Raw genomic sequence first — 72,089 nt, forward strand, 5'->3', positions numbered from 1 at the left:
TGAACAAATTGTTATGGAGTGTAAACAAATTTTTATGGAGTGTAAGAGCGAAAAAACTGTCTGGCAGCTTTCTTTCCAAATATCCATCAATCAATCAAGACAGGAACATTCTCTCATGGCCCCTCTGCCCCAGGCGACCACCTAAGTACTCCAGATCAATTTATACATCTTTATCAATGCATTTTAAGCTATGATACAATCGAATACACATGAAAGCCTCAGAAAACAAAATACAATCAAAAACCCGTCCACATTCAGGCTGGTCGACCCATCGGACCCTCCTGTGGATTCTCTCTGTCCCTGCCTAGACCCAATATCCCTAAGCGTCAAAGAAAAAACAAAAACATCTGAGGTCCCCACATGTACCCAACAACAGAAAACATAATTCTTCAAAAAATTAATACAGAAAGAATATGACACAAATTATGTATTACACATGCAAATATGTATATATAATCATTGCAGACACTGGAATGTAGTCCACTACACTGCAGCTCCTCAGCAGCGTCGACTTTCAATGCAACGTCGATGATGGAATCTGAACATTTCCACACCGTCCTTGTTCAACTTCCTCCAGTCCATTCATATTGTCCATGTTTGAGTATTTGAATCCCACTCTACACATTCCCCATATGCTTCTGGAAGAAAAGAAAACACCAACCAGTATCTTTTGCAAAGCAACACATGAAAATGAAAACATCAATATCAAAAATAATATATAAAAATGATGTATAAATGATATATAAAAATGAATCACATTCCATTTCCCCCCTTTGATTCATAAGAAAACACTAAATATCACAACAAAGAAATGTGAAAATTATCGCACAATCACATATTCAAAATGGATATCTATCCATCAATACTCCATCCAGTACCACTTGTTCATCTCCATCTAGATCAGTCACGGTTAACAACGGCACTTCAACCCTAGTTTTCGTAACGTTTTGGTCTGACTTTTTTCCGAACTGGTCTGGGGCCACTTTGTCTAACCGAATCACCGGCTTCTCCTGTAACAGAGTTGCCCTTGGTGATCTCTGCGGTTTCCAATTCCACTGAAATATGCCCTGTTGTTTCTGGGACGTATTGAAAATCAATGTCCCCAAATCTCCTTTCCTGTCCATCCATTGCAGAATCATGTCTGGCATCATCAGAAGTGTACACATGATCATCAACGTTGTCCACAGCATGGACAATCTCTCCTTCCGGGTTTTGACTCTTGATATTGTCATGCATCTCTCCTTCTGTCTGTTCTTCCCTATCTTCATCCTGCTCTCTTGAGCCTTCAACATCTTCGCTCTCTGCGCGTGGCACCTCTTCTCTAGGCGCTTTAACACAATGTGACAAATGATACCATGTTGGAGACCCTTTAACCTGGACAGCTGTTCCAGTACTACGAACAACTTCAAATGGTCCCTCACGGCGTTCGTTATACCACTTCCTTCTAAATACCTTCACGAACACCTTGTCCCCAGGTTGCACTGTACTCCTTTTTTGCTCATCGAGCTTCTCCTGCACCTCTTATTTTCTTTGCCTGTCAGAAACATATGTGGATAACTTTTTATGAAAATTGGCCATATATGCAACATACGCTCTCATTTCATCTTCCAAAAGAGCCAAACTTGGACCCTTTCCGTTTGTTTGCAAACAAGGCGTAGGCATCCTTCTTCCTGTGACCAGTTCATGTGGTGTCATATGTAGATCACGCAACTCACTTGAGCGACACACCATTAATGCTAAAGGGAGCGCCACTATCCAGTTTAGACCCGTATGCTGGCAAATTTTGACAATGCGATTTTTCAAAACACCATTCATTTTTTCACAAATCCCTTGACTTTGTGGGTGATAAACTGCTCCTAGACGTTGCTTAATTCCCAATTTTTGCTAAATCAATTTCACTGATTTCACAAATCCACAAATTCTTTCCCATTATCTGAGGATATTCGATCGGGAAGTCCCCACCTGCTTATGACTTCTTTACACAAGAACTTGCCAACCGACTGAGCGTCTTTTCGCTTGGTTGGACATGCCTCCGGCCATCGTGAAAATCTATCCACAACCACCAGCATGTATATTTTCCCTTCAACTGGTTTTATCATATCAACAAAGTCGATAACCAACTCACGCATAGCACCTCTCGGTGTTGGAATGTGACCAGGAAGAACAGTCACACCCCTGCAAACATTATTTTTCAGACACATAGTCAACCTGTTCAAGCAAATATGGTGCCCAAAAACCATACTCCTTTGTGATCTTTCTCCTAACCTCCCCCCTTGCAACATGAGCTAACCCATGTGGTTCCTGAATCATCAGACCTAATAGGTCTAGAGGCGCTACTATCAACCCCTCATGGTTTCTCCAAAGACCCGTAACATCTTTGACGGCACCTCGGTCTAGCCATAACTGTTTGTCAATTGTAGAAGCAGCTTCCTGCATCAAAATCACATCCTTAAGCGTAATTTTGTCTTCCAAGTCCACTCCATGAGTGACCAGAAAAACCTTACCCAATTTGTCCGCTCCTGTGACGGCTTTTGCAGCTTCATCAGCAGCTTTGTTCCCTTGTGTGACTTTTGACACATCTGTTTTATGAGCTGCACACTTAGCTATCGCTATCTCTTTAGGCTTCATCATAGCATGCAACAGTTTCATTATTTGCGTGTGATGTTGTATTGGAGAACCATCCGTTTTCTTAAACCCTCGACCTTTCCACACTGCTCCAAACAAATGACATACATTATGTGCATGTGCAGAATCAGCATATATCGTCACTGGCTTTCCTTCTGCTAACAAACACGCTTCTGTTAGCCCCACAAGTTCAGCAAGTTGTGTGGACGCAGGCTGTGGTATTACTTCAGCCTTTTCAACAACAAATCCAGTTCCTTGGGCTTTAACTACTGCATAGCCAGCACACAATTTATCTCCCACACGATAACAAGACCCATCCGTCCAATACTCCAGGTCTGCCTCATGTAATGGAAGGGCTTGCAAATCTGATCTAAGCCTCGAGTATTTCTCTGCTTCTTGCACAGGCAACAAAGGCGTGTTACTCTGAGGATTTTTTATTGTCTTCAAAACACCTGCTTTCGAAAGTCCTTCAATTTGTGGTTCGATCCCTTGGATTGCTTCATCTTTCAATGGATACTGATTCTTCCAAGGAGGTCTGGCTCCTGGTCGAAGTTCAACTTTCACCGGTTGGGCTGATTTCACAAGTCCAATATCGGTACTGTGTTGAGACCACAAACATTCTGGAACTTGTTGCAACATCTTTCTTTATCCAGATAATCATCTGTGTTTATCTTCATAGCTGCTCCTTGTGGTCCTAAAATTATGCAACATGAGCTGAGTTGAACTTTCTTTGGTTGATGACTCAACCATTCCTCTGAGTTCGATCGGGCAGCATTCTTGAAATACTTGAGCGAACAATTAAATGGATATTCCGGAAGCCTCGCATCTGGCATGTTTGCCACAATGAATTTCTGCCATATCTTAGCCGGCTTCAAAAAATCTGCACTGAGATTTCCAATCCAAAATACTGAAGAAGAGTCAATCTCTGTCGTCATCAACAATTGGTAAACCGTTTTTTTGGCACTTTTACCAGACAACCGTCTGGCGTACATTTTATTGTACAATTCAATCTACACAATGCATCTCTTCCCAACAATGCAATAGGTGAATGTTCCGATACCAGTATGGGTATTGTAGTTTTCTGATTTTCATAGCTGAGCACAATTGGTTCCGTAAGAGGAATCAGCTGTTTCACTCCCTCAAATCCGATTGTCCGAATCAGTTGATTGGACATAGGAAGATGTGTAGCATCTTCAGGCCGAACACAGGGGAAAGCAGCTCCGCTATCCGCCATCACTTCCAATGGTCGGTTGCCTACTTTCACCTCAATTGTTGGATCTTTTTCCGGTCCTGATGCTACCAGCTGACACCCCCCTTTCGGACCTTCTGGGCACCTCTAGAATCCTGGCTCCGGGCCCCTATAATGGTTCACCGGTCCTCCAAATGATCTTGACTGGCCCCTGTATCTTCCTCTGAAATTTCCTCTGGTGTTTCCTCCTGGCCCATTACACTCACGGGCAAAGTGACCAACCTGTCCACAATTATAACACACTTCTGAAGATTGCTGGAAGTATGGATTAAATCTTCCTCCTCTTCCTCTTCCTAAACCTTCTCGTCCTCTTCCTCTCCAATTCTGTGTCTGTCCAGAAACTGGCTGTGGATATGAAACGACTGGTACCACTAGTGGTGGCTGGGACAATTGCGGTTGGAACTGGTTCGTTTGAAGCTGTGGCAGTGATTGTTGATTTGGTGAACACTGATTCTGCATAACCAAAGCCTGTTTCTTCTCCGTCTTCTTATTCTCCACCAGTTGTATTTGATTGAGTTTTCTGAGAGTTTCTTGGTCCTGTTCTTTCTGGTTGTGTTTCTTTTTTCCTGTATAGATCCACTTGATGGGCTATATGATCTGTATAGATACCTTTTGCCATGCTTCCAAGTCCAACCACCTCTGCCAGTTTGCTCCTTACTGGTTAGGGCAGCCCCATCTGCAGTTTAGCTCGCAAAATTGACTGCTCCATTTGACTCACATCTGGATCATTTCCGGTAATATTTCTCCACACTTGATGAGCTCTTGACACATAGGCTCTCGGATTTTCTTGTTGTCCTAGTGGGTCAATCAGAATGTTGTCAGGATGCACATTTGTTGGAAACATATCTTTCAGTGCTCTCCACAGCCGATTTCTACTTGCAGCTAACAACTCAGGATCATTCACCGCAGTCCCCATATATCGATTAAATCCAGCTCTCTGAAAAATGTCTTCCATACCTGGAATCCCAAGGAGATTAGCCAAAAGTATCTTAATGTCTCCTATGGCAGACTGTGTTCCCACCGTAATTTCTTCCAACTTTGAAATCCAAGGATATGCTCCATCTTGAAGAGTAGGCAGCTTCTCAAGTATATCTGACATATCGGTATTCTGCAAAGGCTTATACTCCAGGTTCTGTCCCCAGATTATCACTGGCATCATCTTCTTACTTGTGCTCCCTTTTCTTGGTCGCAATGTATATTTCCTCTGACATTTTTGGGATTCTTTTTTCAGCAGTTTTTCCTTCTGTATCTTCAGCTTCTCGAGTTGTTCTTCCAATTCTCTTACTTCTTCTAAATTATTCGACTTATCCAAGCATGATATGCATCGATCCATATCTCTTTCTATTTCTTCTGTGCTAGTCATTGTAGGATAAAATCCTCTTGAACATGAAGCACCTTTAATCTCCAAATCTTCATCGCTGTCTCCATCTTCACTTTCATCAGAGGTCTGATCTCTTGTATCCTTCTTCTTCCAACTTCCATCACCCCTTCTTTCCGCTCTGACCAACCTCCGTCTGATCACAGGGTCATATCCACCCATGATCTCTTCTGAATCACTCTGATCATCATCATCATCATCTTCAAATTCCATCCTCCTGAACCTCACTCTACCCTTAGTTTCCAGACGTGTCGTTTTCTACTTACTTTTGGAGTTTGGATTCATCTTTATGGTCGTTTCTGCTTGTCCTCTCTCTATTATTCGTTCATCTTCATCTCTGATGCAATAATCACCCTCCTGAATGATCACTGGAAGCTGAGGATAGACGTCCTTAAACTCTACTTCTTCCTCGTAAGGTGGGGGTCTTTTTGCTGAATCCGTATGTGAGAAAGGTGTATTGACTTCTGCCATTCGTTTTTCTGTTACCTTCGCCTCTTTTGCCATTTTCTCTATACCTCTGTCTCTTTTATCTTTTGTATCTTTTATCAGTTTTTGTCCCTCATTTTCAAACAACTTAAGAACACCCAGCTCTCTTTGTCTCTTTTCTTTACGTTGTTCCCCTTTTTTCCCCTTCTTTTGATCTGCCTTATACGTGGACACAAGCACATTATTTTAATTACGTCTGGGTTAAGAGTCCCTTCCACTGTCCATGGTTGTTCAATGTCAGGCCAACTTTTATGCCATTTTCCAGATAACCTTGCAATACCATTAACTAGAGGGTTACTATTTTGTACTACATGAACAGGAGTAATTACTTTCGTAGTTTTAATGTCCTTTTTCCGCATTGTAACAGCTCTTTTATATTCCTTTATTGTGAATTTTTTATTTGTATATTATTATTTTAAACCAATTAATTTGTAAACCAAAAAATACTTTAAGCTATGTAGCTTATCTTTCCCTCCTATTTTATTTTATTATTATTTATTTTTATTTTTTTAACATTTTTATTTTATTTTTTATTCTACCAAATTATTGATTAGTGGCAATCTTACCACATCCGATAAAAAAAGTAAAGGAAACTAGTCAACTTCAGAGCAATCAAAAAATAAAGCATTGTAATCCAGCAACACTACAGCACCCACAAACCAATTGCTTAATAAGCACCAAATCACCTTATTTTTACAGAATAATCTCAGTGCTGGATTTCCAACACAACTCTAATCAAAACAACTCATGCACAAAAAAAAAAACTCCAATGTGTAATTCTCAATCACATCAATTGATCAGTCTGTTGCCAAGTCCCTGCTAAATGGTCACAACATGAAATATTTTAGGCATACACAAACAGATAAATGCCCTTCATCTATAATGTCCTGTAAGGGAAAGTAAGTTTGTGGATAGAACAGTACTGGCCTTAATTGGACTGGATCCGGAACAGCACACGCTGTCGCGTGACGCACTGGTCAGCACCTCCTCTCTCTCTGTCTCCTCCTTCTCGTCTCTCACACCACAGGAGAACAAAAGAAACAGACAACAATTTAGTATTTTATGTACTCATTGGGTTATTTCAACCATACAATACAGATATTAAACTATTGGAATAATCATCATATATGTTTCCTTAGTCAAGCAACAGCCACTTAACAAACCGAATACTTTATTTGTGTGTACTCAAGTCTCCCCCTTTCTTTTTTCAGCTATACGTCTGCGTGTCACAGCAGCTCAGTGCAGGCAGGGGAGTGGCATATTCGTTCTGTGCAACTGTAAAATCCTAGAACTCCACACATGCGCAGTTCATTTATTAGTGTGACTTCAGAGTGAGATGAGCACTCCTGCAAGCTATTTTTCTCTAAGTCAAACAGCAGACAGACTAGCTGTCTCTCCGTTCTTTCCAACAAACCACATTTACCACACAGACAACAGTAACACTGAACAAAACGCACAAACCAACACAAAACATAGAACACAAATCCTACTTCGAAGTTACTTAACTTTACTATCTTCACTTATTCTACTCTAATCTGTAGATTTATAGATATTTTCTTATCCATTACAAATCCTCTCTATACAATCATAACGTCCTCCCGGGGGCTCATAGATTTTAACAAATTTGAAAACGTTCTCTCAAATGGAGACTCATAAGGTTTTAACCGTAATTAACAGATTTCCTTACAAAAAACTAAAACCCCTGTTCTCAACCAAAACATATATATGTATATATATGTAACATAAAATCTTATCATAGCATGAGTCGAGCATATAAACCTCTGCACAATCCACACAGCTGAAACACAGCAGAGACATCTACCTTTGCGCACGCACACACACACACTCTGTCTCTCATACACACATGAAAACTATCCCTAAAGCATGCTTCCTCCGCTCCTATTCCTTTATTTTCCTTCCTAAATTTGTGCTACCTTGAGTTGCAGATATTCAATGAGAGGCTACTTCGGACATATACCTCGTCAACTATATACCGAGAGGTAACATACAATTGAATGTGTATTCTACAATCTCCAGTTCCTTGGAACTGACCCGAAAATTCACCTAGTGACTTCCCAGGATTTGCGGCCCATCTAATGATCGCCTCATTTGAGGGCTTCCGTAGATCAGCGACGTCCTAATCAGTATACCTTTTTCCTTAGTTCCTTGTCCCTTATTCCTTTATTCTATTCCTTTTTCCCTTTAATTTTATTCAAGCCAAATTTCCCTGGGCCCAGTGTTATCAATTCCTTTTTTTCCCCTTTGATCCTGTATTATATACACACTCCCCCCTGTTTGCGTTGTTTCCAACGTAAACAAAATTTAGAAATTTAGAGCGGAATCTCATCACACAGCAAACACAGCATGGCACACACAGGTTCTTCACGGTGCATCCCCTCAACGCACACACAGCCACACGAACTGACCAGCGCCCAAAGTTGTGAGAAAGCTCACCTTATCTGCTGGCCTCTGGAGCGGGAGTCAGTTCGGAGCCCATGATGGAACGTGAAACAGACGCAACTCGTCCCAAAATCCTCGTCGCCAATTTCTGTGGTGGCCGAACAACGATGCTGCGATGATGTGTTGATAAGAAATCCGCTGACACTGTACTCTGATTATAAAGGTTTATTATATCAAAGATTTCAGCGTCAATTTACAGACTTCTGCAGAATCTGGATAGCAACAAACCCAATCTCAAATATGATCACTCTTCTTCCTTTGTTCAAACATGGTATATATATATATATCCTATGCCCTATGTAACATAAGATGGCGTGTTTTGAATAGACCAATCCCTGGCCTCCACATAGCCAAATGTCCTCTGTCTTAGGGGGCCCCTATAGTAACACTTTCCAGATGTTTCAGCAAAGTAAAGTAGAGTTCATTTAACCAACAATATGAAAACCTCAGCCAAAGTTATAAATGTTCAGATACTACATAGTTGTGTCCAAACTTTTGAGTGGCTAATATCGCGTTGATACGATCACAATTCCCACAGTAAAGGGAAACGTTGATAGTGATAACTAACGATGAAATCTCTAGAAAGTTCAGTGAAGTTCAATCTCGTGCTTCTCTGCGCATGCTGATATTTCTTCTGTGTGGCAGTCCCAGGGGAGCTGTGAGCCTGTGAACGGGTGCAGCTTAGGGGGAACATTGGTCACAATTCCAACCAAGTAACCCTATTGGTGCCAATGGAGCGATGCGTAGGGTTATTGTTTGAGAGAGTGCCAAGAGTGTGCAAAGCTGTTATCAAGGCAAAGGGTGGCTACTTTGAAGAATCTCAAATATAAAATATATTTTGATTTGCTTAACATTTTTTGGTTACTACATAATTCCATATGTCTTATTTCATAGTTTTGATGTCTTCACTATTATTCTACAAAGTAGAAAATCGTAAAAATAAAGAAAAACCCTTGAATGAGTAGGTGTGTCCAAACTTTTGAGTGGCTAATATTGCGTTGATACGATCACAATTCCCACAGTAAAGGGAAACGTTGATAGTGATAACTAACGATGAAATCTCTAGAAAGTTCAGTGAAGTTGAATCTCGTGCTTCTCTGCGCATGCTGATATTTCTTCTGTGTGGCAGTCCTGGGGGAGCTGTGAGCCTGCGAACGGGCGCAGCTTAGAGGGAACATTGGTCACAATTCCAACCAAGTAACCCTATTGGTGCCAATGGAGCGATGCGTAGGGTTATTGCCTTTCACACGAGCAACCCGGGTTTGCTTCCCTGCCCTGCTGTTCGCTACATTGGTGTCAGAAGTGGAATGGCGGCTGTGAGGCCAGAACGAACGCACGGCCCGGACGTGTGAGTTGTCGACTTCCCGTTCGGAGGGGGCAGTGTGAGCCACATTCCAATTCCCACCATGTGGGTTAACCCTATTGGTGCGATGCGTAGGGTGTTTGCCTTTCTCACCAGCGACTGTTGTGGAAATTCATCACTATACTTTATTAACAATCAAAGTTCTTACAGAGTTTTTGTTGGATCAAGATTTACTTTATTGAATTTCAATAAAAGGAAGCTGGTCTGCAGAGTAGCCTCTCCTGCCCTCTCTCCATCTTATATAGTGTCCTCCACACACCCTGACTTTTAAATCCCTCCCTCTTTAGTTTCCTGCTCTTTTATTGCTCCACCCACTCCCTTTGTCTAATAGTGGCGGCTAAATTCGACTTTCATTCAGTTCAGAATCAATCATAAAACACTCAATCAATCCCTTATCTTGCAAAAACACTCATGTTTAGTTTAAACTCTGTTCAACCCTGGCTCTCCCGAGCTTGACCTGAAGACCGATTCTTGGACATGACAGGTCCCTAAATCCTTGAAACATACACAAACCCCCACACACACAGCGAAATGATCCAATTAAGTTCCTGGCCCAATAACAAAGAACTCTAACTCTATGTTCGTGATTAACCCAGTTTTATCTCATAGTCCACTAAAAAATCTCCATCACGACCTGGTTTCTCTTCCCTGCCCTGTTTGATACACTACTGATGTCATAGACTACCTGTTGAACACAGAGACACTATAATATGAGTGGAAGGATTTGAGGATAATATCAGTAAGTATTGATTTAGAGTTGTCTTCTGGGTTCAGCCTTCTAGCTGCCTTTATCAATTGGGTGAAATGTAATACATGACATGGCCTCAGAGTTGGGAGATAACCAGTCCCAGTTTAAATCACCATGACAACCATTTCATTATTTCCCCAGCGCAGGAAGGGAATCAAGAGACTCAACTTTTTCAAATCAATAAATCACCTTTATTCACCAAGTACATTTAAACATACATAGGTAGGATCTTAATTTGAGCCATTTTGCTAAAGCAGGAAAATATTCCTGCAGCAACAGGAAATGTGAATTATTATGTGGATCATAATTAATGAACATTTTTGTAAGGTTGATATATACTTCATAAGAAAAAATCAAGTCTTATATTTCAAAGTGGAAATTAGAAACTTTAGAAGCCATTTTAAACCTCAAATACATTTCCTGCATTGCATGAAAGTTATTCTGCAGTGGGGGGTGATCAAATGAAGATCCTTTACTCAGAATTGTACTTGGTGATATGGTGCTGCTAGTGATAGACAACATTTAGAGACAGAATAGAGACAGAGGAGTTGACACAAAGTTTACGTACAACATTATACACAAATAGCTAGAGTGAGCATTGAGCTATAAGAGAATGAGCAGTGGATATACAAATGTATACAACAGGTGGGTCTAATCCTGAATGCTGATTGGTTAAAACCGCATTCCCAGCCGGTGTCTATTCCACAAATTACCACCGGCTAAATCTATGATATTAAATGCCTATATACTCTGTTCCATCTGACTGCGCAATCCACTGTCTCATCAGCACAGCCAGGCAATTTATATTAACAGAACAAAAATACTTAACTACTGGTTCGCGTCTCTGGCAACCGAACCGATAGAACGAACGACCAGCCGGCTTGGGTAGCAACCCTAGATTTGTGTCGGGACTATATTTTGTGGAAGGATGAAATAGTAAGAAATTAATTCATCAAAATAACGTTTTTAATGAAAATATTCATTATTTGAATATGTTGTTAACTCGTTGAATACAAGTGATAATGCCTTCGAAGCCAGTGTTTGGAGGATATATTGGCACAGTTTGCCTAACAAAAGCTGTGCAAATATATCGTCCAAACACCGGCTTCGAAGGCATTATCACTTAAATACAGTATAAATATATCTAAGAGAGATAAAAAGAGTGCAAATGCAGTATAGTGCAGTTATTTAGTATACAGTTCAGAGATGGCTTGATGTTGTGTGTAGCATAGAGTGCATAGTCCTTTAGTCTCTATGGGACAGATGGTAGTGTACAGTTCAGAGATGTCTTGATGTGGTGTGCAGCATAGAGTGTATAGTCCTTTAGTCTCTATGGGCCTGATGGCTGGTTGGTTAGGGCAACAGCATGGGGAAAGAAACTGTTCAGATGGGGGTCTATAACATCCAATCACATAGGTTTACAGCAACTGACAGTTGCAACGTCATTGCTAATAATACAAACTTCCTTTGTGTAGATAAAGACAAGCTCTGTACAGATGTAGGATCTTCATTGAATCACCCTGTTGCAGTAGAACTAAAACTTGTTGTGTATTGGAGGGTTAAAAAGGCTTCTGAAGTTTGTAATTTCCACTTTTCCACCTTTCCATTTTGAATATTGTCCATTAATTATAATCTACATAATAATTAAAATGTCCTGTTGGATTATTTTCCTGCTGTAGCAAACTGGCTCAAATTAAGATCTTACATCTGTAGCAATATACCTGTCTTTAATGTACATGGCTATATTAGGAGGACATGATTCTCTTTAGACCATTGTTTTTTTTTAAATTAGTTGTCACTGTGTTAACCACAACCAACATGCTGCATCTCTGTTTAGGGCTCAGTGCTCTAAAATGAGTCTCTCTGGGGAGAGAGAGGAGGGGGTCCCTGCCTCTAAAATGAGTCTCTCTGGGGAACATGACACCAAAGCTAAGAGGTGAGATGACAATTTTGTTTAAGAATTCTTAAGTTTATTTCCAAAATGCTATATCCACAAAAAAAATTCATCAGAAATTATTGCTTATGGGTACCTTCAATATTACTGTTCTCAGATGTCTTATTAATGGATTTTAGATGTGTATACAAATGTAAGTTTTTTTTTTCTAAATGCTATATATCCATTGTTTAGCTGGAATGGAATGTTCGCATCCTGTATATTTGACTGTGATATGTGGTTGTTTAGCCTTAACCCTATCCCCTAACCCTAGGTATATCCTATTTTAGCCTTAACATTAACCCAAATTCTAGGGTATGGTAGCCTAGAACACTTTTAGAAACTATTTTAGTAATATTATCTTAGTAAATACAATTATAGTACTAAATAGCATTTTGATTATTTTGTTAATCAAAACCTGTCTAAGCGTTTTGCTGTGTCTTTGTTGTTATTAGTTTTTTTATGATATTTATTATTGCAAGGCAGAACGCTTGATAAATAAGACCCATTTGTTTTATTTTTCAAATGTGATTTGAACTGGGTGACCTAGAAACCTCTATGTGAAAGTCCAGCAATTGGCGTGGGATAGGTGGGGCAGGTTTGAGACTGATCTAAGGAATTAACAAGAAAAATACACTTTATTTCTCAGCTGCCTCACCAATGTCTGTATGTGAATTAATGACTTTTAATTGCTAAATATTTCCAATAGATGGCAGCATAAGACCACGAAGCATCAGTTATAGGCTACAAGCAACAATATGATTAACATAAAATAGCATGCAACCAAGACTAAATGTCCCATGATTTTCTAAAATGGTCACTCATTACTTTAGTTAGCTATATATGTCATATTAGGCCTGTATTGCTTTTGGAAGAGCAATTAAATAGTGACTATAGCAGGTGTTGAAACCCGGGTAAATAAACATTAGTCAGATGCGCTAACCTCAACCCTAGTAAACATACATTATTTAAAAAATAATTTTAATATCTGATATTGGGAGTAAACAACCTCGGAATAGAAAATACGAGTGCCAATAAATTACATAATGCAACCCTCCCAGTTAGCAAATTTACCTCAACATTTACCTCAGCAGCGGCTCGCTGCTGGTTTATGAATCTGACAATGAATGTACTAGGAAAATACGTTTTTCTCGACCAGAGTTTACTAAATTAATGTTCAGGCTTATTGATAATTGTTATAGTAATCAAGTATAATTTCAAAACATGAGCATAAAAACAGGTAATGATAAACATGAATCATCATTATATTACTTCACAGTAATGTGTTAAATGCTTTTTCAGTCGTTCCTCTTGCGTTAGCAGTGTGGAAAGGGACAGTAAAAAGCGTGTGCAGGAGTTTCTGTGAGGAGGAGTGGTGGTGTATCCAGGGAGAAAACTAAACTGAGCTTCTGAAATGTCAATCGTGGTCTTATGCTGCCATCTATTGGAATTATTTAGCAACTGCAGTAGTACTGAATAAAGTGTATATCCTTACTAAAGTAGTAATTACTCAGAATTGCAAAATATGACATTTTCTAGTTCATTTTACCACTTACAACCATAAAATAACCATGTATAGCACAACAAACAATGAAACTGACATAAACCAAAAACACCGTACATTTAGTTATATATATATATATATATATACTATTTATTTAGATGGGTGACATTATCTGCCAAAGTAACACCACTGTAGATAAAGAAGAGCTCTCCAGTAGGTGTTCCAAAACATTCAAAGGCCATTTTCTCAAAAGTGAGGTTACAAGTTTATCATCTTTCAAAGCAGAATTACTTTCCCATTGTTCCTCAACTGTAGTGTATGATATACCCTTTTCTAGCTGAGTCTCTACTTTTATCCAATGTAAAAAATACAATTTCAAAATTTACTATATAAGACCGAATCAAGCCGGTCGGCCACATTTGACTGTGTAAAACCTAGCAGTACTACTGATTTCTCTGAGAGTGAGGCAGATATATTATTACTGTGTAAAACCTAGCAGTACTACTTATTTCTCTGAGAGTGAGGCAGATATATAGCATTATGCAAAAAATAACATGATAGATTTTAAACAAATACATGTCTGTCATTGAACAATCGCATACCATGATTAGCTAGTGTAAAAACACACCAATCGCTTTCATAATTTCTTTAAACAATAAAAGCTAATTTACGAACTTTCTGAAAATGGATATATAGCGTTTTGGAATGAAACTCTTCCTCTGTTTCCCCATCTGAGTTCAGAGTAGATTAGAGATGGAATGTTTGTCTCTGTTGTGTTGAAGCCGAATCAAGCAGGAGAGACCAGCCTCCCCTGTACACAGCTGTGTGTCCATGAAGAGTGACGAGTCTATGCATTATCCTATAATGTTTAGAGAGGGAGACTTTTCTACTGAACAAAGGTAAGAAGAACTCATTGGTCATGGTCAGTGAGTTAAACAACACTGTCTCTAGTCATTTCTCCTCTCCCATTTTCCCATTTCTTTTTGTTGTTTTCATAATCGATAGGCCAATCCTTTATTGCATTTTCATAGTCCTAAAACAATATTAAACAAACACAACATTCCCTCCCTGTGTGTGTGTGTGTGTGTGTGTGTGTGTGTGTGTGTGTGTGTGTGTGTGTGTGTGTGTGTGTGTGTGTGTGTGTGTGTGTGTGTGTGTGTGTGTGTGTGCACTCCCTGGATGAGGAGATGTAATCTAGAACTAAAACTTGTTGTGTATTGGAGGGTTAAAAAGGCTTCTGAAGTTTGTAATTTCCACTTTTCCACCTTTCCATTTTGAATATTGTCCATTAATTATAATCTATATAATAATTAAAATGTCCTGTTGGATTATTTTCCTGCTGTAGCAAACTGGCTCAAATTAAGATCTTACATCTGTAGCAATATACCTGTCTTTAATGTACATGGCTATATTAGGAGGACATGATTCTCTTTAGACCATTGTTTTTTTTTTAAATTAGTTGTCACTGTGTTAATCACAACCAACATGCTGCATCTCTGTTTAGGGCTCAGTGCTCTAAAATGAGTCTCTCTGGGGAGAGAGAGGAGGGGGTCCCTGCCTCTAAAATGAGTCTCTCTGGGGAACATGACACCAAAGCTAAGAGGTGAGATGACAATTTTGTTTAAGAATTCTTAAGTTTATTTCCAAAACGCTATATCCACAATTTTTTTTCATCAGAAATTATTGCTTATGGGTACCTTCAATATTACTGTTCTCAGATGTCTTATTAATGGATTTTAGATGTGTATACAAATTTAAGTTTTTTTTTGCTAAATGCTATATATCCATTGTTTAGCTGGAATGGAATGTTCGCATCCTGTATATTTGACTGTGATATGTGGTTGTTTAGCCTTAACCCTATCCCCTAACCCTAGGTATATCCTATTTTAGCCTTAACATTAACCCAAATTCTAGGGTAGGGTAGCCTAGAACACTTTTAGAAACTATTTTAGTAATATTATCTTAGTAAATACAATTATAGTACTAAATAGCATTTTGATTATTTTGTTAATCAAAACCTGTCTAAGCGTTTTGCTGTCTTTGTTGTTATTAGTTTTTTTTATGATATTTATTATTGCAAGGCAGAATGCTTGATAAATAAGACCCATTTGTTTTATTTTTCAAATGTGATTTGAACTGGATGACCTAGTAACCTCTATGTGAAAGTCCAGCAATTGGCGTGGGATAGGTGGGGCAGCTTTGAGACTGATCTAAGGAATTAACAAGAAAAATACACTTTATTTCTCAGCTGCCTCACCAATGTCTGTACGTGAATTAATGACTTTTAATTGCTAAATATTTCCAATAGATGGCAGCATAAGACCACGAAGCATCAGTTATAGGCTACAAGCAACAATATGATTGACATAAAATAGCATGCAACCAAGACTAAATGTCCCATGATTTTCTAAAATGGTCACTCATTACTTTAGTTAGCTATATATGTTGTATTAGGCCTGTATTGCTTTTGGAAGAGCAATTAAATAGTGACTATAGCAGGTGTTGAAACCCGGGTAAATAAACATTAGTCAGATGCGCTAACCTCAACCCTAGTAAACATACATTATTTAAAAAATTATTTTAATATCTGATATTGGGAGTAAACAACCTCGGAATAGAAAATACGAGTGCCAATAAATTACATAATGCAACCCTCCCAGTTAGCAAATTTACCTCAACATTTACCTCAGCAGCGGCTCGCTGCTGGTTTATGAATCTGACAATGAATGTACTAGGAAAATACGTTTTTCTCGACCAGAGTTTACTAAATTAATGTTCAGGCTTATTGATAATTGTTATAGTAATCAAGTATAATTTCAAAACATGAGCATAAAAACAGGTAATGATAAACATGAATCATCATTATATTACTTCACAGTAATGTGTTAAATGCTTTTTCAGTCGTTCCTCTTGCGTTAGCAGTGTGGAAAGGGACAGTAAAAAGCGTGTGCAGGAGTTTCTGTGAGGGGGAGTGGTGGTGTATCCAGGGAGAAAACTAAACTGAGCTTCTGAAATGTCAATCGTGGTCTTATGCTGCCATCTATTGGAATTATTTAGCAACTGCAGTAGTACTGAATAAAGTGTATATCCTTACTAAAGTAGTAATTACTCAGAATTGCAAAATATGACATTTTCTAGTTCATTTTACCACTTACAACCATAAAATAACCATGTATAGCACAACAAACAATGAAACTGACATAAACCAAAAACACAGTACATTTAGTTATATATATATATATATATATACTATTTATTTAGATGGGTGACATTATCTGCCAAAGTAACACCACTGTAGATAAAGAAGAGCTCTCTAGTAGGTGTTCCAAAACATTCAAAGGCCATTTTCTCAAAAGTGAGGTTACAAGTTTATCATCTTTCAAAGCAGAATTACTTTCCCATTGTTCCTCAACTGTAGTGTATGATATACCCTTTTCTAGCTGAGTCTCTACTTTTATCCAATGTAAAAAACACAATTTCAAAATTTACTATATAAGACCGAATCAAGCCGGTCGGCCACATTTGACTGTGTAAAACCTAGCAGTACTACTGATTTCTCTGAGAGTGAGGCAGATATATATTATTACTGTGTAAAACCTAGCAGTACTACTTATTTCTCTGAGCGTGAGGCAGATATATAGCATTATGCAAAAAATAACATGATAGATTTTAAACAAATACATGTCTGTCATTGAACAATCGCATACCATGATTAGCTAGTGTAAAAACACACCAATCTCTTTCATAATTTCTTTAAACAATAAAAGCTAATTTACGAACTTTCTGAAAATGGATATATAGCGTTTTGGAATGAAACTCTTCCTCTGTTTCCCCATCTGAGTTCAGAGTAGATTAGAGATGGAATGTTTGTCTCTGTTGTGTTGAAGCCGAATCAAGCAGGAGAGACCAGCCTCCCCTGTACACAGCTGTGTGTCCATGAAGAGTGACGAGTCTATGCATTATCCTATAATGTTTAGAGAGGGAGACTTTTCTACTGAACAAAGGTAAGAAGAACTCATGGGTCATGGTCAGTGAGTTAAACAACACTGTCTCTAGTCATTTCTCCTCTCCCATTTTCCCATTTATTTTTGTTGTTTTCATAATCCATAGGCCAATCCTTTATTGCATTTTCATAGTCCTAAAACAATATTAAACAAACACAACATTCCCTCCCTGTGTGTGTGTGTGTGTGTGTGTGTGTGTGTGTGTGTGTGTGTGTGTGTGTGTGTGTGTGTGTGTGTGTGTGTGTGTGTGTGTGTGTGTGTGTGTGTGTGTGTGTGTGTGTGTGTGTGCACTCCCTGGATGAGGAGATGTAATCTAGAACTAAAACTTGTTGTGTATTGGAGGGTTAAAAAGGCTTCTGAAGTTTGTAATTTCCACTTTTCCACCTTTCCATTTTGAATATTGTCCATTAATTATAATCTACATAATAATTAAAATGTCCTGTTGGATTATTTTCCTGCTGTAGCAAACTGGCTCAAATTAAGATCTTACATCTGTAGCAATATACCTGTCTTTAATGTACATGGCTATATTAGGAGGACATGATTCTCTTTAGACCATTTAAAAAAAAAAATTAGTTGTCACTCTGTTAACCACAACCAACATGCTGCATCTCTGTTTAGGGCTCAGTGCTCTAAAATGAGTCTCTCTGGGGAGAGAGAGGAGGGGGTCCCTGCCTCTAAAATGAGTCTCTCTGGGGAACATGACACCAAAGCTAAGAGGTGAGATGACAATTTTGTTTAAGAATTCTTAAGTTTATTTCCAAAACGCTATATCCACAAAAAAATTTCATCAGAAATTATTGCTTATGGGTACTTTCAATATTACTGTTCTCAGATGTCTTATTAATGGATTTTAGATGTGTATACAAATTTATTTATTTTTTGCTAAATGCTATATATCCATTGTTTAGCTGGAATGGAATGTTCGCATCCTGTATATTTGACTGTGATATGTGGTTGTTTAGCCTTAACCCTATCCCCTAACCCTAGGTATATCCTATTTTAGCCTTAACATTAACCCAAATTCTAGGGTAGGGTAGCCTAGAACACTTTTAGAAACTATTTTAGTAATATTATCTTAGTAAATACAATTATAGTACTAAATAGCATTTTGATTATTTTGTTAATCAAAAGCTGTCTAAGCGTTTTGCTGTGTCTTTGTTGTTATTAGTTTTTTTATGATATTTATTATTGCAAGGCAGAATGCTTGATAAATAAGACCCATTTGTTTTATTTTTCAAATGTGATTTGAACTGGGTGACCTAGTAACCTCTATGTGAAAGTCCAGCAATTGGCGTGGGATAGGTGGGGCAGGTTTGAGACTGATCTAAGGAATTAACAAGAAAAATACACTTTATTTCTCAGCTGCCTCACCAATGTCTGTACGTGAATTAATGACTTTTAATTGCTAAATATTTCCAATAGATGGCAGCATAAGACCACGAAGCATCAGTTATAGGCTACAAGCAACAATATGATTAACATAAAATAGCATGCAACCAAGACTAAATGTCCCATGATTTTCTAAAATGGTCACTCATTACTTTAGTTAGCTATATATGTCGTATTAGGCCTGTATTGCTTTTGGAAGAGCAATTAAATAGTGACTATAGCAGGTGTTGAAACCCGGGTAAATAAACATTAGTCAGATGCGCTAACCTCAACCCTAGTAAACATACATTATTTAAAAAATTATTTTAATATCTGATATTGGGAGTAAACAACCTCGGAATAGAAAATACGAGTGCCAATAAATTACATAATGCAACCCTCCCAGTTAGCAAATTTACCTCAACATTTACCTCAGCAGCGGCTCGCTGCTGGTTTATGAATCTGACAATGAATGTACTAGGAAAATATGTTTTTCTCGACCAGAGTTTACTAAATTAATGTTCAGGCTTATTGATAATTGTTATAGTAATCAAGTATAATTTTAAAACATGAGCATAAAAACAGGTAATAATAAACATGAATCATCATTATATTACTTCACAGTAATGTGTTAAATGCTTTTTCAGTCGTTCCTCTTGCGTTAGCAGTGTGGAAAGGGACAGTAAAAAGCGTGTGCAGGAGTTTCTGTGAGGGGGAGTGGTGGTGTATCCAGGGAGAAAACTAAACTGAGCTTCTGAAATGTCAATCGTGGTCTTATGCTGCCATCTATTGGAATTATTTAGCAACTGCAGTAGTACTGAATAAAGTGTATATCCTTACTAATGTAGTAATTACTCAGAATTGCAAAATATGACATTTTCTAGTTCATTTTACCACTTACAACCATAAAATAACCATGTATAGCACAACAAACAATGAAACTGACATAAACCAAAAACACTGTACATTTAGTTATATATATGTATATATATATATATATATATATATATATATATATATACTATTTATTTAGATGGGTGACATTATCTGCCAAAGTAACACCACTGTAGATAAAGAAGAGCTCTCTAGTAGGTGTTCCAAAACATTCAAAGGCCATTTTCTCAAAAGTGAGGTTACAAGTTTATCATCTTTCAAAGCAGAATTACTTTCCCATTGTTCCTCAACTGTAGTGTATGATATACCCTTTTCTAGCTGAGTCTCTACTTTTATCCAATGTAAAAAACACAATTTCAAAATTTACTATATAAGACCGAATCAAGCCGGTCGGCCACATTTGACTGTGTAAAACCTAGCAGTACTACTGATTTCTCTGAGAGTGAGGCAGATATATATTATTACTGTGTAAAACCTAGCAGTACTACTTATTTCTCTGAGAGTGAGGCAGATATATAGCATTATGCAAAAAATTACATGATAGATTTTAAACAAATACATGTCTGTCATTGAACAATCGCATACCATGATTAGCTAGTGTAAAAACACACCAATCTCTTTCATAATTTCTTTAAACAATAAAAGCTCATTTACGAACTTTCTGAAAATGGATATATAGCGTTTTGGAATGAAACTCTTCCTCTGTTTCCCCATCTGAGTTCAGAGTAGATTAGAGATGGAATGTTTGTCTCTGTTGTGTTGAAGCCGAATCAAGCAGGAGAGACCAGCCTCCCCTGTACACAGCTGTGTGTCCATGAAGAGTGACGAGTCTATGCATTATCCTATAATGTTTAGAGAGGGAGACTTTTCTACTGAACAAAGGTAAGAAGAACTCATGGGTCATGGTCAGTGAGTTAAACAACACTGTCTCTAGTCATTTCTCCTCTTCCATTTTCCCATTTCTTTTTGTTGTTTTCATAATCCATAGGCCAATCCTTTATTGCATTTTCATAGTCCTAAAACAATATTAAACAAACACAACATTCCCTCCCTGTGTGTGTGTGTGTGTGTGTGTGTGTGTGTGTGTGTGTGTGTGTGTGTGTGTGTGTGTGTGTGTGTGTGTGTGCACTCCCTGGATGAGGAGATGTAATCTCTATCCTGATTGCCTAGTCACTTTTACCCCTACCTACATGTACATATTACCTCAATTACCTCAACTTCCTGGTACCCCTGCTCATTGACTCAGCACTGGTACTCCTTATAGCCTCATTACTGTCATTTTATTATGTTACTATTTCCTTTTCTTATTTGGCTAATTTTTGTGACTTTTTAACTCTGCATTGTTGGGAAAGGACTCATAAGTAAGCATTTCACGGTAAAGTGTACCACTGTTTTATTCGCCACATGTGAGAAATACAATTTGATTTGATTTGAAGCCCATGTGCAGAAATACGTAATTGGGTCTAATGGTCGTCTTGTGCTGAACTGCACATGTGCAGGCCGTCAAATCAAAGGCACTCCTTCCATATAAAGTTGTTTTTGACTAACATGAAAATCTGTCAGTTTGTTAAACTACTTAAGACAGAACATTTTCAAAATGAACAACTAAGGAAGTAATTTTTACCTCTCATTGACTTGTCAAACCCCAAACCCTGGCCTGGTCTGCTTCATATGCGTTCCCAGAAGACCTTTATTACATTAGCAGTTGTCACAAAGTGCTTATATTGAAACCCAGTCTAAAACCCCAAAGAGCAAGCAATGCAGATGTAGAAGCACGGTGGCTAGGAAAAACGCAGTTGAAAGGCAGGAACCTAGGAAGAAACCTAGAGAGGAACCAGGCTCTGAGGGGTGGCCAGTCCTCTTCTGGCTGTGCTAGGGGGAGATTATAAAGCCAGATCGTTCTTCAGAATTTTCAAATGTTCATAGATGACCAGCAGGGTCAAATAATAATCACTGTGGTTATAGAGGGTGCAACAGGTCAGCACCTCAGGAGTAAATGTCATTTTGCTTTTCATAGCTGAGCATTCAGAGGTCGAGACAGCAGGTGTGGTAGAGAGAGAGAGAGAGAGGGTTGAAACAGCAGGTTCGGGACAAGGTAGCACGTCCGGTGAACAGGTCAGAGTTCCAGATCCGTAGGCAGACCAGCAGAAACTGCATCAGCAGCATGACAAGGTTACACGTCCAGTGGAGCATGTATCGATACTGATAGGATCAAAAGAAAGGGAGCGCTGTCCTCGGATCAGTTTTCTCCATTCAAGTCTTTCCTTAACATTATAATTATTTCGCAATACTGACGACGGATCAGCTCATAGAGAGATATTAGCACCTACAGCTGCAAATATTGAGGCAGCTTATTCTAATGCTTACCCAATAAAAATGCACTAAATCACAGATTTGGCACATCATGTTAGGCTACACATCATGAAATATATTGAGACAATTTACAGACAGTAGCCTACAAGTAGCAAAAAACTCAATATATTGAACATGAAATGTATTTCAATTTCATTGAAATAGGACTATAGCCTACTGTTTATATTTTAATGCAGTCATCTCGGTTTTCATTTGAAGCAAATTTGTATACGTCCCTTGTGTCAAAGGTGTCAGTGAAATGCGGTGGGCGAAGTCAAACGCAGGACACAGAGCTTATCCGAAACATACTTTACTAGAAAGTAAACTGAGCATATACAAATCTCCACACAGGGTGGAAATAACCCGCACACTAACGACAGCCGATATCGAATACAATCAAACACAACACACAGTGTACAACAGAGGGTTAAATAGGGAAGACAATACAACATAATGGGAAACAGGTGTACATAATCAAGACATAAGTCTAACACAGAAACATGGATCGGTAGCAGCTAGTACTCCGGTGACGACGAACGCCGAAGCCTGCCCGAGCAAGGAGGAGGAGCAGCCTCGGCTGAATCCGTGACAGTACCCCACCCCCTTGACGCGCGGCCCCAGCCGTGCGCCAACCCCGGCCTCGGGGACAGCCAGGAGGACGCGGAGCAGGGCGAGTCGGATGACTCTGATGGAAATCTCTCAACATGGAGAGATCCGGATGAGCCAGCACCGGAGCAGAAGTAAACAGGTCCTTCAGATGCCTAAAAGCCCTATCCGCCTCAGCCTACCACTGCAGACGCACCGGCCCTCCCTTTAGCAAGGAGGTAATGGGAGCCACTACCTGCCCAAGGCCCCGGATAAACCTCCGGTAGTAATTGGCAAAACCCAAGAACCGTTGCACCTCCTTCACCGTGGTTGGAGTCTGCCAATTACGCACGGCCTAAATGCGGGCAATCTCCATCTCCACACCTGACACGGACAAGCGGTGTCCCAGGAAGGAGATGGATTATTGGAAGAACAGACATTTCTCCGCCTTCACATACAGGTCATGCTCCAACAGTCTACCAAGCACCCGACGAACCAGGGACACATGCTCGGCTCGTGTAGCGGAGTATCTTAGAATGTCATCGATATACACCACTACACCCTGTCCATGCAGGTCCCGGAAAATCTCATCCACAAATGATTGGAAGACTGAAGGAGCATTCATCAGACCGTATGGCATGACGAGGTACTCATAGTGCCCCGAGGTGGTACTAAATGCTATCTTCCACTCATCTCCCTCACGAATATGCACCAGGTTGTACGCGCTCCTGAGATCCAATTTTGTGAAGAAGCGCACCCCGTGCAGTGACTCCGTCATACTAGCAATCATAGGTAGTGGATAGCTGTATTTTATTGTGATCTGATTTAGACCACGGTAGTCAATGCACGGGCGTAAACCACCATCCTTCTTCTTCACAAAAAAGAAACTCGAGGACGCAGGGGAAGTGGACGGCCGTATGTATCCCTGTCTCAGAGATTCGGTGACATGTCTCCATAGCCGCCGTCTCCTCCTGAGACAGAGGATACACGTGACTCCGGGGAAGCGCAGCGCCTACCTGGAGGTTTATCGCACAATCCCCCTGTCGATGGGGTGGTAATTGAGTCGCCTTCTTTTTACAGAAGGCGAGAGCCAAATCGGCATATTCAGGCAGAATGTGCATGGTGGGAACTTGGTTCGGACTTTCCACCGTCGTTGCTCCTACGGAAACACCTACACACCTCCCCAAGCACTGATCAGACCATCCCTTGAGAGCCCTCTGTTGCCATTAAATAGTGGGGTCATGAGAAGCTAACCAGGGAAGCCCCAACACCATGGGAAACGCAGGAGAATCAATCAGATACAAACTAATCATCTCCTCATGCCCCTCCTGCGTTTTCATCCTGAGAGGCGCTGTGATCTCCCTAATCAACCCTGACCCTAAAGGGCGGCTATCTAGGGCATGAATAGGGAAGGGCACATCGACTGGCACAATAGGAATCCCTAACTTATGGGTAAACTGACGATCGATAAAGTTCCCAGCTGCGCCTGAATCTACTAGCGCCTTATGCTGGGACTGAGTAGAAAACTTGGGAAACACAACATTCATACACATATGCGCAACAGGGAGATCTGGGTGAGTTGGGTGCTTACTCACCTGGAATGGCTCATCAGTGCGCTGCCTACTGCCTCGACTCCTAGGAGGCCCTCCCCAGCACCGACCAGCAGTGTGTCCTCTGCGGCCACAGTTGGTGCAGGGGACGGCCCCTCTTCTGGTCTCCCTCATAGCAGCACCTCCGAGCACCATAGGGTTAGGCTCGGAATTGCTGGGGGATGGAATGGACGGCCCCGTATCCGGATGTCCACGGGTAGCCAACAGGGTATCCAGTCGAATCGACATGTCCACCAGTTGGTCCAGGCTTAGGTTGATGTCCCTGCAGGCCAATTCCCGACGCACGTCCTCCCTCAAGCTACATCGGTAGTGGTCGATGAGGGCCCTCTCATTCCATCCCGCGTTGGCAGCCAGAGTCCGAAAGTCCAGTGCGAATTCCTGCGCGCTCCTCTTCCCCTGTCTATGGTGGAATAGACGCTCACCCGCCGCTTTTCCCTCTGGTGGATGATCGAATACCGCCCTAAAGCGGCGGGTGAACTCTGCATAGCTGACAGTAGCGGCGTCTATTCCCCCACACTCGGCATTGGCCCACTCCAGCGCTTTACCGGACAGACAGGAGATGAGGGCGGACACGCTCTCGTATCCCGAGGGGGCCGGGTGGATGGTTGCCAGGTAGAGTTCTACCTGGAGCAGAATACCCTGACACCCGGCAGCTGTGCCGTCATAAGCCCTCGGGAGCGAGAGCCGAATCCCACTGGACCCCGGAGGTGAAGCGATGGGTATCGATGATGGTGGTGGTGTAATCGGAGGAGGTGTAGGCAGACCTCCTCTCTCCCATCGCTCCATTGTGTTCACCACAAGTTCCATGGCGGTGCCGAGAGCTTGGATCATGGCCGCTTGTTGTTGTACGCGTTCTTCCATTGATCCGGCTGGCACCGCTGCTCCTGCTGACTCCATGGGTTGGTGTGTGATTCTGTCAAAGGCGTCAGTGAAATGCGGTGGGCGAAGTTAAACGCAGGACACAGAGCTTATCCGAAACGTACTTTACTAGAAAGTAAACTGAGCATATACAAATCTCCACACAGGGAGGAAATAACCTGCACACTAACGACAGCCGATAATGAATACAATCACACACAGCACACAGTGTACGACAGAGGGTTAAATAGGGAAGACAATACAACATAATGGGAAACAGGTGTACATAATCAAGACATAACAAGTCTAACACAGAAACATGGATCGGTAGCAGCTAGTACTTCGGTGACGATGAACGCCGAAGCCTGCCCGAGCAAGGAGGAGGAGCAGCCTCGGCTGAATCCGTGACACCTTGTTTGAATTACTTGCAAAGACATTGGCACCTTTGTATTTGTAGTCAACTTTGTTCTGAATTTATCGGTATAACAAAGAGATGGCTAAACCATGTGATTCTATGTTTAGCAGAGATCCTCTGTGTATAAAGTCATGCGGAAGGGCAAAAAAAGCATATATGATGCTCCTAGGAAGATTCTAATGATGAACTTAGTAATCTTAAGATACTTTGGGAAAACAGCCCTGGATAAGAACATCTGCTAAATGACTAAAATGTCAAATGTAAATGTTTTACATACAGATCTCATATTACTGTATTGAATTTTGTACATGTGTACAGTTCTTTATTAAAAATGTAGTTATTTGTTACATTTGACTGTGTCAAATCTAGCAGTACTACTTATTTCTCTGAGAGTGAGGCAGATATATATTATTACTGTGTAAATCTAGCAGTACTACTTATCTCTCTGAGAGTGAGGCAGATATTTAGCATTGTGCAACAAAAAAAAACAATATTTGTATCTGAAATGAAACCATCAAGTGATAGATTTTAAACAAAGACATGTCTGTCATTGAACAATCCCATGCCATGATTAGATAGTGAAAAAACACACCAATATCTTTCATAATGTCTTTAAACAATAAAAGCTAATTTACCAAAATTTCGGAAAATGGCGTTTTGGAATGAAACTCTTCTTATGTTTCCCCATCTGAGCTCAGAGTAGATGAGAGATGTAATGTTTGTCTCTGTTATGTTGAAGCCCAATCAAGCAGGAGAGACCAGCCTCCCCTGTACCCAGCTGTGTGTCCATGAAGAGTGAAAAGTCTATGGGACCTCCTATAGAGTTCAGAGAGGGAGACTTTTCTGCTGAACAAAGGTAAGAAGAACTCATGGGTCATGGTCAGTGAGTTAAACAACACTGTCTCTAGTCATTTCTCCTCTCCCATTTTGCCATTTCTTTTTGTTGTTTTCATAATCCATAGGCTAATCCTTTTTTCCATTTTCATAGTCCTAAAACAATATTAAACAAACACTACATTCCCTCCCTGTGTGTGTGTGTGCACTCCCTGGATGAGTAGACGTAATCTAATGTTTTGTCCACAGAAACCAACAGGAGAGAGCAGAGTCAGAGATTCTCAGTGGTCAGTCTTCTCAGAGTCATCAAACAGACCTGGCCTCCATGTTCAGTGTATGTGGTCCTGTTATGTACATTTGTTTTTGTTTACCTCAAGTAAAGTTGATCTGTCAATCATTCATTAATGTGTTAATGAGAAAGCATTTCTTCTCTTGCTTAACTTATTTACTTTATTTATTTCAGTTGCTTGAAGAGAATATTATGACATTTGTGAAGAACGAGCTGAAGACGTTCAAGAGGATTCTTAGTCCAGAACTCCCAGAAGGCTTTGAGAGTCAGAAGCAGGTTAAGGAAGTGGTTGATGCTGAAGATGAAAAGCAGGTGAGCAGTGCCAGAGAGGGGGCTCTGAAGATCACACTGCACGTCCTGAGGAAAATGAACCAGAAGGACCTTGCTGACACACTGGAGAAAAGTAAGAGCTGTCTGCCTCATGTTGAATGCTGTTTTAAAACAAACATTTAAAAGCTGTAGCTAAAGTACAGCTAAAGTAGCTGTGTAACTCAATGATATTGTAGCAGCCTTAACACAACACCTAGTGACCTCATCAAGTAGCAGCAGGGTGTCACAGATTCTACCGAGGCTGCCCCTCCTCCTTGCTCGGGCAGGCTTTGGCGTTCGTCGTCACCGGAATACTAGCTGCTGCCGATCTATGTTCTATGTTTCTATGTTGCACCTGTTGTCTATTGTCACACACCTGTTGCCCATTATTGTAATCACGCCTTCCCTATTTAACCCAGTGGCTCCCAATGTGTTTTGTGCGTGGTTGTTTTTGTTTCGTGTGTCGTTTGTGAGCGGGTTAGTTCCTCCCTGTGTGGAGCGATTTCTGTATTGTATTCTTTACTCATTTCTTAGTAAAGTACGTTTCTTCGAGTTCTGTGTTCTGCGCCTGACTTCGACCCACCGCATTACACTGACACTCGTGACACAGGGAAGTGTTGTGTTGATTAATTTAGACAGAGAGAAGAGGAGAGACAACATTAATAATACCATCAATAATACCAATAATTATATAAATCAGTCACACCAGTGTGTAATGCATTATGAACAAATGTACCGATTCATAGAGACAGTTAAGAGAATAAATGATCATAATTTAAACTTTATAACACATTCTTACAATACTGTAGGCAATACTGTAGGCATTACATCAGATGTAATATTAATATCCTCTGTGTTATTTCTTCATTCAGATGAGCTTGCTGTGATTTGCCAACGTGAACTCAAATCTAATCTAAAGAAGAAGTTTCAATGTGTATTTGAGGGGATCGCTAAACAAGGAAACCAAACACTTCTCAATAAGATCTACACAAAGCTCTACATCACAGAGGGTGGAAAAGGAGAGGTCAATAATGAACATGAGCTGAGACAGATTGAGGCAACAACCAGGAAACAAGCAAGACCAGAGACTGCAATAAAATGTAATGACATCTTCAGACCCTTAACTGAACAAGACAAACTTATCAGAACTGTGCTGACAAAAGGAGTCGCTGGCATTGGAAAAACAATCTCTGTGCAGAAGTTCATTCTGGACTGGGCTGAAGGAAAAGCAAATCAGGATGTCCAATTTGTATTTTCATTCCCTTTTCGGGAGCTGAATTTGATGAAAGAGGAAAAACACACTTTGATTGAACTTCTCAATCACTTCTCAATGGAAACCAAAGAATCAAGAATCTCCAACTACGACAAGTACAATGTTCTGTTCATCTTTGATGGTCTGGATGAGTGCCGACTGCCCCTAGACTTCCAGAAGAATAAGATCTGTTGTGACGTCACAGAATCAACCTCACTGGATGTTCTGCTGACAAATCTCATCAAGGGAAATCTGCTTCCCTCTGCTCTCCTCTGGATAACTACCCGACCTGCAGCAGCCAATAAGATCCCTTCAGGGTGTGTTGACCAGGTGACAGATGTACGAGGGTTCAATGACCCACAGAAGGAGGAGTACTTCAGGAAGAGATTCAATGATAAGGACCTGGCCAGCAGAATCATCTCTCACATAAAGACATCAAGGAGCCTCCACATCATGTGCCACATTCCAGTCTTCTGTTGGATTTCTGCAACAGTCCTTGAGCACATGTTGAGTACAGACAAAACAGAAGAGATGCCAAATACTTTGACTGAGATGTACACACACCTTGTGGCGTTTCATACAAAACAGAAGAATGAAAAGTATCTTGGGAAAGAAGAGACAGTTCCACACTGGAATAAAGAGAGCATTCTGTCACTGGGAAAACTGGCTTTTCAACAGCTTGTAAATGGCAATCTGATTTTCTATGAAGAAGACCTGAAAGAGGCTGGCATTGATGTCAACGAAGCCTCAGTGTACTCAGGATTGTGCACACAGCTCTTTAAAGAGGAATGTGTGCTGTACCAGGACAAGGTGTACTGCTTCGTGCATCTGAGCATTCAGGAGTTTCTGGCTGCTGTATATGTGTTCCTCTCATTCATCAACAACAATGAGAATCTAATGGCCGAACCGCAAGTTACTGAAGTTACTGTCTACAAGAGTGCTGTGGATAAAGCCTTACAAAGTGAGACGGGAAACCTGGACCTTTTCCTCCGCTTCCTTCTGGGCCTCTCACTGGAGTCCAATCAGAAACACTTACGAGGTGTACTGACAAAGACAAGAAGCAGCTCACAGAGCCATGAAGAAACAGTCAAGTACATCAAGGAGAAGATCAGGGAGAATCCCTCTTCAGAGAGGTGCATCAATCTGTTCCACTGTCTGAATGAACTGAATGACCATTCTCTAGTGGAGGAGATCCAAAGCTACCTGAGCTCAGGAAGTCTCTCAGAAGCCAAACTGTCACCTGCACAGTGGTCAGCTCTGGTCTTTGTGTTGCTGACTTCAGAAAAGGAGCTGGATGTGTTTGACCTGAAGAAATACTCCAGATCAGAGGAAGGTCTTCTGAGGCTGCTGCCAGTGGTCAAAGCCTCCAGAGCTGCTCTGTGAGTACATAAAATGATCAGGAATAAATATTCAGTTTAAAGGAAAATATGTATTATAATATGTATATAATATATAATGAAAAACATATTGAATCAATGCATTGATGTTCACATTAGTATAACAATATGACCATACAATTCTAGGAGACAGAAGATTAATTTATATGTTGTTTGAGAGAATAAACCAAATGCATCTGCCATTGTACTTCTACACGATTGGTGTTAAATTAACAGTGTGTTTGTGAAATCATGATGATCTCTCTGTCAGGCTGTCAGGCTGTGGCGTCACAGAGAAAGGCTGTGCGTCTCTGGTCTCAGCTCTGAAGTCAAACCCCTCACACCTGAGAGAGCTGGATCTGAGTAACAATGACCTGAAGGATTCAGGAGTGAAGCTGCTCTCTGCTGGACTGGGGAATCCCAACTGTAAACTGGAGACTCTGAGGTCAGTATTCCTGGAGTTGGTCAACAAGTGATAACAGTTCACCAGATCCACATGTGTTTACCAGGCACACATAGTCCACACAATATGTGTTTGGACAGTGAAGCTTACAGTTTTACATTTGGCGCTATGCTCCAGCATTTTGGATTTGAGATATAATGTTTCATATTAGGTGACATTACATAATGTTACCTTTTATTTGAGGTTAATATTGAGAGGTTAGCATGATCTTTCTCAATCATGGCAGTCACTGGCTTGATGTAATCATTGCATTCAAAGAATATAGGACCAAATACTAAACTTTTGACTACTTTAATACACTATAAGTGAATTGGTCAGAATACTTATGACTTCTTCAAATGGGGTGATTAGATACATAAAGTGATTTTTCTAAATGGTGAAACAGACATGTATGAAAATACCCTCAAATAAAAGGTGACATTATATACTGTCACCTCATATGAAACCTTAGATGTCAAATCCAAAATGCTGGAGTATAGAGACACATTTAAAATGTCAACTTCACTGTTAAAATAGATATGGTTTGGACTGTATACTCAATACATTCTAAATCTGATACCTCACTGTCTGTCTTTTGACTGATACTGCTTTTTAAACTGCTCTGGTCAGTCTAATCAAATATTCATACTTTTTTATTTTTCTCTCTACACGCAATACTATGATAATTTCTAATAACGATACATTCATTTATAAATATATATGTCAGGTTTCAGGACACTGATATACAGTGGGGGAAAAAAGTATTTAGTCAGCCACCAATTGTGCAAGTTCTCCCACTTAAGAAGATGAGGGAGGCCTGTAATTTTCATCATAGGTACACGTCAACTATGACAGACAAAATGAGATTTTTTTTTCCAGAAAATCACATTGTAGGATTTTTTATGAATTTATTTGCAAGTTTTTGTGGAAAATAAGTATTTGGTCAATAACAAAAGTTTCTCAATACTTTGTTATATACCCTTTGTTGGCAATGACACAGGTCAAACGTTTTCTGTAAGTCTTCACAAGGTTTTCACACACCGTTGCTGGTATTTTGGCCCATTCCTCCATGCAGATCTCCTCTAGAGCAGTGATGTTTTCGCTGGGCAACACGGACTTTCAACTCCCTCCAAAGATTTTCTATGGGGTTGAGATCTGGAGACTGGCTAGGCCACTCCAGGACCTTGAAATGCTTCTTACGAAGCCACTCCTTCGTTGCCCGGGTGGTGTGTTTGGGATCATTGTCATGCTGAAAGACCCAGCGACGTTTCATCTTCAATGCCCTTGCTGATGGAAGGAGGTTTTCACTCAAAATCTCACGATACATGGCCCCATTCATTCTTTCCTTTACACGGATCAGTCGTCCTGGTCCATTTGCAGAAAAACAGCCCCAATGCATGATGTTTCCACCCCCATGCTTCACAGTAGGTATGGTGTTCTTTGGATGCAACTCAGCATTCTTTGTCCTCCAAACACGACGAGTTGAGTTTTTACCAAAAAGTTCTACTTTGGTTTCATCTGATCATATGACATTCTCCCAATCCTCTTCTGGATCATCCAAATGCACTCTAGCAAACTTCAGACGGGCCTGGACATGTACTGGCTTAAGCAGGGGGACACGTCTGGCACTGCAGGATTTGAGTCCCTGGCGGCGTAGTGTGTTACTGATGGTAGGCTTTGTTACTTTGGTCCCAGATCTCTGCAGGTCATTCACTAGGTCCCCCCGTGTGGTTCTGGGATTTTTGTTCACCGTTCTTGTGATCATTTTGACCCCACGGGGTGAGATCTTGCGTGGAGCCCCAGATCGAGGGAGATTATCAGTGGTCTTGTATGTCTTCCATTTCCTAATAATTGCTCCCACAGTTGATTTCTTGCTTACCTATTGCAGATTCAGTCTTCCCAGCCTGGTGCAGGTCTACAATTTTGTTTCTGGTGTCCTTTGACAGCTCTTTTGTCTTGGCCATAGTGGAGTTTGGAGTGTGACTGTTTGAGGTTGTGGACAGGTGTCTTTTATACTGATAACAAGTTCAAACAGGTGCCTTTAATACAGGTAACGAGTGGAGGACAGAGGAGCCTCTTAAAGAAGAAGTTACAGGTCTGTGAGAGCCAGAAATCTTGCTTGTTTGTAGGTGACCAAATACTTATTTTCCACCATAATTTGCAAATAAATTCATTAAAAATCCTACAATGTGATTTTCTGGAGAAAAAAAAATCTCAATTCGTCTGTCATAGTTGACGTGTACCTATGATGAAAATTACAGGCCTCTCTCATCTTTTTAAGTGGGAGAACTTGCACAATTGCACAACTGTATCTGAACATGTTGAAACAATATACTGCCACTATTTTCACCACCAAAAGAATAGCAGTGTGGTTTTAATACGATTTTACTCTTTGCAGGCTGTCAGGCTGTCTAGTCACAGAGGAAGGCTGTGCTTCTCTGGTCTCAGCACTGAAGTCAAACCCCTCACACCTGAGAGAGCTGGACCTGAGCTACAATCACCCAGGAGACTCAGGAGTTAGACTGCTCTCTGCTGGACTGGAGGATCCACACTGCAGACTGGAGAAACTCAAGTATGTAGAGGGTTTATGTCAATGTTCATATCAGACATGTTGGAGTTATCAGGCTAGTTAAGACAAACATTCTTACCACCACTTGGACTAAGTTATATGCTGACTGTGTGTGTCCAGTGTGTGTGTGTGTGTGTGTGTGTGTGTGTGTGTGTGTGTGTGTGTGTGTGTGTGTGTGTGTGTGTGTATCCTGTGTGTGTGTGTGTGTGTGCTGTGTGTGTGTGTGTGTGTGTGTGTGCGTGTGTGTGTGTGTGTGTGAGTTCACGTGTATTCCAGTGTGTGTGTGTGTGTGTGTGTGTGTGTTCGTGTGTGCTCAGTGTGTGTGTGTGTGTGTCTAGTATGTGTGTGTGTGTGTGTCTGTGGGTCCAGTGTGTGTGTTCAATATCAGTACACACACTGGACACACACACACACACAGACACCGGACCCACAGACACACACACACTGGACACACACACACACACACACACACACACACACACACACACTGGCCCCACACACACACAAAAAGGAAACACACACAGAGTGGACACACACACACACAGGACACAAACACTGGACACACACACTTGGACAAAGTTATATGCTGACTGTGTGTGTGTGTGTGTGTGTGTGTGTGTGTGTGTGTGTGTGTGTGTGTGTGTGTGTGTGTGTGTGTGTGTGTGTGTGTGTGTGTGTGTGTGTGTGTGTGTGTGTGTGTGTGTGTGTGTGTGTGTGTGTGTGTGTGTGTGTGTGTGTGTGTGTTGTGTGTGTGTGTGTGTTCACATGTATCCCTCAATGACGGTCTGTTCTTCTGCTTACCGCTACAGTGTGGAACATGGTGGAGAGAACACAATGAAACCTGGACTTAGAAAATGTGAGTGTTGACTGCTGTGAAGAATATGACTAAGAATAAGTCTTAATTCAAGTGAAGTCAAAGTCAAAGACCACCATCATTACTTACTTGGTCATATTAAATAGAAGCTGTAGTTCTACAGAAGCACAAATAAGGGACACCAAAGTTTACAAAGAGTTGCTTTGACAATGTGTGTGGCGTGTTCCTGTTACATTAGAAATGTTTGTGTGTGTGTGTGTTCAGTGTGTGTGTGTGTGTGTGTGTGTGTGTGTAATTAATGGGAATAAGTGTGTTTTATATTACCATACAGTATAACATATGACTCAACAAGTCTCAAGTTACCTTAACTTCTCCTTTTGATACCTAGAAACATCTACATTAAATTAATTAGTGAAAAGTGAGTTAACATTCTAATGTGAATGATGATGATTTCTAATATTGTGTCTGATTTCATCCATAAGATGTCTGTGATCTCACACTGGACCCAAACACAGTAAACAGACGCCTCTCTCTGTCTGAGGAGAACAGAAAGGTGACATGGAGGAGAGAGGAGCAGCCGTATCCTGATCACCCAGAGAGATTTGAGGTCTGGAGACAGGTGCTGTGTAGAGAGGGTCTGACTGGGCGCTGTTACTGGGAGGTAGAGTGGAGTGGGAGATGGACTGATATAGGAGTGACATATAAAGGGATCAGCAGGAGAGGATGGGGTTATGACTGTCTGATTGGAGGCAATGACAAGTCCTGGAGTCTGAGCTGCTCTGACAACAGTTACTCTGCCTGGCACAATAATAAGTCCACTATCATAGACGTCCCCTCCTCCAGCTCCCACAGAGTAGGAGTGTATCTGGACTGGCCAGCCGGCACTCTGTCCTTCTACAGAGTCTCCTCTGACACACTGACCCACCTGAACACATTCTACACCACATTCACTGAGCCCCTCTATCCAGGGTTTTGGGTTTGGGATGATGATGCCTCAGTGTCCCTGTAAATAATAAACATGGTAACACTGACACACACACACACACACACACACACTGGACACACACACACACTGGACACACTGGGGACACACACACACTGAACACACACTGGCCACACACACACACACACACACACACTGGACAAATACACACACACACACTGGACACACACGCACACACACACACTGGACACACACACACACACTTGACACACACACACACTGGACACACACACACACACTGGACACATATACACACACACAGGAAACACACACACACACACAAACACACTGGACACATACACACACACTGGACACACACACACACACTGGACACACACTGAACACACACACACTGGACACACACACTGGAAACACACACACACACACACACTGGACACACACTGAACACACACACACTGGACACACACACACTGGACACACACACACACACACTGGACACACACATACATCTTCCTATAATAGTGAGGACCTTGACACAGGACTTTCAAATGAGGACCATCATTTCTGATTGAATTGGGAACAAACAGACTCCTCATTCCAGCACTAAGTGTCCCACAAACACAGATATCACTTCAAAACCTGATAAACTCCAATGAAAAAATAGACATGCAGGGCACCAATCTAGTGAGAACCAGTGGTTGCTTGGCAGTTTCTGGATCACAGGTTCAAGAACAGCTTCTATCCCAGTTCTATCTGCCTGTTAAATCAATCAACCTAAACTGTTTTCATCATACTTTTAGAACATGACTGAACCTTTTTTATTTTATGATCTTACCACTTTGCATTTTTTATTGATGTTCTTATAATATATTTGACTGTTTATGTGTATGTACCACAGGAGGTTGGTGGGACCTTAATTGGGGAGGACAGGCTCGTTGTAATGGCTGGAGTGGATTGAGTGGAATGGTATCAAATACATCAAATACATGGCTTCCATGCGTTTGATGCCATGTAATTTGCACCGTTCCAGCCATTATTATGAGCCGTCCTCCCCTCAGCAGCCTCCACTGGTATGTACTGTCCTATATGAGCTCCAACAAGGAATCACAATGTATGTATTATGTATGTATGCAAATGGCAAATAAACTACTTGAACTCCTTATGAGTGTCTGCAGCTGACTAGACTGTTGTCGTCTGACAAGAGGTGAAAATATTACAGGAATATTCTGCAAATGTTAATGAAGACGTCACTCAATACACCCAAAACAACATGCAGTCTTTCCACAAGACTCCCATGAAGTTATAGTGTGATGTTATGAGTTGACGTTAAGGTAACATACTCAGAACATACTGCACTTGTTTTATACTGTTTTAGATGTATCCTCTGTTTAAACATTTAAACTCTTACAATAACACCGTTAAAATACCAATGTGATAATGTTTTGTATGTCTTTTATGTTGAAAAGAAATTGTACAAATATATGGACATATGCTCCATAATTGTACAATTGTACATGGATATATTGTACTTTTCATAATAAAACACTTGAAACAAGAAAAAGCATGTTAATTGTGAAAACAATTTCGTTATCAATATTACATTCCCTCTCCCAGTCGCAGATTGACGTTTGTCATGAATCTTGCCCTGGAGGCAGAACTGTACGATTTCCTCTAGATATGCCAGCTGCAAAGTCAAAATGGACTATATCGTAAACATTTGTGGAAGATAATTTTGTTTTATGGTCTTAATTTAAGGTAAGGATTAGCAGTGAGGTTAAGGTTAGCATTCAAATCAGATATTATTACTTTATGCCTGTGCCAGCCAGTGGCCACTTTGCAGAACTGCCTCCAGGGCAAGATTCATGACAATAAATGCCAACCTGCCTCCCAGTCATCCCCTCCCTATCTCTACAAGGCTGCAAAACATGCAAGCTAGTGATACAGGGGTTGTCTCATAACCCACAGTCCCCAGGCGGGTGGGTGGCAGGTAGGTTCAATACAGAGAAAACAATAGGGTACATAAGAAAATCCATCAATGTATCATTATTGTGGACAAAACATTAAGGACACCTGCTCTTTCCATGAGAGACTGACCAGGTGAATCCAGGTGAAAGCTATGATCCCTTATTGATGTCACTTGTAGATGGAGGGGAGGAAACAGGTTACAGAAGGATTTTTAAGCCTGGAGACAATTGAAACATGTATTGTGTATGTGTGCCATTCAGAAAGTGAATGGGCAAGACAATATATTTAAGTGCCTTTGAACGGGGTATGGTAGTAGGTGCCAGTCACACCGGTTTGTGTCAAGAACTGCAACGCTGCTGGGTTTTTCACGCTCATGTTCCACCACACAAAGGACATCCAGCCAACTTGACAACTGTGGGATGAATTGGCTTCAACATGGGCCAGCATCCCTGTGGAATGCTTTCAACACCTTGTAGAGTCCATGACCGATTAATTGAGGCTGTTCTGAGGACAAAAGGGTGGGGTAACTCAATATTAGGAAGGTGTTGTTAATATTTAGTACACTCAGTGTATAACCTATAGCTACACTGTGCAGTTAGGGGCCGTCTGTTAAGGTGCTATCTTTATCAGCATCATAAAAGCTGACAGTATTTCAACCACATCAAATATGCATCCAAGCCAAACTGAAATCTTATCACAAACATGTTGGGCATCTGGGGAAGCAGTGGGGAGGGGGGGGGGGGGTGTCTCTGGGGAAGCAGTGGGGAGGGGGTGTTTCTCTGGGGAAGCAGTGGGGAGGGGGGTTTCTCTGGGGAAGCAGTGGGGAGGGGGGGTTTATCTGGGGAAGCAGTGGGGAGGGAGGGTTTCTCTGGGGAAGCAGTGGGGATGGGGGGGTTTCTCTGGGGAAGCAGTGGGGAGGGGGGGGGGGTTTATCTGGGGAAGCAGTGGGGAGGGGGGGTTTCTCTGGGGAAGCAGTGGGGAGGGGGGGTTTCTCTGGGGAAGCAGTGGGGAGGGAGGGGGGGGGGGTTCTCTGGGGAAGCAGTGGAGAGGGGGGGGGGGTTCTCTGGGGTTTGTTACTGTGTTTGGTTTTTGTTTTCTGCTGTCAGACAAGTTTTATTTTAATTCCTACATGCTTGAGATGTTTTATTTGAAATGCTGTTGGATATAAATGTCAGGAAACGATCTTGGGAATCAGTCAGATGTTAAATGTGTCACATTAGTCTCGTGGAATGTGCACGGTCTCGGGCACACGTGCAAAAGGGGTGTGGTATTTAAGCACTTGAAATCACTTGGTGCTGACATAATTTTCCTGCAAGAAATGCACATAAAAGCCACGGTGCAGCGGCATCTGAGATCCAACTGGATTTCTCAAGTTTATCAATCACCCTTCTCCTCCAAAGCTAGAGGTGTTGCTATTCTCTTTGGTAAAAACATCCACATTTCTAAATTCGAAATAATATAATCTAATCCAGGAATCTAGTGGACATCTGGAGACTGCAACATCCCACAGACAGACTACTCATTCATCTCTTAATAATCTAATCAAATCCAGGAATCTAGTGGACATCTGGAGACTGTAACATCCCACAGACAGAGTACTCATTCTACTCATGTTCACAAGTCATATTCTACAATCCGCTAGTTCCTAATAGATTCCAAATTGATACCCAATGTGCTCCATTCCAAATACCATAGCATCTTAATAAGTGACCACAGTTTAATTATGTTGTCCCTTAATCTTTCTTGATTGAACAGAATTACAGTTGCCGTTTTAACAACTCCTTGCTCACAGACCAAGCATTCATTGACTGCATGACAGCCAAGTTGAATGAGTTCCTCAAGACTAATGACACAGGAGTGGTATCTGATTCTACACTATAAGAAACTTTTCAAGTGGTTATGAGAGGTCATATTATTTCATATGAGTCTGCCATAAAAAAAGGGAATCGCATGTGACTGGAGGAGATAGAGAAAAAACTCCCAGCTTTGGAGGAGACATATAGAACTTCACTCTCTCAGGTTGACTACATGTCACGGTGTCAGTGTAATGCGGTAGACGAAGTCAGGCGCAGGACACAGAACTCAATGAAAACGTAACTTTACTGAACACGTAAAGAAACAAGAAAACCTCCACGCAGGGAGGAACAAACCCGCTCACTATCGACACCCGAAACAAAAACAAACATGCACAGAGCACAATGGGAGCCACAGGGTTAAATAGGGACGGAGTAATACAAGATGGGAAACAGTTGTGAAACAATCAGACAACAACAGGTAGAACATAGAAAATAGATCGGCAGCAGCTAGTACTCCGGTGACGACGAACGCCGAAGCCTGCCCGAGCAAGGAGGAAGGGCAGCCTCGGCAGAATCCGTGACAGTACCCCCACCCTGACGCGCGTCGACACCGGCCTCGGGGACGGCCAGGAGGACGCGGCGCGGGGTGAGTCGGATGATTGCGGTAGAAATCCCTCAACATGGAGGGATCGAGGATGTCCCTCCTAGGGACCCAGCACCGTTCCTCCGGACCGTACCCCTCCCACTCCACGAGATACTGCAGGCCCCCCACCCGACGCCTCAAATCCAATATGGAACGAACCGAGTACGCCGGTGCCCCCTCGATGTCCAGTGGGGGCGGAGGAACCTCCTGTATCTCAGACTCCTGGAGTGGACCAGCTATCACCGGCCTGAGGAGAGACACATGGAACGAGGGGTTAATACGATAATTAGTAGGATGTTGTAACCTATAACATACCTCGTTCAATCTCCTCAGGATTTTGAATGGCCCCACAAACCGCCGACCCAGCTTCCGGCAAGGCAGGTGAAGGGGCAGGTTTCGGGTCGAGAGCCAGACCTCACTGCGGTGGCGGTCGGTGCTCGCCTTTTGCCGCCTGATGGCCCGCTGCAGACGTACATGAGCAGGGTTCCAGGTCTCCTGCGAGCGCCGAAACCACTCGTCCACCGCAGGTGACTCGATCTGGCTCTGATGCCAAGGTGCCAGGACCGACTGATAACCTAATACACATTGGAATGGAGAAAGGTTAGTAGAGGAGTGGCGAATGGAGTTCTGGGCTATCTCTGCCCAGGGGAGGAAAACCGACCACTCCCCCCGCTGGTCCTGGCAATACGACCTCAGAAACCTACCCACCTCCTGGTTGACTCTCTCCACCTGCCCGTTACTCTCGGGGTGAAACCCTGAGGTCAGACTGACCGAGACTCCCAGACGTTCCATAAACCCTCACGTCCTTAGCTAAGGTGGGCCACCAGTACTTCCCACTAAGACGTGCACTGTCCGACCTATGCCAGGATGCCCAGAGGAGGGTGACATGTGAGCCCAATAGATCAAACGATCGCGGACATCAAGCGGTACGTACACACGACCCTCTGGACACTGGGGAGGAGTGGGTTCGTTACGCAACGCCCACTCGATCTCCCCGTCAACCTCCCATACCACCGGTGCCACCAGACACGACGCTGGAAGTATGGGAGTGGGCTCCACGGAACTCCCCTCCGTGTCATATAGTTGGGACAAAACATCTGCCTTAGCGTTCTGGGAACCTGGCCTGTAAGAAAGGGTGAAAACAAGACGGGTGAGAAACATGGACCACCTACGCCTGGCGAGGGTTTAATCTCCTCGCTGCCCAGATGTACTGCAGATTGCGGTGGTCAGTCAAAATGACAAAAGGGTGTTTAGCCCCCTCAAGCCAATGTCTCCACTCTTTCAGAGCTTCGACCACACCCAACAGTTCCCGGTCCCCCACATCATAGTTGCGCTCCGCCGGGCTGAGCTTCTTCGAAAAGAAGGCACAGGGGCTGAGTTTAGGTGGCGTACCCGAGCGCTGAGACAGTACAACGCCTATCCCAGCCTCGGACACGTCCACCTCAACCGTAAAGGCTAAGGAGGGGTCCGGATGAGCCAGCACTGGAGCCGAGGTAAACAGGTCCTTCAGATGACTCAAAGCCCTGTCCGCCTCAGCTGACCACCGCAGATGCACCAGCCCCCCCTTCAGCAATGAGGTAATGGGAGCTGCTACCTGACCAAAGCCACGGATAAATCTCTGGTAGTAATTGGCAAAACCCAAAAATCGCTGCACCTCCTTTACTGTGGTTGGAGTCGCCCAATTACGCACGGCCGAAATGCGGTCACTCTCCATCCTCACCCCTGACGCGGACATGTGGTACCCCAAGAAAGAGATGGACTCCTGGAAGAACAGGCATTTCTCTGCCTTGGCATACAGGTCTTGCTCCAACAGTCGTCCAAGCACTTTACGCACCAGGGACACATGCTCGGCCAGTGTAGCGGAGTATATAAGGATGCCATCAATATACACCACCACCCCTTGTCCGTGCAGGTCCCTGAAAATCGCATCCACAAATGATTGGAAAACTGATGGAGCATTCATTAACCCGTATGGCATGACCAGATACTCATAATGTCCAGAGGTGGTACTAAATGCCGTCTTCCACTCATCTCCCTCCCGAATACGCACTAGGTTGTACGCGCTCCTGAGATCCAATTTTGTGAAGAAGCGTGCCCCGTGCAATGATTCCGTCATACTAGCTATCAGGGGTAATGGATAGCTGTACTTGATGGTAATCTGATTTAGGCCACGGTAATCAATGCACGGGCGCAACCCACCAACTTTCTTCTTCACAAAAAAGAAACTCGAGGAGACAGGTGAAGTGGATGGCCGAATGTATCCCTGCCTCAGAGATTCGGTGATATATGTCTCCATAGCCGCCTTCTCCTCCTGAGACAAAGGATACACGTGACTCAGGGGAAGTGCAGCTCCTACCTGGAGATTTATCGCACAATCCCCCGGACGATGGGGTGGTAATTTAGTCGCCCTCTTTTTACTGAAGGCGATAGCCAAATCGGTATACTCGGAAGGAATGTGCATAGTGGAAACCTGGTTTGGACTTTCCATCGTAGTTGCCCCCAAGGAAACTCCTAAACACCTTCCCGAACACTGACCGGACCATCCCTTGAGAGCCCTCTGTTGCCATGAAATCGTGGGGTCATGAATGGTTAACCAGGGAAGTCCCAACACCACAGGATACGCAGGAGAATCAATCAGATATAGGCTAATCCTCTCCTCATGACCCCCCTGCGTCATCAGCAGCACTGGAGCGGTGACCTCCCTGATTATGCCTGACCCTAACGGGCGACTATCTAATGCATGCACAGGGAAAGGTTTATCAACAGACACAGTAGGAATCCCTAAACTACGGGCATACTGGCGATCAATAAAATTCCCAGCCGCGCCTGAATCTACTAGTGCCTTATGCTGGGAATGGGGAGAAAACACTGGAAACATAATATCAATACACATATTAGCAACAGGGAGCTCTGGGATAGTCGGGTGCCTACTCACCTGAGACGGTCGACCAGTGCTCTGCCTGCTGCCTCGACCTCCTGAGAACCCTCCCCAGCACCGACCAGCAGTGTGTCCTCTGCGGCCACAGTTGGTGCAGGGGACGGTCCCTCTCCAAGTCTCCCTAACCGCAGCACCTCCGAGCTCCATGGGGGTAGGCTCGGAGGTGCTGGTGGATGGAATGGACGGCCCCTCATCAGAACATCCGCGGGCTGCCAACAGGTTATCCAACTTGATGGACATGTCCACCAGTTGGTCCAGGTTGAGATTGGTGTCCCTGCAGGCCAGTTCCTGACGGACGTCCTCCCTTAAGCTGCAACGATAGTGGTCGATCAGGGCCCTCTCATTCCATCCCGCACTGGCTGCTAAAGTTCTAAACTCCAGTGCAAAATCCTGTGCGCTCCTCATCTCCTGTCGTAGGTGGAACAGACGTTCTCCCGCCGCTCTCCCTTCAGGTGGATGATCGAATATCGCCCGGAAGCGGCGGGTGAAATCCTCGTAGTGGACAGTTCTTGAGTCTATTCCTCCCCACTCGGCGTTGGCCCACTCAAGCGCCTTCCCCGATAGACAGGAGATGAGGGCGGACACGCTCTCGTTTCCCGAGGGCGCCGAGTGAATAGTGGCCAGGTAGAGCTCTACCTGGAGGAGAAATCCCTGGCACCCGGCAGGTGTACCGTCATGTGCCCTCGGGAGCGAGAGCCGAATTCCACTGGACCCAGGTGGCGAAGTGGTAGCCAGTGTTGTAGGTGGTTGTGTGGTTGGAAATAGTGAAGGGATACCACCTCTCTCCAATCGTTCCATCTGGAACACTCGTTCCATTGTGGCACAGAGAGTCTGAATCATCGTCTCTTGACGTTGGACTCGTTCCTCCATCGTCTCGGTAAATCTGGCTGTTCCTGCTGACTCTATATCGGTGCGTATTTCTGTCACGGTGTCAGTGTAACGCAGTAGACGAAGTCAAGCGCAGGACACAGAACTCAATGAAAATGTAACTTTACTGAACACGTAAAGAAACAAGAAAACCTCCACGCAGGGAGGAACAAACCCGCTCACTATCGACACCCGAAACAAACAAACACGCACAGAGCACAATGGGAGCCACAGGGTTAAATAGGGACGGAGTAATACAAGATGGGAAACAGGTGTGAAGCAATCCATAAAATCTGGTCTAAGGCGGCCATCTTGCTGACAGATCCTAAAGAGATAAACAACTGCTTCAAATAATTTTACTCAGTTATATTCTTCCAGATCTGATGCTTCTAGTTCTGATGTAGCAGCCTTTTTGACTCCATCAGCCTGACAAAAAAAAATAGAATTTAACTCAAATTTCACAACAGAGGAAATAATCGAGGCAATAAAAGCTTTCCCACCTGGAAAGGCTGCAGTCCCGGATGGTTTTGGCTGTGAATTTTATAAAACATTAAGTGAAGCTCTCGCTCCCCTCTTACTCAGAATGATCACTGATTCAACAGAAAATAACATTTTGCTGAAATCATTGTATGAAGCCAATATTTGCCTTCTGTTAAAAAAAGGCTGAGGTAACAGATCCTGCAAATTATAGACCAATAGGATTGCTTAATTTCGATTTTAAAAGATATGGTTGAACAAACATGTAAGAACCATTATTCACCCAGATCAGACAGGGTTTATCCCCGGCAGGTTCTCTTTTTCTAATGTGCGCAGGCTTCTTAACATTCTATATGCAAATCATGGGAAAGTCTCCAAGTGGCTATTATATCGCTAGATGCTCAAAAAGTGTTTGACCAAATAGAATGGTAATACACGTTTGAAGCACTCACTAGATTTGGATTTGGCGACTCATTTATCACCTGGGTCAAAACACTCTACGCCTGCCCAACATCCTCTATTCTGACCAACAGCGACAAATCCATTCCCTTTGAACTACATAGATCTGTCCAGCAGGGTTGCCCACTCAGTCCTCTGCTCTTCGCTGTCTCCCTTGAACCCCTGGCGATACAAATAAGGGATCAGCCTAATATCCAAGGTCTTAAAGTAGGAAACATAGAAAGCATAATTTCATTATATGCAGACGATGTGCTTTTATACCTCTCAGACCCAGTAGCCTCTGTCCCTAACCTACCAGACTTAATCAATTCATTTGGCAAACTATCTGGATATTCAATAAATTGGGGAAAAAGTGACCTCATGTGTATCTCAGATAATTTTTACAACAAGTGAGCTAGAGAGGATGCCATTTAAAGTGGTGTATGACCACTTAACTTACCTGGGACTAAACATACCTAGAAACCCAAAGCTCATCTGTAAAGAGTATTTTTCTCCAACTACACAGAGGCATCTACTGGTCATCTCAAGGAGACCTGGGGTAAAGAGTATTTTTCTCCAACTACACAGAGACATCTACTGGTCATCTCAAGGAGACCTGGGGTAAAGAGTATTTTTCTCCAACTACACAGAGGCCTCTCTACTGGTTGAATAATAATGAAGCTAGGTAAATTCAATTAAAATAATATAGCTAGTAACTTCAAAATACATACAGCTGAAATACACTGCCGTTTTCTTTGTGAACATGGTGAGATAGAGGAAACCGCATCCACATGTAGAGTTGTGGGGGAGGGGACAAGTTTCTCAAATAGACACTGGCTTTGGATCAGGTTTGAATTCCTCCCACTAATGATCCTTGTTAGGTTTGGGGGAGGGGAAGCTGATCCTAGATCTGTATCTAGGGGAAACTTCACCCCAACAAAGAGAGATGGGGGAAGGGGAGGAAAGAGAGCGTTGCTCTCAGGATTGACAGATCATGTACAAAATCTACCAGTAGGAAATTGGTGTCAGAATATAATATCTGACCTTTAGCAGTTCTAATGTCTTCATTTGCTCCATTTCATTAGTCTTGTTGATTGATTGCTGATATCTAGTTTCACAGGTGAGATGGTGTTGATGAAGAGCATCCATCCGTTTTAGTAACGCATTAATAGTAATGCATTCATAGACATATAGTTGATACTGGTGGTCCTACCCATCCCCCACTTCACTCCATTAACCCTACACTTGCTGCTCACATGGTGGTTTGTTTAAATGTATCTGACTTTAGGTCAGTTTTTAAGGTTAAGAAGGTAAATATTGTGTTAGGCTGTTTCAGGAGCACTAGTGGTAGTGCTGACGCTCCCAGATCACACATTGCCCTATATAAGTATATACTGTAGCAAGCTGAACCCAACACCTACTAATTAACACCTTCTGATCTCTTGGTGTAATGGATAAGGTGTTGGCTTGATAGTCACTGGACCCGGGTTCGAGTCCCGGTTGGAGCTACCCCCAAATTCGTTACACTGGTGTCAGAAGTGGGATAGTGCCTGTGAGTTCATCAAAGAGGCATGTACACGTGAGAGACTTGCTATAAAGAAGTGTGGGGACATGCTCTCCCCAAGGAAAGGGGTAATGTAGCAACCTTAATCCAACACCTAGTGACATCATCGAGAGGTTCGGACCTCTTGGCGTAGTGCTTGTTGGGTTCTGACTTCTAAACTTGAAATATGAAATGTACTTATTCATGTCACTGAGAGAGAGAGGGGAATGTATAACGTTTACATTCTGTCAGGATGTTATTGTTAGCCATCAGGGATCCTACGGGAGGTGAAGAGACACAGTCTGGTACAAGTCAACATGACAGCCGTGAGTTGGGGAGGAGTGAGCAATTTGGGCAGAAGGTAACAGAATATTTTATTATAGTGGTTAAGAGTGACTTTCATTGTGTTCCATGGTGTTTATCGTCCCCTAGTGGAGCTTTCTGGTACTTAGAAGAATGTACAAAAACCGGAAGTAGGGTAGTCATTCTGCATGCAGACAAGCAGCTTTAATAAACGCTACAGTTCTTTCTGTGCAAATATTTCTTGTCACGCTTCAGCCTCTGAAAATATTTATTTGTAAGTTCAATTCAAGTATATTGCTAGTGATGATAATATTGTTATTGATAGAATTGCTTACTTATCAATGTTAGTTGGTTACATTTACTCACGCAAATTGCATTGACTTTCATGGATGCCATCAGCTGTATTAGTTTGCTCGTGCGTCATGTAAGTGAATTGTAAAACATACTATACTATAGTTTGTTACTGTTTCTGGAGTAATATGCTTTGTTATTGTACAGAGGTGTTTGCACATTATTAGAGTAATGAAAGTAGTTGGCTAGTTGCTACTCATATGGTAATTATCTATCTGGTTTGTCGTCATGTCAGATACATGGTACCTTGGCACTTGCTTTGTATTTATGCAACTTCAACTTGAAATGTATAATGTACAGCTACACTATGTCAATGTGAATTGGATACTAAAGTATATTACTTTCTGTATTTTGCAGTTACACAACATAAACGTTTTCAAAGAAAAGTCACGCCTTGGAAGTTTTATTGAAGACTCAGTTGTTAGCTATCTGTCTAGTTTTGCATGGGAACGCAATTCCAGGGCAGAATAGTGAAAAAACATCATCACGGCGGGCTCAAGCACAAGAATTATCGCACGTGGTGGTTATGACTCTACGTTCATTAGCCAACAAAGCCTCTGATCCTAGGGATGACCAGCAGTCTACGATGCAGCAACCAGAGGCAAATGTTCGACAGAAAGAGGAAGAGGAGCGAGTAAGAGAGATGGAGGAGCCTCTTCAGCACATTGAGACCAAGTCTCAGTCTACAAGATCAAGGTCATCAAAACAGTCAAGCAGATCCTCAACGGCGAGTTCTGCAGCCATCAAAGCACGTGCCAAGGAGGACTCAGCGCGTGCTCAAGTCTCCTATGCTGAAAAGGAAGCTTCTGTGATGAAACAAAAGGCAGAACTGGAGGCCAGCTTGTTGAAGCAAAAAGCTGACGTCGATGTAAGTTTATATGTTCTCCAAGTTGAGAGAGCAGCTGCTGCTGCGTTGGCTGAAGCTGCAGCCTTTGAAGAAGCTGTAGAGTCAGAACGCAGAGAGCTCCACAAAGAACTCAACACAGGGACACAGCCCTTAAGTCCAGTCCAACGTACTTGTGAGTATGTGCAACAACATGCTAGGCCCTACTTTGCTGAAATGCCATTTGAAGTAGAGACACAAGAGCTTAGTGTTGACCCAGCTGCACACCACAATCCAGAAAGTAGCAAACAACGGAGCATGAGCAGAGACTCTCCGTTCAAAAGAAATGAACAGCAGCATGGTGGAAAGGGAAAACAGGCCCACTTCCAGTCACTGACACAAAGCTTCCCTGAGTCACAAGTGGCACCAGAACTCACAAAGTACCTCCTGCACCGTGAGATGGTGAGTTCCGGACTCCTGAAGTTTGATGATCGTCCTGAAAATTATCTAACTGGAAAGCATATTTTCTCAATGCGACCAGAGACTTGAATCTATCAGCCAGGGAAGAGTTAGATCTAATTACCAAGTGGCTAGGGGCAGAGTCGTCTGAGCAAGCAAAGAGAATTAGATCTGTCCATATTCTCAATGCAACAGCAGGACTTAACATGGTCTGGCAATGACTAGAAGAGTGCTATGGTACACCCGAAGTGATCGAGAATGCACTGTTGAAGAAAATTGATGATTTTCGAAAACTGTCTAACAAAGACAATCACAAACTAAGAGAACTGGGTGACATTCTTCTCGAACTGGAGTGTGCTAAAGAAGAAGGGTACCTTCCAGGCCTCGCTTATCTGGACACATCTCGGGGGGTAAACCCTATAGTAGAGAAACTTCCATTCAGTTTACAAGAGAAATGGATAGCACAGGGATCCAAATACAAGGAGGACTATCGGGTAGCATTCCCACCATTCTCGTTTTTACCAAGATTCATCAGGAACCAGGCGAAAACTAGAAACGACCCCAGCTTCCCCCTCTACACCTCAACTACCCAGGTGTCTGTGAAAAGTGAGAAATCTGTCAGGTACAGCAGCAAGACACCTGTGGCTGTACACAAAACAGACGTGTCATCTGAGCCCTCAGACCACCAAACCAAACCCAGTAAGACAAAGGTTGAAAGCCCTGACCATCACTGTCCAATACATAACAAGCCTCATCCTCTTAAAAAGTGGTGTGGGTTTAGATACAAAACTCTAGATGAGCGCAAATCATATCTCAAAGAGAATGGCATTTGCTTCCGATGTTGTGGGTCAACTCAGCACAGAGCTAAAGACTGTAAGGTGTCAATCAAGTGCTCTGAGTGTGACAGCGACAGACATCTTGCTGCTCTGCATCCAGGTCCAGCCCCTTCAACTACAGACACCGCTACAGCAGAGAAAGGGCATGGCGGGGAGCAAGGTGAAGATGCTCTTCTATCAGTCACCTCAAAGTGTACCGAGATCTGTGGTGAGGCAGCCAATCCAAGATCATGTTCAAACATATGCCTAGTCAAATCTTATCCAGCTGGGAAAAGAGAGAAAGCTGTCAAAATGTATGTAGTGCTTGATGAACATAGCAACACATCTCTGGCCAAGACAGAGTTTTTCAATCTCTTCAACATCAATGACAACTCTGCTCCATACACCATGAATACCTGTTCTGGGGTAACAGAGACTTCAGGCAGGAGAGCCGTCAACTTCATGGTGGAGTCTATAGAAAGACACAAGAAGCTCACTCTCCCTACTCTGATAGAGTGTGACATGATGCCAGACGATAGAATGGAGATTCCCACCCCAGACATTGCGCATCATCATCCCCATCTGCAACCAGTGGTGGACAAAATTCCAGCTGTGGACCCAGACGCTCCCATCCTCCTGCTCTTAGGATGAGACATCTTAAGGGTACACAAGGTACGAGAGCAAATCAATGGGCCCCACGACACTCCTTATGCACAGCGACTCGACCTTGGGTGGGTCATCGTGGGTGAGGTTTATCTGGGAACGGCTCGCCGACCAGCCAGTGTTAACGTGTTTAGGACAAACATACTTCACAATGGTCACACGTCCTATCTGAGCCCTTGCCCTGACATCATCCAGGTGAAAGAGAACTACAGCAGCGTAGCTCAGCAACACATCTCTCTCTCTACAGGCCACTCGAGAGATCCAAGCACAACTGTGAACACAGACAGCCTGGGATGTTCTGTGTTCGACAAAACACAAGACGATGATAAACCAGCACCATCTGTGGAAGACAAAGCCGCCTTGGACATTATGGACAAACAGGTTTTCCAGGATGATGGAAACAACTGGGTGGCTCCACTACCCTTTCGCCCCACTAGACGTCGTCTTCTTAATAACAGGGAGCAGGCCATGAAGCGTCTCACATCACTTCGTAGGACTTTAGACTAAAAGCCTGACATGAAACTTCATTTTATTGACTTCATGCAAAAGATGCTGTGAGCAGGAATCACCACGATTTACAGTCGAACTAGAGATTCCCAATCAGTGAAACAGGAGCCGGCACCAAAAACAAGGTAGGCACAGTTCCTACACCTGTTACCACTCATTCTGACATCTTGGGGAGATGAGAGTCGTAGGCTGAACCAATTATAGGATACGGACATAGAAAGCCTGAGCTTCTTCAGTAGTCCCATTGTATTACGACCGGTCGTAGCTTTATGGTACATGGTAAGTCCCGGAAGGTAAGCCCGAGCAGGTTGGTACCTGTAGAGGGTAAGTCCTAGAGGGTTAATCCCGGGTGGGATTTGTTCCCTGCTAAACCTGTAACGAGAGGGTGAAAGTCTCAGCCGCAGTGTCCGTGAGGCAGTATAATGTGTGTGGGTGGATAAAGTGTTATGCTAATGTTAGGATAAAAGGTTGCCTATAAGTTCTGGAGAAGAGCCTCATCCGTGGTTAGAAAAGGATATTCAAATGTTGTTTGAACATGATTTGAGTGTATTAGCAGTAGCAATAAGGAGAGAGGTTGGTTAATGGCCTATTGGGGCAGGGAAACAGTGACAGAGTTTGAGGAAACAGGAAGACAACTGTGAGTCATTTTGGTAATGTGTGTTATCAACAACAGTGATATTTGAGGCGTAACACTGGAATAAGACATAAGATCACCCGTATTCTCCAGTAATACATTTGCAGACGCTATAGTATTGGTTCTAATACAAGGTATTAAGTGCCGTGTGTCACGCCCTGACTTATGGAACTCTTGTATGTTGAGTCAGGGTGTGGAGATCTATGTTATTATTTCTATGTTTACATTCTAGGTATTGTGTTTCTATGTTTGGCCGGGTGTGATTCCCAATCAGAGGCAGCTGTCGCTCGTTGTCTCTGATTGGGGATCATACTTAAGTTGCCTGTTTGCAATCATTAGTTGTGGGATCTTGTTCCGTGTATAGGCTTGTATTGTGTTTAGCCTGAGGACTTCACGTTACGTTGTTTTGTTGTTTTGTTCGTGTGTTTATTTTTTATAAATAAGCATGTATGCATTTCACGCTGCGCCTTGGTCTGACCCGTCCTTCAACGAACAAGACAGAAGATCCCACCACCAAAAATGGACCAAGCTGCGTGCCCAGGAGGAGCAAACACATTGGACACAGGTGGTGAAGATGTGGTCTTGGGAGGAGATATTTGCGGGGAAAGGACCATGGGCGAAGGTAGAAGCCCAGGCAGGAGAGGAGAAACGGCGACCCAAAAGAACTCGGTCAGGAAGAAAGCCCGAGAAGCAGCCCCAAGAAAAATGTTTGGGGGGGGGGCACACGGGGTGGTTGGCGGAGCCTGGGTTCAGAGCAGAGCCAACTCCCCGTACTCACGCTAGGAAGCGTGTGACCGTGCAGGCTCCGTGTTATGCGGAGCTACGCACTGTGTCGCCAGTGCGCCGGCACAGTCCAGTGCGTCCTGTGCTAGCGCCACGCACGTGCCGTGCGAAAATGGGCATCCAGCCAGGACGGGGTGTGCCGGCTCAACGATCCTGGTCTCCAGTACGCCTCCTCGGTCCAGCATATCCTGCGGCGGTTCTACGTACTGAATCGCCAGCACGCGTGCACAGTCCAGTGCGTCCTGTGCTAACGCCACACACGTACTGTGTGGAAGTGGGCATCCAGCCAGGACGGGTTGTGCCAACTCTCCGCTCCAGACCTCCAGTCCGCCTCCACAGTCTGGTACGCCCAGTACCTGCTCCCCGCACCAAACCAGTGGTGCGCGTATCCTGTCCGGTACGGCCCGTGCCAGCTCCTCACACCAAACCAGTGGTGCCTGTCGCCAGCCCGGTACGTCCCGTACCTGCTCCCCGCACCAAGCCAGTGGTGCCTGTCGCCAGCCCGGTACGTCCCGTACCTGCTCCCCGCACCAAGCCAGTGGTGCGTGTTCCCAGTCCAGTACGGCCCGTCCCTGCTCCTCGCACCAAGCCAGTGGTGCGCGTCACCAGTCCGGCCCGGGCCGGGCTGGCGACGCGCACCACTGGCTTGGTGCGAGGAGCAGGAACAGGCCGGGCCGGACTGTGGAGGCGGACTGGAGGTCTAGAGCGGGAGCTGGCACAACCCGTCCTGGCTGGCTGCCCACTTTCGCACTACACGTGCGGGGTGCTGGCACAGGACGCACTGGGCTGTGCACGCGCACTGGCGATACAGATCGTAGAACTGGCGCAGGATATGCGGTACCGAGGAGGCGTACTGGAGACCAGGAGCTTTGAGCCGGCACACCCCGTCCTGGCTGGATGCCCATCTTCGCACGTCACGTGCGTGGTGCAAGCACAGGACGTGGAGGACTGTGCCGGCGCACTGGCGACACAGTACGTAGCTCCGCATAACACAGAGCTTGCCCAGTCATACGCCTCTTCGCGTGAGTACGGGGAGTTGGCTCTGCTCTAACCCTAGGCTCCGCCAACCACCCAGTGTGCCCCCCCAATTTTTTTTTATTGGGGCTGCTTCTCGGGCTTCCTCCTCGACCGGCCTCCTCCGTGTTGCCGTTGCTCCTCTCCTGCCTGGGCATCTAACTTAGCCCATGGTCCTTTCCCCGCAAATATCTCCTCCCATGACCACAAATTGGCCACCTGTGACATGGCCATCTGCTCCGCCTGGGCACGCTGCTTGGTCCGTGTTTGGTGGGATCTTCTGTCACGTTCGTTGAATGACGGGACAGACCAAGGCGCAGCGTGATATACGTACATGTTTATTAACGTAATAAACACTTGACAAAACAATAACCGAAACGAAACGTGAAGTCCAAGGTAGTACACACAACATACCTTACAAGGAACAAGATCCCACAACCCACTAGTGCCAATAGGCTGCCTAAGTATGATCCCAAATCAGAGACAACGAGCTACATCTGCCTCTGATTGGGAACCACACCGGCCAACATAGATCTACACATAATAGATCGAAACATAGAAAACACACAACAAAGAAAATACACACCCTGACTCAACATTTAAGCGTCCCGAGTCAGGGCGTGACAAATGCATTCTTAGTCTAAATCACTATAAATTTAGCAGTGTATAATACCTCCTCAATTCAACATACTACCTCAACTAACACTCCCTTCCTCTACCGGCACTCAATCTTCTGGCGTCCTCCTTATGTTCTTCAGATAGCTTCATAGTTAATATTGGATTGCCCATGGCAATGTCCCAATTCCAATGTCACACCTGAGCCGCCCCACCTCCACCTTCATTCTGTTTTGTCCCTTTTGTTAATCAGTATACCCAAACTATGAGAAATGTTGTATTTGAATAGATATCTCTTCCTGCTCACTCCACATGGACTCCTGTCACATTCTCGAGAGAAAAGACCTAAAAGAAAAGGCAATTGATTGCTTTGATTTGATGCTGGATTCAGGTCTCCTGGTAGAGGTGGTACTGGACAGGAACGTCTTGAACGACTTTGTTGCTCCTCTTCAGCCGGGTAGAGGGTTTTTGGTTTTTATTGAGGTTTACACCGTTCTGAACCGAATTATCTCTGCTATGCATTACGACACCATCCGTAGTAACCTCAGGAAAGGACAGATCATAACAGTTTAGTTGAGTTCATTTCTAATCCAAAACATCCCTATGAGCATTGACTGTATGACAAATTATTACGTTTCACCACTCATTCTTAATACCAATTTCTAATAGTTGATCCTGCTGCCTGATATATTTTTCTTTGAGGGTCCCTGCATTCCAAAGGCTATCTGTTTAAATGCCACATAGTTTCACATTCTCCCTTGAATTCTCCCACATTATATAACCCAATTGTTTTATTGTAACATTCCTATATTTGCTCATAGTCTATTTGATATTACTCTGGTGTTTCCCTTTTCCTTGTTCCTATTCTAACAATTGCTTACACTTCTCTCCTCATCCTGGTTGATCATAAAATTGGTCATACAGTGGGGAAAAAAAGTATTTCGTCAGCCACCAATTGTGCAAGTTCTCCCACTTAAAAAGATGAGAGAGGCCTGTAATTTTCATCATAGGTACACGTCAACTATGACAGACAAAATGAGATTTTTTTTCTCCAGAAAATCACATTGTATGATTTTTTATGAATTTATTTGCAAATTATGGTGGAAAATAAGTATTTGGTCAATAACAAAAGTTTCTCAATACTTTGTTATATACCCTTTGTTGGCAATGACACAGGTCAAACGTTTTCTGTAAGTCTTCACAAGGTTTTCACACACTGTTGCTGGTATTTTGGCCCATTCCTCCATGCAGATCTCCTCTAGAGCAGTGATGTTTTGGGGCTGTCGCTGGGCAACACGGACTTTCAACTCCCTCCAAAGATTTCCTATGGGGTTGAGATCTGGAGACTGGCTAGGCCACTCCAGGACCTTGAAATGCTTCTTACGAAGCCACTCCTTCGTTGCCCGGGCGGTGTGTGTGGGATCATTGTCATGCTGAAAGACCCAGCCACGTTTCATCTTCAATGCCCTTGCTGATGGAAGGAGGTTTTGACTCAAAATCTCACGATACATGGCCCCATTCATTCTTTCCTTTACACGGATCAGTCGTCCTCGTCCCTTTGCAGAAAAACAGCCCCAAAGCATGATGTTTCCACCCCCATGCTTCACAGTAGGTATGGTGTTCTTTGGATGCAACTCAGCATTCTTTGTCCTCCAAACACGACGAGTTGATTTTTTACCAAAAAGTTCTATTTTGGTTTCATCTGACCATATGACATTCTCCCAATCCTCTTCTGGATCATCCAAATGCACTCTAGCAAACTTCAGACGGGCCTGGACATGTACTGGCTTAAGCAGGAGGACACGTCTGGCACTGCAGGATTTGAGTCCCTGGCGGCGTAGTGTGTTACTGATGGTAGGCTTTGTTACTTTGGTCCCAGCTCTCTGCAGGTCATTCACTAGGTCCCCCCGTGTGGTTCTGGGATTTTTGCTCACCGTTCTTGTGATCATTTTGACCCCACGGGGTGAGATCTTGCGTGGAGCCCCAGATCGAGGGAGATTATCAGTGGTCTTGTATGTCTTCCATTTCCTAATAATTGCTCCCACAGTTGATTTCTTCAAACCAAGCTGCTTACCCATTGCAGATTCAGTCTTCCCAGCCTGGTGCAGGTCTACAATTTTGTTTCTGGTGTCCTTTGACAGCTCTTTGGTCTTGGCCATAGTGGAGTTTGGAGTGTGACTGTTTGAGGTTGTGGACAGGTGTCTTTTATACTGATAACAAGTTCAAACAGGTGCCATTAATACAGGTAACGAGTGGAGGACAGAGGAGCCTCTTAAAGAAGAAGATACAGGTCTGTGAGAGCCAGAAATCTTGCTTGTTTGTAGGTGACCAAATACTTATTTTCCACCATAATTTGCAAATAAATTCATAAAAAATCCTACAATGTGATTTTCTGGATTTTTTTTTCTCAATTTGTCTGTCATAGTTGACGTGTACCTATGATGAAAATTATAGGCCTCTCTCATCTTTTTAAGTGGGAGAACTTGCACAATTGGTGGCTGACTAAATACTTTTTTTCCCCACTCTATTTAGGATTTCCCAAATATACCAAACATTCTTCTGGGCAATATGGTGTTTCCGAGTTCCTTAAATGACAAAAGTTGTGGTTGAACAGAGTACAGTCCTGGTAACTGTGAGGATTTGGAACTACTGGTAATTGTTTTACAGGAGATGTGGTGCATATTAGACTATTTTCTTTATTTAATTGTAATGTAATATATTGTACTCATCTATACCAATCATTGTTTAACAGCTCCTTCCATTCCCTTCCTTCTGTATTTGGTATGGCTCTAACATGTATATGGTTTAGTGCACTTTCCCAAGGAATAACTACTCCAACAACACTTCCACCTGGAAGTCTAACACTAAGTACTACATCTAATTGTTTATCTAAGTCTTGAACTGTTATCCTTTTGTCTATGATCCATCTGTCTTTCTCTTTTATTATTTTAAGGTCACCGTTACCCCATGTGATTTCCCCATAATCCTTGTGCTGGTTCCTCCCACACCAATAACCAGTTAACCCTTGTATTTTACTAGTGATCCCTTCCTGTAGTTTAGTTATGGTTCCTGCCTGTGCAGGAATATACATTTTAATCCCGTCTATCTCCCTTTTATGCCTTGTTCTTCTGCTCTTTACTTATTATCAGTACCCCATTCCCCTTATTCTCAGGAAACTAGTCAAGTGCAGAGAAATCAATGATGGGGATATCTGGTGCGTCTTGAATATCTCAAAGATCTAGAAGGTCTTGAAAGTCTCTGAGGTCTCAAAGATCTGCCCCTCCGCCGAGGGAATCAGCAAGAACACGTAGCTCATCAGTAATTGCCATCCTCCCCCATCTGATCCTCGCCAGCATCCTCAGCTCTCTCATCTCTTAGTCATTAGTTCCCTCACTCTGGTACAATGGTTTAGATGATACCTGATCGCGCTCCCCTCTATCCGTACCGCCGTTGGTGTAACCTGGACGACGATCTATGGTCCCTTTAGCTGTTAACCTTCTTCCATCACTAGGGTCTCCGGATCAGCCAGAGTCCCTCTCAATCCATCGACATCGGTCTGCGAAGAGTGTCCTTCTATCAGCCTACCCATAGGGAAGCTCGGAGTTCTGTAAAGACACACAAGCACAGACAAACACAAAAGCCAACAATGCTACCCAATGGCGGGCCATCTTCCTCTCCTGGGGTTGGAACACTCCTATAGTGGAAAACATGGATCTAAGTATCTGTCTCTGCCACTTTTACCATCATTGAGGTAGCCAACAACACCTGGTACAGGCCCCTCCACATAGGGTCTTTCCAACTCTTTCTTCCGTAGTCTTTTACCATCACATAGTCTCCAGGGCGCAGAAAATACTCAGATTTCCTTCACCCATGGGAAAAAATCTTAAGAACATTGTTAGGTTAGGTGAGCCACAGTATGCTACTTATGTCCTCTCATCCGTCAGGAGAAGCCTTGAGATTATGAAGTGCACCTCCTTCCAGCTCGTTGTAGTCCACTCATTTCATAGACAGACCACCTCTACACCCTGCCTCCTATCACAAAAACAAAAAAGATTTAACCTAACCCATAACACATTATTACTACTGCTCATATCCTTAATACAATTTGCATATTTTTCCTTAAAATCGTTAACAACTTCCCCCCTTTGGACACATGAATCACATCGTGATTCATGTGTTCAAAAAACAAAACAACAACAATATTGTTTTTTAAACCAAAAATAATAACTGCATTTAAAATGACAACCCTTGATGATATCTTAACCCAATTGCATTCGATAACATTATTCAAGGATATCTCTCCTTCAAGACTAACTCTCTCACTTCATCCTTGTCCTGTTTGGAATGATATATAGGATTAATGCCAAATTATATACTTCCTCATAATTCCTTATTATGACCAATCCCCAATTCAGCATGCCTCCAAGATTTACAGTGCGGGTGATCAAGTCACATTATAAAGCCAGGACAGCTTGCAGAGGTCATTGAAATCATTCAATGAATTGTTCCATCAATAGTATACCACTCATTAACAAGCATCAAAACATTACAAAATAAATCACCCGTATTTACTTATCCCTCAGTAAATAAAAGCCCAAATTACATGTGTTTGCCCCTTTAAGATATTTCACTTCCGTCCCGTGATAAAACCTAAAATACAAATAAAAATCCTATACAGCTAACATTTCATACTAAGTGGTTTGTTTGTGGTTATTTGAACACCATATAGTAAAACAATAAAACAAACAAAAAATGGCCAGGCCTTATTTATAGTCTCAGAAAATATTTCATAGAAAAGAGAGAAAATAATAATATAATATAATATGCCATTTAGCAGACGCTTTTATCCAAAGCGACTTACAGTCATGCGTGCATACATTATTATTATTATTTTTTGTGTATGGGTGGTCCCGGGGATCGAACCCACTACCTTGGCGTTACAAGCGCCGTGCTCTACCAGCTGAGCTACAGAGGACCACAAAATCACTCCCCCCTTTTCCTGGAAGAAAAAGTACACATTTAGTAGTTTCCATGTTGATACCGCTTAATCAGTCCAAACAATTTAAATTCGAAATTCTCACTATTCCCACATCTCCTGATCCCTCCTTTCAGACAACCCCCAAGAACATCATTTGTGACTGCTCCCTTCTCCGGTGAATTCCAAAATCCAGTGCACACAAAACGAAATGAAATCCCATAAGAATTTAACCCCTAGGCTTTTCCCTAGCCGCACTGCTACCACTCAATCACTCCCAACATGCTTCGTGACGTCGGAAACTCAAATATGCTATCTCTTGCCTTGTTGGTTGTACTCTCCCACATGCCCTGTGGCCCCCCTTCTATAAAATAGTTTACTAATGTGATGACGGTTTCGCCCATTAGCGTCATTCGATGCCCATAACACTTTACTGCAATCCATAACACTCAAATTCAACCCCTCCAGTGATTGTTTAAATGCAGCATGATACACCATTTGACTATTTGTAACCCTCATTCGCGCTGTCACCCATACAGTGAGGGAAAAAAGTATTTGATCCCCTGCTGATTTTGTACGTTTGCCCACTGACAAAGACATGATCAGTCTATAATTTTAATGTTAGGTTTATTTGAACAGTGAGAGACAGAATAACAACAATAAAATCCAGAAAAACGTGTGTCAAAAATGTTATGAATTGATTTGCATTTTAATGAGAGAAATAAGTATTTGACCCCTCTGCAAAACATGACTTAGTACTTGGTGGCAAAACCCTTGTTGGCAATCACAGAGGTCAGACGTTTCTTGTAGTTGGCCACCAGGTTTGCACACATCTCAGGAGGGATTTTGCTCCACTCCTCTTTGCAGATCTTCTCCAAGTCATTAAGGTTTCCAGGCTAACATTTGGCAACTCGAACCTTCAGCTCCCTCCACAGATTTTCTATGGGATTAAGGTCTGGAGACTGGCTAGGCCACTCCAGGACCTTAATATGCTTCTTCTTGAGCCACTTCTTTGTTGCCTTGGCCATGTATTTTGGGTCATTGTCATGCTGGAATACCCATCCACGACCCATTTTCAATGCCCTGGCTGAGGGAAGGAGGTTCTCACCCAAGATTTGACGGTACATGGCCCCGTCCATCGTCCCTTTGATGCAGTGAAGTTGTCCTGTCCCCTTAGCAGAAAAACACCCACAAAGCATAATGTTTCCACCTCCATGTTTGACGGTGGGGATGGTGTTCTTGGGGTCATAGGCAGCATTCCTCCTCCTCCAAACACGGTGAGTTGAGTTGATGCCAAAGAGCTCGATTTTGGTCTCATCTGACCACAACACTTTCACCCAGTTCTCCTCTGAATCATTCAGATGTTCATTGGCAAACTTCAGACGGGCCTGTATATGTGCTTTCTTGAGCAGGGGGACCTTATGGGCGCTGCAGGATTTCAGTTCTTCACAGCATAGTGTGTTACCAATTGTTTTCTTGGTGACTATGGTCCCAGCTGCCATGAGATCATTGACTAGATCCTCCCGTGTAGTTTTGGGCTGATTCCTCACCGTTCTCATGATCATTGCAACTCCACGAGGTGAGATCTTGCATGGAGCCCCAGGCCGAGGGAGATTGACAGTTATTTTGTGTTTCTTCCATTTGCGAATAATCGCACCAACTGTTGTCACCTTCTCACCAAGCTGCTTGGCGATGGTCGTGTAGCCCATTCCAGCCTTGTGTAGGTCTACAATCTTGTCCCTGACATCCTTGGAGAGCTCTTTGGTCTTGGCCATGGTGGAGAGTTTGGAATCTGATTGATTGATTGCTTCTGTAGACAGGTGTCTTTTATACAGGTAACAAACTGAGATTAGGAGCACTCCCTTTAAGAGTGTGCTCCTAATCTCAGCTCGTTACCTGTATAAAAGACACCTGGGAGCCAGAAATCTTTCTGATTGAGAGGGGGTCAAATACTTATTTCCCTCATTAAAATGCAAATCAATTTATAAAAATTTTGACATGCGTTTTTCTGGATTTTTTTGTTGTTATTCTGACTCTCACTGTTCAAATAAACCTACCATTCAAATTATAGACTGATCATTTCTTTGTCAGTGGGCAAACGTACAAAATCAGAAGGGGATCAAATACTTTTTTCCCTCACTGTACATACTGTCAATTTACATTTCACCTTTCAGAATTCATTATCTTTGACCCTCGGAAGGATTCTTTAACCCCCCTGAATGTAATACTTTTCCCTCTCACAAATACAGTCAATTTTCAGTGTAAGGAATCAGTGATATTTGATCCCAAATATCTATTAACATGTTGTTTGAGACGTGGGTCTCCTACATCTCCCTCATCATTCATACAGTATGGGATTTCCATCAATCCCAGAAAAAAGACTCCCAATCAAGACATATCAGACATTATCGTTTCATTAAGTATAATATACACCTCTAACAAAAACCCATAACCACTTTCCAGTAATCTAATCATTTCAACCTGCTGCATTGATTTTAGTAAAAATATAAATTGTTGTGCAATCACTCCAGAACCTACACAAAGTTAGTCCTGTCCCCTAGTCCAAAATAAATGCTTCTCTAGCTACCCTGATTTGGTCCTCCCCATGAGTTCTAAGACTGCTGCCATTCATCTTAGCTGGTGCCATTTCTTTGCCAATTTTCCTGTTGTGGTTGCCTAGGCACCCACGGCTTGGTAGGACAATCCGTTCTCATATGTCCCGATTGATTGCAACCCCAGCAGACACCTGGTCTTCTTGGTCCACCATTCTGGTGTGTCTGCTGCTGTGGTTGGTACCATTGATTCTTGGGTCCATTTTCCTTATTCTTGTTTTGCCACTGTCCAGGGGATTGTTGTGTGTACACATTCACTACTAGTAAGGCAGGAGCTCTTTGGCCTTGTTGCTGAGGTGGTATCTGTTGACCTCCTTGGAGCTTGTGTTTTCTTTTTGTCCTTTCTTGTCAGCTCTTCCAGCTGCAACTGTCCCAGTTTTCTCAGAATCTCTCTCCACTGCTTCGCCAATTTCCGTTCATCCCTACTGTATTTCTCCATTGCGTGTGTCACAGGCCGGCTCATAGCCTGTGGCAAAAATGAGGGGACATGAACAATAGGTATAGGCCAATCAAAAGGTTCTTTATTGCAAACCAAAAACGATTAACTTTAAACAAAGAAAAATTAATGAGGTGTGGAAATGTCATAATGTAGGGTGTTGGTAAGATGCATGGATGCATGAATCTCTGTGTGTGTGAACATGACTGAGTGGAAACTAAGTAAACCTACAAAGGAACAAACAAAACAGGATCATACCTGGAGGAGCAGGGAGAGAGAGAGAGAGTGGTTAGTGAAGCAGTTTTAAATACCAATCACACCAACTCCAATCACTAACGACCCTCCTCTGCCTGCAGGAGGAACCGCCCCTGCACTGCAGAGGAGGGGCCATGACACCCCCCTCCTTAAAATGAGGGTCCCACCCTCAAACCAAATTACGACCCAACATATTTAAAACAATCCAAAATTCCTCCCAAAACCCCCCAAAAAACAGATACCAGTCCCGGCTTCCAACAGTAGCCCCGTGTCCCCTAGCTGAATGTCCGTCCTCAAACTCAGCAGCCCTGGTACCTGGGGAGCAATTTAAGAGAAAAGAGGCGCAGACAGCCCGCAGGGGTCAGCAGAGAGAAAATACAAACTAGGCTAAAGGAGCACGGGACAGAGGATCAGCAATGATATTATCCTTACCACTAATATGTCTAATATCGAGGTTGAATGGTTGCAAGAACAAAGCCCAACGCCCAACGCATCAGGCGCTGGTTTGGATTTTGCAGGGACTTCAGAAAAATAAGTGGGTTGTGGTCAGTAAACACAGTTACAGGGGTTAAACCAAAACCAACATAGACCTCGAAGTGCTGTATAGCCCAAATGAGACCTAAAGCCTCCTTTTCAATTACAGAATAGTTTTGCTGATACTTATTAAATTTCCGGGAAAATAAACTGACTGGACACTCAACATTGTCATCATTTTCCTGGAGAAGCACAGCCCCAGCACCAATTTGACTGGCATCTACCTGCAATTTGAAAGGTTTCCCAAAATTGGTGCTGCCAACACGGGTGCCAAACACAAAAGAGCATTAACTGCATCAAATGCCTCTTGACACTGGGTGGACCAGATAAATTCAGCATTGGCCTTCAACAGATTGGTCAGGGGGGACACTACTACCGAAAAGTTTTTACAGAAAGCACGGTAGTACCCTGCCATTCCCAGGAAGCGCATCAGTTCTTTCTTTGTGGAGGGCTGTGGGAACTGCTTCACAGCCTGAACCTTGGCTTCCACGGGACAGACAACACCCTGACCCACAACCTTGCCTAGGAATGTGACTGTAACTTTAGCAAACTCACACTTTGCCAAATTGATAGTCAACCTGGCCCACACCAGTCTTTCGAACAGGGCTTGCACTCTACAGGCATGCTCCTCCCAAGAGTCTGAGTATACGACCACGTCATCCAAATACACGGCACACCCTTCCAGACCTGAGACCACCCGATTCATCAGCCTCTGGAAGGTGGCTGGAGCATTCCGCAAGCCGAAAGGCATCACTGTATAAGACAACAAACCAGATGGAGTTATAAAGACAGCAATCTCACAAGCTCTTTTGGTAAGGGGTACTTGCCAATATCCCTTTAAGAGATCAAATTTGCTAACATACTTTGCCGACACAACTTGATCAATACAGTCCTCCATCCTAGGAAGAGGGTAAAGGTCTGCTTTTGTAACATTGTTAACTTTTCTATAATCAGTGCAAGGTCTGAAAGTGGAATCAGACTTCTTGACCAGAAGACAGGGTGAAGCCCATTTTGAACAACATGGCTCCGCAATACCATTGTCCAACATATACTGCACCTCTGTTTCCAACTGCAGTCTCTTCTTCTGAGATACACAATAAAATCTCTGTTTAATAGGCTTAGCATCTCCGATATCTATGTCATGCTCAATTAAATGGGTTTTCGATGGAGTGTCAGAAAACAAAACAGGGTAGCTTCTAATAAGAGCTACCAATTCATCACGTTTCTCAGAGTCTAAATGATCTACCAAAACCCCAAGGTTTTGCAAAGTCTGGGAATTTTTCAACCGACCTTGTAAGACCTCATCCGAAACCCTAACTACCTCCTCTTCTCCCCCCTCCACAAAGTTAAAGTCACAAGATGTAGTGCCTTCCACTTTGCTTAGATCACGGGAGTGATAACATTTTAACAGGTTCACATGGCATCATTTAGAGGACTTCCTATGACCAGGGGTTTCAATAAGATAGTTCAAATCTGACACTTTGCGCAACACAGTGAAAGGACCACAGTATTTTGCCTGAAAAGGTGAACTTACAAGAGGCAAAAGAGCAAGTACACGATCACCGGGACTAAACTCACGGAGCTCAGCCTGTCCGTCATATTTCAGTTAAATTTTCTGTTGAGAACATATTAGTTTTTCTTTCGCCAGTTCACCAGCTCTATACAACTTCAGCCTAAAACCATTTACATTGTCAATAAGGTTCCGAGGTGGTTCTTCAGGCAAACAACCATCCTGCAGCACTGCTAAAGGCCCACGCACCTTATGACCAAACACTAAGTCATTTGGGCTAAACCCTGTGCTTTCCTGCACTACTTCACGAGCAGCTAGTAACAGCCAAGGTAACCCCTCCTCCCAATCTGCAGACAGTTCTGTACAATATGCACGAAGCAAGGATTTTAAAGTTTGATGAAAACATTCCAAAGCTCCCTGGCTCTGGGCATGGAACGCAGTAGACTTGTTGTGTTTAACTTTAAGCTGTTTGAGAACCTGAGCAAATAAATGGGAGGTAAAGTTAGACCCCGTATCTGACTGGATGATTTTTGGAATCCCAAATGTTGAAATAAATTGAGTTAACGCTTTAACTACTGATTTTGAAGTTATGGTACGGAAGGAAAAAGCTGCCGGATATCTAGTTGCTTGACACATAACAGTTAATAAGTAGCTATGACCTGACTTGGACCGTGGTAAAGGCCCAACACAATCAATAATAAGATGCTCAAAAGGTTGCCCTACGGCTGGTATTGGATACAAAGGTGCTGGCTTTAAAACCTGGTTTGGCTTGCTTGTGCGCTGACACGTATCACAAGTTTTAATAAACTGAGCTAGATCCCGCTTTAAACGTGTCCCGAAAAAATTATGGAGTGTACCATTATAAGGTTTACGAACACCCATATGACCTGCCACATCATCATGTGAAGTTTGCAACACTTTATTTCGCAAAGTAGTAGGTACAACTATTTGAAAGACTGGTTCTCCTAAACCCTGATCATAGTGTGGAACCCATTTCCTGACCAACAGCCCATCAAGAAGAAAATAACACTGAGCACTATTCCTCACCACTGAATCAGGAACAACTTTATCAAACAGATCAGCCAAGGTAGTATTGGTCTTTTGCTCAGCTTTCAATGAATCTATAGAACTAGTCAACTGTTCTGTCTGGAGTTTAACTGGCCACCCAAGACTTTCTGGCTTACTCTCAACATTATTACAAGAGGCAGCGCGGGTAACAGCACAAACTGGAAATACCTTAGGAGACACACAGTTGAGATCTGGAGATACTTTTGCTGGGGACACTGAAGGTTGCTTCATAAAGATGTTTAATTTGCCATCTGCCCACACCTTACTACCCGCCAAGTCATTCCCCAAAATCATGTGTACTCCCTCTACTGGCAACTGGGGTCTAACCCCAACATCTACATCACCCTCTACCAGACCACATTTTAGGGTAACTTCATTTAAAGGAGAGGAGAATGGAACTAAACCCATACCACGTACCATTACAAATCTGCCAGCATCAGACTCCTTATAGAATGGCAACACAGATTCCAAAATAAAATAATCTAAAGGTCCAGTGTCTCTTAAGATCTTGATTAAAACATTTTGGTTGCCATCTACCAGGGACACTACACCATCTGAAATAAAGGCTGAAAAATCACAGTGGGAAGACTGAGAATCAAACCCAACTAGTGGCTGAAAAAACTAATTATGGTGGTCAGAGGCTGTAACAGGAGCTGCCATCACAGCAGGTCTAACTTGACCTGACTTTTTTGATTTAAGTAGAGGACAATCTTTCTTCCAATGTCCTTCAACTAAACAGTAGCGACAGGTATTAGCATTAACCGGTGCTTTAAGTCCTCCAGACCCAAACTTCTGCTGAGGCCTTTGAAAAGAAGCTCCAAAATAAGGTGACCTACTATTCCTAGAAGTAAAGTTATTTTTATGGTACATGTCACTGTTTGACTCAAAATGGCTTTTGTGTTAGCCTGTACTCATCTGCAAGGACTGCTGCATCACTTGGAGACTTAACTTTACGTTCATTCATGTATGTAGCAACCTGGTCAGACACAGAATTTTTGAACTGTTCTAACACAATCAAATTAGACAGACCCTCAAAAGTACTCTCTTCAGAAGCTGTATACCAACGATTAAATGCAAAAGTCAAATCACAAACAAACTCAGAATAGGTTTGTGAATCTAACTTTTTCCTGTAACGAAAACGTTGACGATATGCCTCTGGCACAAGCTCGTAGACCTTCAGAACTGCTGATTTAACTTTATCATACACTTTACTGTCAGCTACACTCAGTGCTACAAAAGCCTCACGTGCTTTACCTGTAAGTACACATCGCAACAACAAAGTCATGTCCAAATCTGACCAAGCTCTAGCTTCCGCAATACGCTCAAATGAAGCAAAGTATGTGTCTGGATCTGACTCATCAAATTTAGGCAACAAACAAAGATTCCGTGAAACATCAAACTTTGGCAGTCCCTCTGGTCTATCAGCATTTCTCAATCGCTCTATCTCCAACTGCATATGCAACAGCTCCCTCTGCTGCTCAAAAGTTAATGAAGGACTAGACTGAAAACTTGTACCCTCACTACTAGCAGATTGACCCGAAAAAACACCTATTTCCATAAGACCCTGCTTTAATTTAGCTTTAACAGTCTCTTTAATTTTTTTATCAACAAACTCAATCTGATAATGTTCAGCAATTTCAATTAATTGCTCCTTAGTACACAATTCTAGGGCTACCTCTGAAGGAGCTTGAACAAAACCACTCAGAATGTAAGACATTTTACTCAACCAATACAACCATTACAAATGCTCCAAAACAAAAAAAATACACAATTCACCTGCTGTCAGTCTGGGTTCAAGGACAAGAGCCACACCCCACTATCCTCCAAAAACAACTAACTAACTGGCCCTAGTCTTCGTGTAGTCACATGTGGTGGGGTTTTATGCACACAAAACCAGTGGAGTGGAAAAGACAACCAGAAACTGGCAGCCCCCCCCCATAACCACGGAGGTGCTCCCGAGCCGATGTAAGGGAAAAGGAAAAGGGAAGCTCTACCAACGTTCACTGCCACCTAAAACAAAAACAACACGAGCCTCCTACTGACACTCGCTGATAAGCCTGAACAGGAGAGGACTCCCACTTGAACAACAACCCAGAAAAACCCAGAGTGAATTGCTACCCAAATTTAACTACCAAATTAACTAAACCAAAAGAACACATGGCTCTCAACGCTCTCTCCAACAATATTGGCCCAACCAAAACATCCCCTCAAACAAAACATTTGACAATCTGAACTAAACTAACCCAAATTGACTATAAAACAATAGTCAAATAAGCCAAATTACAAATAAACAAACGTATTGTCGTATATGATGAATGGTGGTCATCATTGCTGTCAACAAAAGAGTCCATCTATGCTGCATCGTGTCAGAAGTTTTTATTCATACCACGAGGTTACAGCATAAATTACAGACACGCGTTGTCTGGAGAGCAGTTGCCTCGAATTATAATAACCGCTCTGGGGTTTATTGTCTAAAACCCTTCTTATATAGACAATACCAAAATAAGGGTTACCCCCTCTTCTGGCCAATCACCAGTCTCCCCTCGGGCGTCACCCTCCAAGCGGCACATTTCAAATAACATCATAAAACATCCCCCCTCTTGCCTGAACAACCAACATTCCATTTCGTCATGAAAAACATTTAGCCCCATCATAATCTTCAATACACTACATTCCCCCCTTTCGAGACAACCTAAACGTCTCGAAACCAAACAGAATAAGATTATAACAGGTAACAATTTATCTCATTGAGTATCTTTAACATTAAACCAAACACATTCTCCTCTAGAGCGTAAATTCCTTTCTATGCAATAACTGTTTATGAAGTGTGAATACATTACTATGACATATGAAGAAATCTCTATGGAGTGTAAGAGCGAAAAACTGTCTGGCAGCCATCCATCCATATCAATCAAGACAGTAAAATTCTCTCACGGTCCCTCTGCCCCAGGCAACCACCGTCGGTACTCCAGATAACCTCATAACTCATGTAAATGCATTTGAAACTATGATGCAATTAAATACACATGTAAGCCCCTACAAACAAAATCCTATCCATAAACATCCATTGTACGGCTGGTCAACCCATAGGACCGGACAATGAAACTCTCCCTTCCTAGCCTCTCTGTCCCTAAACATTCACCGAAATAAACAAAAACATCTAAGATCCTCACATGTATTCAATAACATCAAACATCATTCTACAAAATTAATACCTGAGACTATTACACAATTATGTATTACACATGTCTATATTTCATTGCAAACACTGGAATGTAGTCCACTACACTTCATCTCCCTGTAGTGTCCTCTGTAGTCTCGACTTCCACTGCATCGTTGATGATGGAATCGGAACCTTTCCACACCCTCCTTGTTTCATCTCCTCCAGTCATATTGTCCCTTCATATTGTCCCTTCATATTGTCCTTGTTTGAATATTTCAATCTCCACATGTTCTCCCAAATGCTTCTGGAAGAAAATAAAAGACCAAACAGTATCTTTTGCAAAACAACATTTTCAAATTAAACCTCAACATCAATTTAAGAATATAAAAATGACATATAAATGATGTATGAATCACATTAACCTATCCCCCCCTTGATTCATAAAATCATTCTAACATCACCCCAATATTGAAAAAAAAAAAATAAATTGAAAAATCATCAAAATGATATTTATCCATCAGTAGTCCATCCATCTTCCTCCAGATCCGGAACAGTCAACACCGGCATCTGAGTGTTGTCTCCAGGAATCACTCTCCAACCTATCTCAATATCATAACTTTCTCAAAGATCAGTAACAAATTACAAACATCACAGTGTTATCAAAGCTGAAACTAAAATCTGACCCATCACTGCCCCTACTGGCCTAATTGATCTTGCAACCAAATCTTCTCAGATCTCCCAAACACATCCCTTATAATGCATCTATAACCCCAGTGATATTATCTGAACTATCTGGACTCAAAGTATAACTAATATTTATCAATATTATCTTCCCAAATGTTACACCATACCATGAATGAAGTCCCCCCTTCTCCCTTAGACTTACCCTTCAATGATAGGCTTGAAGACTATGACATGTAGCCATGTCTCTTTTCACCCCATTTTCAACCCTAGCTTCAGATTTCTGTGTTGGTACCACTCCTCTTTTAATGGTAAAAACCTCATATGGAAGCTTAAACGTTGACCTGTAACAACATCCTATCCCCCATAGGGTAAGACTATACTCTATCATCACAAACCCACCAAATATCTCTAAAATTCCCATAGTCATAAGCAAAAGCTAATCTTTTACCCATCAAAGTCCTGCTCTTCTTACTACCTGATACCTAAAAAGTAACATATTTCTCATTACTACCCTTAAGTTCATGCTTATCCAAAGTTATCATATAACATCACACTCTGCTCTTCCCATAAACATACCCCTTACCTCCTATGTTTTATTAGAACAAAAACAACTTTTAGCCCTCAATGTTTCACCTGAATACTTCAGGGTTCCGTTGTTACCTGATATTCTTTTCCCATTTAACAATTCCCATATTAATTCATTTAACCAAGAACACTACCTAAACCTAGGCTTAAACCACTGTTCTGACAACAACATTATTTTATCTGTCAATGACTGTTGCTAATTCCACAGTCATGACAAAGCATAAGACTGACCCATACCTGACAGAGGCTGCGCAACCGTCTAACATGTTTGGGATGGAATTCTCAACAGACATGGACCCTCAAGATTCCTCACTGATCTTACAGAATGAGTTAATCTATCTCTAATTTCCACAACAGAAGAACGAGCAGTACTGATCAGATACCTCTCCCTGTCTGTCATTAAAATCAAAGATCTCATCCTGTCCTTTCATGATGAATCTATATTCTCTCTACTACTCTCTGTTCTCCTATTTTAACCCCATTCGTACTATCATTGACAGCTCTCTCCATCCGTAACATAACCCATGAGTCTAACATTCCCCATTTAATTTCAGAAAAGTTGTTGTCGATGCCATACTCCCTACATCGTATCATTAATCCCTTCCAAAGTTATCATTAAAGTAGTTGATTTATTAACCTTAATTACTTCTAGTGCAAAGGTTCCCATTATCCTCTGTGTATTATCTACTGTTGGAGTGACTACTGTAATAAACTTATCCTTAACTCCCTCTGTGACTGTGGAAACTTCTACAGACTTCAAATCTTCCATTATAAGCGTCACCTTACAAATTACATAGCCCTTTAACCAATAATTCTTAACCAAAACATATTTTAATGCTTTCACTAGATAAGTACACATATTCTCCCTAATTATCTCTCTCTCTCTCTCTGTGAAAGAAACGTCATCATCCTAAATGGCATATTATAATTATTATTCTCCTAACCCTAATAACAGTATTTTCCCCCTATAATTGATGCTGGACTCCTATAAACAACCTAGTTTTCCCAAAGCTCTGAACTCTTTACTTGTACTTCCATCCATCACCACTAGTGTCACTTTTTCCCCCTTTCAGTTCTACCTCTAAACTTTAAACCTTTTGATTATAACAAAAGGTACCCACAATTACCTTGATCTTCCTATTCTAAAGTGTCATTCATTACGGTTCTCTCTCTCTCTTACTACTAACGTTAAAACTTAGCTTACTGTCTCAGAGTTCCTTCAACCCTAATCTACTCCTAACTTATTTTAATCTAATCTTTTCTCTCATAACATTTAAAACCTTTTCCCCTGATTTTCACAAAATCCCCTACCACCAAATGTTTAGACTATGTGATTGGGAAAGTTCCCCACCTGCTTCTGACTCATTACACACAGACTTGGCAAAACCGACTAAACACCTTTAGCCTAACCTCAAATCTCTTTGTGTCAGGATGTAACCCAGAATAACAGTCACTCTATTAAGTTTATTTTCCCAGACAGATTGTCTAACAGGTAATCTAATACATTATCATCCTTCCTATGATATTATCTTTTAAGCAAATGATTCCCAAAAAACCCTACTTCTTAAAATATTCTACCAGACAGTCAGTCGTCTAGTGTGCCTCTGATTGAACACTTCAATTTACACCATGCATCTCTTCCCACAATGTCATTGGTATATTGTCTCTTTTAATTCCTATTTGACTTCTATAGCAGAGCTCAATTGATTCCTTAAGAGTAATTAAACTGTTTTACTACTTCCAATCCCTATCCTAACCTAATTAGTTTATTTTACAGAGTGATATGTTTAACCTCTTTAGACTGAACCCAGATAAGTTTTTCCCCTATTCACTATCACTTCTAATGGTCGGTTGTTTTTACTTCAATTGTTGGCTATTTTCTCTTCCTCTCCAATTCTGTGTCTGTCCAGACCTTGGCTGTGGATATAACACCTGGTACCCCCCTTGACTGATACAATTGCATTTGATATTGTTCAGTTGAAGCTGTAACAGTGATTGTTGATTTGATTCACTCTGATTCTTCATAACCAACACTTCTTTTCTTCTTCTCCACCACCAGTTATAAGTTGTATTTGATTGAGTTTTCTTCGTCCGGTTCTTCTCGTTGTGGACCTATCAGTATTCTTCAAAAGGTTATCTTCTAAGTTCTGTTCTTGAAATATCATCTTCTTACCAGTGGCCTTTCCTTTGGCCTCACTGTATTATTCTTCTCCTTCAATTCTTGAGGTCTTCATCCAGTCGTGTTACTTCTTCCACTTCTCCATTTCTTCTTTGCTCTTGTACCTTCAACTTTCATCAGAGATCAAATCTCTAGTATCCATTTCTTCTTTCCTCTCTTGCCACTTCCCTCTGATCACAGAGTCACCCCCACCCATGACCTCTCATCAATCACTCTCATCTTCATCATCCTCTTCTCCTTTAAGTTCCCAGACATCCCGGTTTTCCTTCCTTCTGGAGTTTTGAATTCATCTTCATCGTCGTTTCTGCTCGTATTCGTCTTCATCTCTGATGCCATAATCACCCTGCTGGATGATGTCTTTCTGCTGAATCCATATGTGAGAAAGGTGTACTAACTTCTGCCATTAGTCTCTCCTAACACTACCTTAGTTAAATAATTACTATTTTAGTCAATTTTCCCCTATATCAACCCTTTTAAATTCCTTTATTGTGAACTATGTTATTCTAGACTGTATAGCCCATGGCTTCCCCCACTCTAATTCTTTTTTAAATAAATCAATTAAAAATCATGAATAATTAAAACCAATCTTTATTCCTATATCACCAATTTATCAATTAGTGTTGAGTATATTACCACAACCCATCAAATGCAAGTAAATTAGTCAACTTCAAAGCAATCCCAAAAACAAAGCCTCTAACCCTATCATTACTCCAATTCCCATCAAACCCCAGTGATACACAGAGCATCCAAAATGCAATTTTTAATGAAATAGTATTTGCCAAGCCTATGTAAAATCGTCATAACATCACATATCTTGTAACAGTAACCTTTTTTATGACTTGATCCTCTGCCGCGTCACGTGATCACTTCCTGTATCTCCTCGCTCCCCCTCTCTCCTGTCTCTCATGACAAGGGACAAAGACACAAGAACAGCTTTTAGTAGTTAATGCCATCACTGAGTATTTCCAACCATTCAATATTCATTCGTTCTACATTATTCACTCTAAGACTAAACTCAGAACTAAATAGATCGCTCAAAAACATTATTTTAATCCGTTATTTAATTATTTAATTCAATCCATTATAATCCATTATCATATATTTAATTTATAAATTCAATAGGTCCCAAAACAAGTTTCATCTTAACCCACCGCCGTTTAAACTTATAAGATTCGTGTTAAAATCTCTTTATGCGTATTTGTTCCATCGTCTGTGTTCCTCTGTCTCCCCCTGCAGTTTAACCAATGTGTTGTTTTACAGAAATCCACGCATGCGCAAATATCATTTTAACCTCATGCTTGAGTTTCAGCATCCCATCGTGGTGCCGTCTAGTGCCGTAAAACAAAACGTTCCCTAATCTCGTGCCATAAACTCCAACTCCCCCGTTCTGTAGTGTAATGTCGCAAAATTAAACACATGCCCATACATTTATTAAATAGATCGCTCCAAAACATTTCATTTAATTTTAATCGTCTTTTAATTTAATTAATTATACTCCGTCAACATATATTTGATTTATAACTTTACTACATCTCGCCAAATAGTTTCACGTTCGAACAACAGCCGTTTAACACCTAGGAGATTTTTCCCAAAATCTCTCTATTCTGTGACTATTGTCCCTTCCGACCCCCACATGGGACCTATGACCCTTACCCATAATGCCGTGCTTTGTAGGCTTAGCACATAACCACATGTTGTAGTTTTAGCCCCGTAAAATCACGCACATGCGCACATCCAATTTTAAAGCCATGCTTCCCCCACCACAGAACG

At 42.4% G+C, this 72,089-nt stretch overlaps 1 protein-coding gene across 1 annotated transcript; it reads left to right on the top strand.

Annotated features, from left to right (window-relative positions):
• Positions 1 to 24,748: 24,748 nt before the first annotated feature.
• LOC311140121 (NACHT, LRR and PYD domains-containing protein 3-like) lies at positions 24,749 to 48,753 on the top strand (the record flags this gene model as incomplete). The annotated part of the gene is made up of 11 exons (XM_084175058.1): positions 24,749 to 24,770; positions 27,215 to 27,361; positions 28,140 to 29,898; positions 30,167 to 30,340; positions 32,736 to 32,909; positions 33,716 to 33,762; positions 34,203 to 34,487; positions 46,551 to 47,290; positions 47,881 to 47,986; positions 48,224 to 48,331; positions 48,536 to 48,753. 11 exons carry the CDS (start codon positions 24,749 to 24,751, stop codon positions 48,751 to 48,753), a joined length of 3,780 nt encoding a protein of 1,259 aa, XP_084031184.1.
• Between the last annotated feature and the right edge of the window lie 23,336 nt (positions 48,754 to 72,089).

The sequence above is a fragment of the Coregonus lavaretus genome (assembly GCF_964263955.1).
Source record: "Coregonus lavaretus genome assembly, chromosome: 2".
NCBI lineage: Eukaryota > Metazoa > Chordata > Actinopteri > Salmoniformes > Salmonidae > Coregonus > Coregonus lavaretus.